The sequence below is a fragment of the Notolepis coatsorum genome, assembly GCF_963971535.1.
Source record: "Notolepis coatsorum genome assembly, chromosome: 6".
NCBI lineage: Eukaryota > Metazoa > Chordata > Actinopteri > Aulopiformes > Paralepididae > Notolepis > Notolepis coatsorum.
In genome coordinates this window covers 178,716,190-178,788,278 of record NC_140170.1, presented here as the reverse complement: position 1 = coordinate 178,788,278, position 72,089 = coordinate 178,716,190, and the positions used below count along the sequence as shown (strand labels likewise).

The 72,089-nt window shown below is 46.1% G+C and overlaps 1 protein-coding gene across 2 annotated transcripts; it reads right to left on the bottom strand.

The window, feature by feature from the left end:
- Positions 1 to 13,483: 13,483 nt before the first annotated feature.
- On the bottom strand, positions 13,484 to 38,375 carry gmppb (GDP-mannose pyrophosphorylase B). 2 transcript variants are annotated; one of them, XM_084317748.1, is made up of 10 exons: positions 38,278 to 38,375; positions 31,859 to 32,035; positions 30,810 to 30,890; positions 29,416 to 29,464; positions 28,396 to 28,538; positions 27,076 to 27,234; positions 25,112 to 25,190; positions 21,242 to 21,369; positions 17,665 to 17,847; positions 13,484 to 16,156 (listed from the first exon to the last, which is right to left on the bottom strand). In XM_084317748.1, the coding sequence occupies exons 2-10, from the start codon at positions 31,985 to 31,987 to the stop codon at positions 16,025 to 16,027; spliced, it is 1,083 nt and encodes a 360-aa protein (XP_084173874.1). In that variant the 5' UTR covers positions 31,988 to 32,035; positions 38,278 to 38,375; the 3' UTR covers positions 13,484 to 16,024. The 2 variants fall into 2 exon arrangements, with proteins under 2 accessions (XP_084173874.1, XP_084173875.1); XM_084317749.1 differs by having other exon boundaries at positions 38,319 to 38,353.
- Between the last annotated feature and the right edge of the window lie 33,714 nt (positions 38,376 to 72,089).

Here is a 72,089-nt window from a genome sequence, read left to right as displayed (position 1 = left end):
GACTAGTCTGGTTCTACTGGACCTAAAGGACTAGTCTGGTTCTACTGGACCTAAAGGACTAGTCTGGTTCTACTGGACCTAAAGGGCTAGTCTGGTTCTACTGGACCTAAAGGACTAGTCTGGTTCTACTGGACCTAAAGGACTAGCCTGGTTCTACTGGACCTAAAGGACTAGTCTGGTTCTACTGGACCTAAAGGACTAGCCTGGTTCTACTGGACCTAAAGGACTAGTCTTGTTCTACTGGACCTAAAGGACTAGTCTGGTTCTACTGGACCTAAAGGGCTAGTCTGGTTCTACTGGACCTAAAGGGCTAGTCTGGTTCTACTGGACCTAAAGGACTAGTCTGGTTCTACTGGACCTAAAGGGCTGGCCTGGTTCTACTGGACCTAAAGGACTAGTCTGGTTCTACTGGACCTAAAGGGCTAGTCTGGTTCTACTGGACCTAAAGGACTAGCCTGGTTCTACTGGACCTAAAGGACTAGCCTGGTTCTACTGGACCTAAAGGGCTGGTCTGGTTCTACTGGACCTAAAGGGCTGGCCTGGTTCTACTGGACATAAAGGGCTAGTCTGGTTCTACTGGACCTAAAGGGCTAGTCTGGTTCTACTGGACCTAAAGGACTAGTCTGGTTCTACTGGACCTAAAGGACTAGCCTGGTTCTACTGGACCTAAAGGACTAGTCTGGTTCTACTGGACCTAAAGGACTAGTCTGGTTCTACTGGACCTAAAGGACTAGCCTGGTTCTACTGGACCTAAAGGACTAGTCTGGTTCTACTGGACCTAAAGGACTAGTCTGGTTCTACTGGACCTAAAGGGCTAGTCTGGTTCTACTGGACCTAAAGGGCTAGTCTGGTTCTACTGGACCTAAAGGACTAGTCTGGTTCTACTGGACCTAAAGGGCTGGCCTGGTTCTACTGGACCTAAAGGACTAGTCTGGTTCTACTGGACCTAAAGGGCTAGTCTGGTTCTACTGGACCTAAAGGGCTGGCCTGGTTCTACTGGACCTAAAGGACTAGTCTGGTTCTACTGGACCTAAAGGGCTAGTCTGGTTCTACTGGACCTAAAGGGCTAGTCTGGTTCTACTGGACCTAAAGGACTAGTCTGGTTCTACTGGACCTAAAGGGCTAGCCTGGTTATACTGGACCTAAAGGGCTAGCCTGGTTCTACTGGACCTAAAGGGCTGGCCTGGTTCTACTGGACCTAAAGGGCTGGCCTGGTTCTACTGGACCTAAAGGGCTGGCCTGGTTCTACTGGACCTAAAGGACTGGCCTGGTTCTACTGGACCTAAAGGACTAGTCTGGTTCTACTGGACCTAAAGGGCTAGTCTGGTTCTACTGGACCTAAAGGGCTAGTCTGGTTCTACTGGACCTAAAGGACTAGTCTGGTTCTACTGGACCTAAAGGGCTAGTCTGGTTCTACTGGACCTAAAGGGCTAGTCTGGTTCTACTGGACCTAAAGGACTAGTCTGGTTCTACTGGACCTAAAGGGCTAGTCTGGTTCTACTGGACCTAAAGGGCTAGTCTGGTTCTACTGGACCTAAAGGACTAGTCTGGTTCTACTGGACCTAAAGGGCTAGTCTGGTTCTACTGGACCTAAAGGGCTGGCCTGGTTCTACTGGACCTAAAGGGCTAGTCTGGTTATACTGGACCTAAAGGGCAATCTGGTTCTACTGGACCTAAAGGACTAGTCTGGTTCTACTGGACCTAAAGGGCTAGTCTGGTTCTACTGGACCTAAAGGACTAGTCTGGTTCTACTGGACCTAAAGGACTAGTCTGGTTCTACTGGACCTAAAGGACTAGCCTGGTTCTACTGGACATAAAGGACTAGTCTGGTTCTACTGGACCTAAAGGGCTAGCCTGGTTCTACTGGACCTAAAGGGCTAGTCTGGTTCTACTGGACCTAAAGGGCTAGTCTGGTTCTACTGGACCTAAAAGGCTGGCCTGGTTCTACTGGACCTAAAGGACTAGCCTGGTTCTACTGGACCTAAAGGACTAGCCTGGTTCTACTGGACCTAAAGGGCTGGCCTGGTTATACTGGACCTAAAGGGCTAGTCTGGTTCTACTGGACCTAAAGGGCTAGCCTGGTTATACTGGACCTAAAGGGCTAGCCTGGTTCTACTGGACCTAAAGGGCTAGCCTGGTTATACTGGACCTAAAGGGCTGGCCTGGTTCTACTGGACCTAAAGGGCTGGCCTGGTTCTACTGGACCTAAAGGGCTGGCCTGGTTCTACTGGACCTAAAGGGCTGGCCTGGTTCTACTGGACCTAAAGGACTGGCCTGGTTCTACTGGACCTAAAGGACTAGTCTGGTTCTACTGGACCTAAAGGGCTAGTCTGGTTCTACTGGACCTAAAGGACTAGTCTGGTTCTACTGGACCTAAAGGGCTAGTCTGGTTCTACTGGACCTAAAGGGCTAGTCTGGTTCTACTGGACCTAAAGGACTAGCCTGGTTCTACTGGACCTAAAGGGCTAGCCTGGTTCTACTGGACCTAAAGGGCTAGTCTGGTTCTACTGGACCTAAAGGGCTAGTCTGGTTCTACTGGACCTAAAGGACTAGTCTGGTTCTACTGGACCTAAAGGGCTAGTCTGGTTCTACTGGACCTAAAGGGCTGGCCTGGTTCTACTGGACCTAAAGGACTGGCCTGGTTCTACTGGACCTAAAGGGCTGGCCTGGTTCTACTGGACATAAAGGACTAGTCTGGTTCTACTGGACCTAAAGGGCTAGTCTGGTTCTACTGGACCTAAAGGGCTAGTCTGGTTCTACTGGACCTAAAGGACTAGTCTGGTTCTACTGGACCTAAAGGGCTAGTCTGGTTCTACTGGACCTAAAGGACTAGTCTGGTTCTACTGGACCTAAAGGACTAGTCTGGTTCTACTGGACCTAAAGGGCTGGCCTGGTTCTACTGGACCTAAAGGGCTAGTCTGGTTCTACTGGACCTAAAGGGCTAGTCTGGTTCTACTGGACCTAAAGGGCTAGCCTGGTTATACTGGACCTAAAGGGCTAGTCTGGTTCTACTGGACCTAAAGGACTAGTCTGGTTCTACTGGACCTAAAGGGCTAGTCTGGTTCTACTGGACCTAAAGGACTAGTCTGGTTCTACTGGACCTAAAGGACTAGTCTGGTTCTACTGGACCTAAAGGACTAGCCTGGTTCTACTGGACCTAAAGGACTAGTCTGGTTCTACTGGACCTAAAGGGCTAGCCTGGTTCTACTGGACCTAAAGGGCTAGTCTGGTTCTACTGGACCTAAAGGGCTAGTCTGGTTCTACTGGACCTAAAAGGCTGGCCTGGTTCTACTGGACCTAAAGGACTAGCCTGGTTCTACTGGACCTAAAGGGCTGGCCTGGTTATACTGGACCTAAAGGGCTAGTCTGGTTCTACTGGACCTAAAGGGCTAGCCTGGTTCTACTGGACCTAAAGGACTAGCCTGGTTCTACTGGACCTAAAGGGCTGGCCTGGTTCTACTGGACCTAAAGGGCTGGCCTGGTTCTACTGGACCTAAAGGGTTGGCCTGGTTATACTGGACCTAAAGGACTAGTCTGGTTCTACTGGACCTAAAGGACTAGTCTGGTTCTACTGGACCTAAAGGACTAGCCTGGTTCTACTGGACCTAAAGGACTAGTCTGGTTCTACTGGACCTAAAGGACTAGTCTGGTTCTACTGGACCTAAAGGGCTAGTCTGGTTCTACTGGACCTAAAGGGCTAGTCTGGTTCTACTGGACCTAAAGGACTAGTCTGGTTCTACTGGACCTAAAGGGCTAGTCTGGTTCTACTGGACCTAAAGGACTGGCCTGGTTCTACTGGACCTAAAGGACTAGCCTGGTTCTACTGGACCTAAAGGGCTAGTCTGGTTCTACTGGACCTAAAGGACTGGCCTGGTTCTACTGGACCTAAAGGGCTAGTCTGGTTCTACTGGACCTAAAGGGCTAGTCTGGTTCTACTGGACCTAAAGGGCTAGTCTGGTTCTACTGGACCTAAAGGGCTAGTCTGGTTCTACTGGACCTAAAGGGCTAGTCTGGTTCTACTGGACCTAAAGGGCTAGTCTGGTTCTACTGGACCTAAAGGACTGGCCTGGTTCTACTGGACCTAAAGGGCTAGCCTGGTTCTACTGGACCTAAAGGGCTAGTCTGGTTCTACTGGACCTAAAGGACTGGCCTGGTTCTACTGGACCTAAAGGGCTAGTCTGGTTCTACTGGACCTAAAGGGCTAGTCTGGTTCTACTGGACCTAAAGGGCTAGTCTGGTTCTACTGGACCTAAAGGGCTAGCCTGGTTATACTGGACCTAAAGGGCTAGTCTGGTTCTACTGGACCTAAAGGACTAGCCTGGTTCTACTGGACCTAAAGGACTAGTCTGGTTCTACTGGACCTAAAGGGCTAGTCTGGTTCTACTGGACCTAAAGGGCTAGCCTGGTTCTACTGGACCTAAAGGACTAGTCTGGTTCTACTGGACCTAAAGGGCTGGCCTGGTTCTACTGGACCTAAAGGGCTGGCCTGGTTCTACTGGACCTAAAGGACTAGCCTGGTTCTACTGGACCTAAAGGGCTAGTCTGGTTCTACTGGACCTAAAGGGCTGGCCTGGTTCTACTGGACCTAAAGGGCTAGTCTGGTTCTACTGGACCTAAAGGGCTGGCCTGGTTCTACTGGACCTAAAGGGCTGGCCTGGTTCTACTGGACCTAAAGGGCTAGTCTGGTTCTACTGGACCTAAAGGGCTGGCCTGGTTCTACTGGACCCAAAGGGCTAGTCTGGTTCTACTGGACCTAAAGGGCTAGCCTGATTCTACTGGACCTAAAGGGCTGGCCTGGTTCTACTGGACCTAAAGGGCTGGCCTGGTTCTACTGGACCTAAAGGGCTAGTCTGGTTCTACTCGACCTAAAGGACTAGTCTGGTTCTACTGGACCTAAAGGGCTGGCCTGGTTCTACTGGACCTAAAGGGCTAGCCTGGTTCTACTGGACCTAAAGGGCTAGTCTGGTTCTACTGGACCTAAAGGGCTATTCTGGTTCTACTGGACCTGAAGGGCTAGTCTGGTTCTACTGGACCTAAAGGGCTAGCCTGGTTCTACTGGACCTAAAGGGCTAGTCTGGTTCTACTGGACCTAAAGGGCTAGTCTGGTTCTACTGGACCTGAAGGGCTAGTCTGGTTCTAATGGACCTAAAGGGCTGGCCTGGTTCTACTGGACCTAAAGGGCTGGCCTGGTTCTACTGGACCTAAAGGGCTAGCCTGGTTCTACTGGACCTAAAGGGCTAGTCTGGTTCTACTGGACCTAAAGGGCTAGTCTGGTTCTACTGGACCTGAAGGGCTAGTCTGGTTCTAATGGACCTAAAGGGCTAGCCTGGTTCTACTGGACCTGAAGGGCTAACTAGGGTTTAGACTCAACAGGACTTAATTGTTTACACTCCAGGTTCACCAAACAAGGCTAGTCTGGCTCCCCTGCAGTGGTGTCACAGTTCTCTCCTTCTCTAATCCCACAGGAAACACGTCAGGGTTCAGTTTATCTTTTTATGGAGAAGAGGAAACGCAGCAGACAGTATGATTCATACTGATCCTGAGTCAGATGTTCTCGTTAACGGTGAAATCAATCACTCACACACATTTTAGACACTTTATTTATGTCCACATAAATACAGAGTACATTAAGGACATAAACACTAACAGTGCAATTAGCTCATTGGGAGTCATTCAATTACGTGTGTGACTGTGCAGCATTCATCGTACACACACACACACACAGACACACACACAGACACACACACACACACACACACACACACACACACACAGACACACACACACACACACACACATTTAGAATCTTTATTTATGTCCACATAAAGAAAATTTTTAAAGGACACAAATATTATCAGTGCACTTGTACATTGTGGGTTATTCTGATACATTCGTGCCCAAATTGACAATGGCAACCAAAGTTACAGACACACACATGGATGATGAACCTGACAATCAACACACAGCTCATGGATACAGATAGCAGCGTCTTCTCCAAATTGCCCGGCTGCCAATAATTGCTGACACTGAGCAATATCTTGCTAATTGTTTGGCTCTTCTCTTCGGAAGACCGGCCATCTGAAGGCCTCTAACACCCAACTTATGGACATGACCCAGGCTTCCAAATATGAAGGCTAAAAGTTTACAGTTGTAGCCGTGTTGTGATATGGTATGCTGCTCTAACAGTTGATACTTTAACATTTTGGTTGTAAAGGCTTCCTCTAGACTGTAGTCAAACGTGCAGCCAACTTCTAGGATGAGAACCTCTCTGTTATTCGCATTAACAATAACAACATCGGGGGTGTTTGCTGAAATATCAGAGAACAATGAATTGTCCCTACACAGATTGAGCATATGGCTTCACACTGGTGTGCTTATACAGCTTATATGTTGCAGGTGACCCGAGTGTGGAACTGACACTGTCTGCAATCAGATCCACGATCCTATCATGCCTACAAATGTAGAGCCCTTTGTATGCATGACAGCCATTGAGTATGTGAGACATGGTTTCTGTTGTCTGTTCGTGACCATGGTGTATGCAGTGTGGGCTATGACTGCCAGGGAACCAGATGGAAAGGTTCAGCATTGATGGTAAAACCTGTAGCCTAGCTTTTAAAGTAAAAATGATGATGCTCTCATCTATAGCTACATTTGTAAAAACTGCGTGCGAGACAGAGTGGTCAGCGGCAGGGAGACAGGCAAGCTTCCCTTGCAGTTTAAGCTCAGTCCAGTGTTGATGTTGGCGTTGTTGTTGTGCCGACATGAGATGGCCACAGGCATTGGTAAGTGGCAGTTCATGCCACGTTCCACAGATGTCAATGGTGGCCTTCACAGAGATGGTAGGGTCAGAGATGATCTCCTCAGAAACATTAACAGCGTCTGAGTCCGGCCCCACCCACTCCAGGGCCACGTTGGACCAGCCGCATAGGTCATTCAGGTCTGGCCAGTCAGACCACACCCCAAATCCGGGGGCGCGGCTGTCCACACACACACACACACACACACACACACACACTTTCACTTGGGGCCACTTTCACATGTGATCCTAAATCAGATACAGGTCAGATCGTTTGCAATTCGACCTCAGTCTGAATGGTTGTGCGACTTTCATACGACTTTTACGTCACTCTATGATTGACATTTGTAATTTTTTACATCCATCTTCTTTATTGTTCATTTGCGCATGCGGGTCAATTCTGGTCCGTGTGAACGTAGCCAAAGTGGCCCATTGATTGATTGATTGAAAAGTTTATTAACAGATTGCAGAATGGGTACAGTACAGTACATCTCAATACAATTGTTAAGGGGATGCAGACCAGAGAAAGACTTTCGTCTTGTTTACATCAGGGTCCCCCATTTTCAATTCATCATAACATATATGACATACATGACATACAGATAGACAGTACTGCTACATCTATACATTTATGACATATCAGATTTGCAAATACAGTACTGTTTGTGATACAAAAGTGTCCAGAAAAGGAGTGTATATACATTTGGCGTAGAAACTGTACATTGGAGGAGGTTGGTGGGGTGGGGTTGGGTGGGTTGGGTGAGGGCTGTACATTGGAGGTGGGGAGGGGGGGGGGGTTGGGTATGGGACACACACACATTTTACACTGTACATTGGAATATTGACAAAGCCTTACTTGGTCATTTACTGTACAACTAGGTTAGGACATTTGTAGGGGCCAGTTTCGAATTGCAGTCTCACGTAGGTGTTTTTTGAGAGTGTTTTTGAAGGTGGGTAGTGATTCACATTCCTTTACAGCTTTAGGCAGGGCGTTCCACATTGATGTGGCATAATTGCGAAACGTGTTTAGTCCCTTGTTTGAGCCGAATCTGGGTTTTACATGATTTGTGGAGCTCCCTCTGGTGTTGTGATCGTGGTATTCACTGACCTTTGGGAAGTATTTTGACATGTACATGGGTACCTTGGTCGCGTAGTGTATCTTGTAGACCAGGCCCATTGCAAGTTGCTGTACTCTGTCGTCTACTCTAAGCCATCCTAGGTTGTCAAAGTGGGCAGGGGTGAGGTGGGTTCTAGGAGTCAGGTCAAGTAGTAGTCTGACTAGCTTGTTTTGAGATGTTTGTAATTTGTTTTTTAGTGCCTTTGAGGTGCTTTGGTACCATGAGGTGCAAGCATAGTCGTAGTACCCTTGAATGAGTGCTCCTGCTAGAGTCTTCAGGGTATTCTTGTTTACCAGAGAGGAGATCCGGTACAAGAATCGCGTTCGTTGGTTGACTTTTTTTATTACATTGGATGCCATTTTGTCACAGGAAAGATTAGCCTCTAGGATGGAACCCAGGTAGGTAATTTCATCTTTCCTTGTGATAATATTGTCACCCACTGTAACCGAGAAGCCGTCGGTCTTGCTGAGTTTGTTATTTGTTAGAATTGAATCAGATTCCATTTGTGCTGTTCACATTGTTATATTATGACGAGAGAGAGCGCAAGCAAACACACTGATAGCCGTGTGAGAGACTTTTTCCCTTTCCAAATCTACATTGTGTGTCAATTAACTTAACTGAAACAGCCCCCTCTATTGGCAGGAGGGTGATTTGTCTGGAGTTGAATATCATCCATAAGTTAAACCACTCATTCCACACCGTGATCTATATTTCCCCACATTGTCAAACAATTACAGAGTGGCTTTTTCACAATTCTCTTATATACTTTGATTCTATTGTCACCATGTATGCATATATATGCTTATTACATGTATTTATTGCTCCAATTCCACCCACTACAAAGTCTAACCCCTGTCCCCATCTCCCTATCTCTCCGAGTGGTTGTATCGTAGTGTTGGCCAAGGTGGTGGATGTCTCGGGGTGATGGCCAAGATTGCATTGACTGTTCTACCCCCACATTGGTTATGTGCACCACTGAGATCATGGATCAGCTTCATAACCTTTCAAAATGTTCTTATGTACCCCAGTTACTATTGCATGTACATTTGTGTTTTATTACACGTATATGTCAAGTCAAGTCAAGTCATCTTTATTTCTATAGCACATTTACAAATGACTAAAGCCAACCCAAAGTGCTTTACAGGTACATGATAAAAACACATACACTACAGTATAAGTAAAAATACACAAATTATAGAAAAGGTACTGTACAATTAAGAAAAAAAACAAGAAACAAGGTGCAATATAAAAGAGACAAGAAATTTGATGAAAAGTCCAGAGTAGCAGGAAAAGTGGCAGGCTAACTCTGGTCAAAGGCCAGGCATGTACATACTTACCAACTGTTTTGCCTGTTTTATAGCAACACTACTATCACCGACATCCCCCCTTGATGGCCCTTCTAAGGTTTCTCCATGCACTCTACATTGCCTGTGGTGATTTTTTCCCTATTGCTCGTTTTTTTCCCCTTACCTTCGCGTGGGGTATGTCTGTGAGTTTTGCATTTATTTATTTTACATTTTATTTAGGATTTCATGGTGTTTTTTGTTTTGCTAACAGCTAACTTACCCCATCCTCATTTTAGCAGTATAGCAGTAGATAACTACTTAGTCAATATTCATTCAATGCCGAGCTTCTAATGTTTTTCCATTTTCAAATATATTCTCTATCTTTACCTTTTCCTAAAGTGATTATTTTTTCTAGTTGAAAATATATGAATGCATCAAGAGATAAGCAAATATTACCAAGCAAGATAATTGTATTTAACAAAGTATTGCAGGAATGCTGTTCTACTTTTGTAGAGATAACCACTCTGCCACCTGCTGCCAGTAGTAGGGTACTGCAGGACAAAACAAGTGCATTATATTTTCTTCTTCAATACAAAATTCACTATTATATTCCTTTGCAATTTTCCATATATGCAACATTCTTTTGGTTGACAAGATTATATAGAATATCTGTAACTGAAACAAATGTGTGCCAACAAACATTGTACATGTTTTTACAGAATAACTTGTTCGAGTTCCTCTCAGTATGTCTGAAGGCCATATCAGTATCACATTTCTGTTTTTTTAAAGGCAAAACAAAATGTCTTTATTAATTTTGTAATTCAAAAGCCACTTATAATTCCTAATGATAGAACGCCATAGTGATATGCTCTCTACTGTTTATTTATCATAGCCTTCCAAGATGAAGGTATAACAGTTGTCTATAATGATGTCTCACACTAATGTTTAGGGGTTCACATGATAGGCAGCTTGTATACAGGGTGTGTTTAGGGGTTCACATGATAGGCAGCTTGTATATAGGGTGTGTTTAGGGGTTTACATGATAGACAGCTTGTATATAGGGTATGTTTAGGGGTTCACATGATAGACAGCTTGTATATAGGGTATGTTTAGGGGTTCACATGATAGGCAGCTTGTATACAGGGTGTGTTTAGGGGTTCACATGATAGGCAGCTTGTATATAGGGTGTGTTTAGGGGTTCACGTGATAGGCAGCTTGTATATAGGGTGTGTTTAGGGGTTCACATGATATGCAGCTTGTATATAGGGTGTGTTTAGGGGTTCACATGATAGGCAGCTTGTATATAGGGTGTGTTTAGGGGTTCACGTGATAGGCAGCTTGTATATAGGGTATGTTTAGGGGTTCACATGATAGGCAGCTTGTATATAGGGTGTGTTTAGGGGGTCACATGATAGGCAGCTTGTATATAGGGTGTGTTTAGGGGTTCACATGATAGGCAGCTTGTATATAGGGTGTGTTTAGGGGTTCACATGATAGGCAGCTTGTATATAGGGTGTGTTTAGGGGTTCACGTGATAGGCAGCTTGTATATAGGGTGTGTTTAGGGGTTCACATGATAGGCAGCTTGTATATAGGGTGTGTTTAGGGGTTCACATGATAGGCAGCTTGTATATAGGGTGTGTTTAGGGGTTCACGTGATAGGCAGCTTGTATATAGGGTATGTTTAGGGGTTCACATGATAGGCAGCTTGTATATAGGGTGTGTTTAGGGGGTCACATGATAGGCAGCTTGTATATAGGGTGTGTTTAGGGGTTCACATGATAGGCAGCTTGTATATAGGGTGTGTTTAGGGGTTCACATGATAGGCAGCTTGTATATAGGGTGTGTTTAGGGGTTCACATGATAGGCAGCTTGTATATAGGGTGTGTTTAGGGGTTCACGTGATAGGCAGCTTGTATATAGGGTGTGTTTAGGGGTTCACATGATAGGCAGCTTGTATATAGGGTGTGTTTAGGGGTTCACATGATAGGCAGCTTGTATATAGGGTGTGTTTAGGGGTTCACGTGATAGGCAGCTTGTATATAGGGTGTGTTTAGGGGTTCACGTGATAGGCAGCTTGTATATAGGGTGTGTTTAGGGGTTCACATGATAGGCAGCTTGTATATAGGGTGTGTTTAGGGGTTCACATGATAGGCAGCTTGTAATGGAAATATTATCAAGTCATTATAGATCTGTGTTGAAATACATATTCTGTCATACATATTGGACTAGTTTAATATAGGTCAACTAGCGGAGCTCAAAGACACTCGGGGGACAGTCTGGCTGATGTTCTTAAAACAACCTCAAGGGCCGGGAGGACAGATAGACATTTCCAAGTAAATCACATCTTGTTCGTTTCTTGTTTAATCTTGACTCCAGTTTGTCTCAGGGACGACAAACCCTCAGACCTATCTTCTGTTTTTTATCTTCTCTTCTATTAAATCTATGTTTACCTGTTTGGTCATCTTAATGTACGTCATGACATGTTCAGTGATGTGTTTAATTGTACGTCTCACCAGGGTTCTGTCTCACGTCCTGGTCAGACACTTGTGTCCACTTGGTCTCTGATTAGTAACGGAGCACTTTCACTGTGATCACAGTGAATAAATCTATGTTCATTTTTTACAACTCGAGTCGGTCTGAATTACTCAGCTCATCGATTCTTCTCTTAGAATAATTTCCACAACAGGGTTCACATGATAGGCAGCTTGTATATTGGGGTTCACATGATAGGCAGCTTGTATAATGGGGTTCACATGATAGGCAGCTTGTATATAGGGGTTCACATGATAGGCAGCTTGTATATAGGGGTTCACATGATAGGCAGCTTGTATATTGGGGTTCACATGATAGGCAGCTTGTATAATGGGGTTCACATGATAGGCAGCTTGTATATAGGGGTTCACATGATAGGCAGCTTGTATATAGGGGTTCACATGATAGGCAGCTTGTATATTGGGGTTCACATGATAGGCAGCTTGTATATAGGGGTTCACATGATAGGCAGCTTGTTGTTGGTATGCATTTTCTATGTACTGAATCTGATGGGCATTGGGCATATAAATACATTTGATTTGACTTGATGGAAAGATGAGACGGACAAACAGTGGTTCTGTTCAACTGATTATATTTATATTAATAATCTCATATAAAAAGGCTACTTCATTAAAAGAGTCGACTTCATTCAGACTCACACACAGACAGACAGCAGAGTGGACACAGCGCTACACTCTAACACCACAAGCTTAGACAAACTGGTTATTGTAATAAGCCCGATATATTTTACAGTGCAGGCCACAGCAGACTCTGCGGGGGGGGGGGGGCAGTGATGACATCATCACCATCAGTAACTGTTGTTAAGAGGTCACCTGGGAACCATGAAGCCCTCTCACCTAGGAGAGGTCAGTGATGTCACCACAGTTTCGGTACTAGTGCTCACAGTGGGAATCAAACCGCCAACCTTTTCAGGCGCTCCGATCTGCCTGCTTCGGTTCAGCCTCTGGTGACTCCGGTACGCTTTGGATAAAAGCTAAATGACTAAATGGTGACATCTTCATCCTTTCCTTAGGGCAGAAAGCTCCCAGTTTAACTCAACAGACTGGTGTTGGTGTCAAGGTGGGCTTGTTTAGAAGCGTTGGGCATGCCAGTTAGCTGAGACTGTGTCCCGTTTACAACAAATATGTTTTTAGTAGACATCAAAAAATAAAAATACAACAAACTAAAAAAAAAGTTAATTAAACATTGTCCCAAGGTCTGTAAATTCCAAGGTTGAGACACCTCTCGTGTTAGTAAACAGTTGATGGGCTGACCTGGGACCAGTGTTCTCCAGAAAATAACTGGGGTCACAGGTCAGGTCACATGGTCACTTCTGTGTGGTTGTCAAGAAAACAAATCGTTTAATCCTCTTCATCTCAACCCGAGGAACAGAAGAACAGCCTTCTCTGCCCAGGGCTCACAGGAATACACCTGCCAACACAGCTGACCACACAGTGACAATCTGATCTTCTGCCGTGGCAGTTTGACATTGGAGCGGCCAGTTATTATGACAAGTAAAGATGACAACGAGTAAAGAAAACAAACTGACAAACAATCCAACAGGAGAAAGGTAATCCAGCCAACATGACATCGCCTTTTAACCCCCTCCCTCCATTAGTTCAGGTGTAAATGCAGTGAATCTCTCTAGCCCCCCCCCCTTCTATTTACAAACCCCTCTACACCCCCCCCCCACCTCTTTATAAACAGCCCACTATCGTACATCCCTCCCCCCAACTCTACATCCCTCCACCCAGACACCCATGTCTGCTTACTTTAGTAGCCTCGCCTCTCTCTGTCCTCTCCTCTCCTGTTCATTCACAAGGATCAGACCTGATTAAAGGAATAGTTCACAGTTCCAAGACACATCTGATTTGACAGTATCAGTATCCACTAGCAGTGCCAACAGTATCCACTAGCAGTGCCAACAGTATCCACTAGCAGTGCTAACAGTATCCACTAGCAGTGCTAACAGTATCCACTAGCAGTGCTAAGAGTATCCACTAGCAGTGCTAACAGTATCCACTAGCAGTGCCAACAGTATCCACTAGCAGTGCTAACAGTATCCATAAGCAGTGCCAACAGTATCCACTAGCAGTGCCAACAGTATCCGGGCACTATCCACTAGCAGTGCTAACAGTATCCACTAGCAGTGCCAACAGTATCCGGGCACTATCCACTAGCAGTGCTAACAGTATCCACTAGCAGTGCTAACAGTATCCACTAGCAGTGCTAACAGTATCCACTAGCAGTGCTAACAGTATCCACTAGCAGTGCTAACAGTTCCCACTAGCAGTGCTAACAGTATCCACTAGTGCAAATGGTGCCAACAATGTCGACTAGCAGAGCTAACAGTGTCCACTAGCAGTTCTAACGGTGCTAACAGTATCCACTAGCAGTGCTAACAATGTACACTAGCAGTGCTAACAGTATCCACACAGAAGCTAACATTTCCTGCTTCCGATATCTCAAAAACACAACTCTGGTTCCAGTACCTTTATCGCTGAACTATCCTTTAAACCAGCGGTTCTAAAACTACGGGTCGTGACCCAAAGTGGGGTCGTGGGTAGGTGACAGTGGGGTCGCGCATTGGCAAGTAATAAAAAATAATAATAATTTGGCAACATATTTTGGCTAAATATGCCTCGTTTTATAAATGTGTATTGATAACATAGTGGTGTAATAAAATGTTCTAATAAATATGCATGATCAAGTTCAACAACGTGTGCTTTTATTTTGATATTCCTTAATTCCATGTTGAAATTACACGATACATTAACACATTGCGCGCCAAAAACTAGTATTATTGCCCGCCATGTGTTGTGCGCCAGAAACGAGTTAACTCGTTTTTGGGATCAATATTTCATTTTTTCACCATGGCATTCATAATTCATCCAGCCTCCCTCCGGGGACGCAGCTGGACGCTGTCTGATATTGCAACGCCTCAATACCGCCCCCTGGTGGATTTCAGGCGAGTTACACTCAAAGCCAAACCGGAAGTGGCGCTCGGTGCATCTGGGAGAATCCTCCGGCAGTACACACTTTAGTGCATTGGGATCGCTTTCGAAACGCAATAATCAATATGATTTCGGCGTTTATTGCATCATACAAACGGGAAAAAGATCTAGCAGATCGACGTCAAATAATTGGAATATTTTTCCTCCAGTCTCATCAGCGAACGGTAAGAGGAATCTAACGTTATTTCCAGCCCGATTGTTTATTTATTTCACGGCAATCCATCTGATCAACGTATCAACCCATAGTAAAAAAAGACGCTACTGACGATCAAGGAATTATAAACGACCCCACACCCCCTTTCGTTCACGCATGATGAAGCATAATGTATACCGATCATATACATTTGAATTTTTTAATATAGCGTGTATAGGAAAGAAACGCCAATCGTCGTTCTATTGGATTCTATTATATATTATTACTATTGTATTATGCACATCGTTGCGGGCAAGACCACCCGCATTTCATTGTATACTTGTATGCCGTGACAAATAAAACTCTTGACTTGACTTGACCAATCGATAATCTATCATATGCGTCAGGGCCTATAACTCGCGTTTTAGGAATTACTGCAGAAAACCTTAAAAACATACTTATATTCACGACGGTATTAACACGACAATGTATGAATGAAAAAATATAACGTTCCCACATCCGGAACGATAGATACCCGATGTTGAATGGGCCGCCATAGTAATGTCGATATAGCTATAATATTTAAAAAGTTATAGCCCTGCAAAGAAGGTAAACATCTCCATAGGGTTACAGCGCTGGCAGACTGGGCCCAAGGATGGGTACAATGCATGGCGGACAATGTGTTAAGTGTGGGGTCGCCAAAAGAAATCCTAAATAAAATGGGGTTGTGGTATAAAAAAGTTTGAGAACCCTGCTTTAAACTATCCCCAAACTATCCCTTCTCTTCCTCCAGCTCGTTTGACACATTCCTTCAGTAAACCCATAGAAGAATAGTCCATCAGGGCCAATAGCATCCCTCAGTTGTGTTCTGGTCACATGATGGACTATGGTTCTGTTGTGTTCTGGTCACATGATGATCTGCGGTTCTGTTGTGTTCTGGTCACATGATGATCCATGGTTCTGTTGTGTTCTGGTCACATGATGATCTATGGTTCTGTTGTGTTCTGGTCACATGATGATCTGTGGTTCTGTTGTGTTCTGGTCACATGATGTCTATGGTTCTGTTGTGTTCTGGTCACATGATGATCCGTGGTTCTGTTGTGTTCTGGTCACATGATGATCTGTGGTTCTGTTGTGTTCTGGTCACATGATGATCCGTGGTTCTGGTACTGAGTCGGTGATGGATTTGTGTGGTAGAACGTTGGCACCATTAAGATACAACTCATCATTAACTATCACATCTTCACCCAGTACTGTTACATTCTCCATACGCACCTGAGAGAGAGAGAGAGAGAGAGAGAGAGAGAGAGAGAGAGAGAGAGAGAGAGAGAGAGAGAGACAGGGAGATACAGGGAGAGACCGAGAGAGACAGGTAGAGAGACAGAGAGATGCAGGGAGAGAGGGAGAGACAGAGATACAGGGAGAGACAGAGAGAGAGAGATACAGGGAGAGAGGGAGAGAGAGACACAGAGAGAGGAGACAGACAGACGAGAGAGAGAGATACAGGGAGAGGAGACAGAGATACAGAGAGAGGAGACAGACAGACGAGAGAGAGATACAGAGAGAGGAGACAGAGATACAGAGAGAGGAGACAGACAGACGAGAGAGAGATACAGAGAGAGGGAGAGAGAGACACAGATAGGAGACAGACAGACGAGAGAGATACAGGGAGAGACACAGAGAGAGGAGACAGACAGACGAGAGAGAGATACAGGGAGAGAGACACAGAGATACAGAGAGAGGAGACAGAGAGACGAGAGAGAGACACAGAGAGAGGAGACAGACAGACGAGAGAGAGATACAGGGAGAGACACAGAGAGAGGAGACAGACAGACGAGAGAGAGATACAGGGAGAGAGACACAGAGATACAGGGAGAGAGAGACAGAGATACAGAGAGGAGACAGACAGAAAGACAGAGAGAGATACAGAGAAAGAGATACAGAGAGAGACAGAAAAGAAAGAAAAAGGGAAAGAGACAGAAAAGAAAGAGAAAATGGAGGGTAGTTTAATGATTCATGTGTGTAAGTGTAAGGTTAACATAATGCTATTCTTTGTCTTATGACTGGGATTGAAAGGAAAGGCAGATCTAATAGCGACTAATAACTAATCAAGTCCACCTTGTTCTGATTATGTCAGTTATTGAAGTGAGAACGTTATGGTAAAGTTTTAACATTGCCGTAAAAAGGTACATCATATCAATAAATGTAATAGATATTCTGTAAGTAGCAGTAGTATTAAAAAATGTGGTGCAAGTGGTATTTATTTGTTAAAATAAGTGTTAAATAGCTCTACATTCCAATAGCCATCGATATACTGTTGGTCAGTAACATGGGTCTCCTAGTCCCTCCGCTATGCAGTAAACAGAAAATACATTTCCTGGTATCCTGTTCCCACTTTATCCAATCAGGAGAGAGAACCCTTGATATATTTTTTTTTTTACTTATTTCAAGAAATATTGCCAAGCCAAATTTGCTTGATGCACTGGTAGATGATTTGACTTGTTTCAAGGACACATTTACTTATAACTAGTTTTTATTTCTTATTTTTGTCAGACCATTTTTGCAGTGTGGAGTTCTCTCTCCTGATTGGATAAAGTGGGAACACAATATCAGAAGATTTATTTTCTGTTTACTGCAGAGCGGGAGAGACTGGGAGACCCATGTTACTGACCAAACACTATATATCGGTGATGGCTGTCGGAGTGTAGAGCTATTATTTTAACATGTAGACCACTTATTTGAACAAACAAAAAAATATAATTTTAAATGAATATCCTACTGACCCACTGGCCCACAGAGGAGCTCCAGCCCACGATGCAGCTCTCCAGCCAGGAGTGGGATCGAACCCGCGCCCCCTTCATAACCGTACAGCGCTTGATCCTCACGCCGTCCTCCACAATCACACCTGCCCCGAGGGTCACGTTAGGACCTATGGTACAGTTCTCTCCAATCTGGGCCGTGGGGTCCTGGAACACACATACACACGCGTGTAACACACCAGGACCAATGTTCCCTCTAATATTTTTTCGGTCTGAGGCTGAGCAAACACTCAAACCTCCTGAGCAGACATCAGCAACTACTGAGCAACATAAGTCACCTGCCGATTAACCGGTTAGTTGATAAGCGGCAGTTTGTAAAAAATCTGAGAATCTTAATTTCCCTCAATGTCTAACATAAAAAAAATCTATAAATGTTGCTAATACACAGAAATAATACAAAAAGGCATATTATATTCCTTAATCAAATATTTATTTGACCATTGATTGACGATACAGAGCAAAGTCCTCCCTCCCTCCCTCTCTCTCCCCCTCCCTCCCTTTCTCCCTCTAAAGCTTCATTCCTCCTTTCTCCGTTAGTCAGATATACACATCAGAAAAAAGTTACTTGTTTCCAGACTCCTCTGGTCTGGTCTTAGCTCTTACTTAGTCCTTTCTGTTAGTCTGTTATTTTTCCCGTCTGTCCTTCTCAGTTCTCCAGTGGTTGTACACAGGGCTTGACATTAACTTTTTAGCTCACCAGCCACTGTGGCTAGTGGTTTTCCAAAGTCACTAGCCACTCAGCATTTTCACCAGCCAAAAATCACACACACACACACATGCACACATATACACTATCCAAATATCCAGTTGGTTTTTATAGTGTAGTCTCTGTCTCAAGTTTGGCTACTTGAGACAGAGAGAGAGACTCTCATACACGCGACGCAAGTAAGCGCCCACTGCGTTTCGAGAGAGAGCGAAAGAGACTTTCATTACACACGACGCAAGTAAGCCGCACTGCGTTTCGAGAGAATTATCATGAGAGTACGTGCATCCAAGCTCACTGCTGTTTTTTAAGAAACGTCTTTTATTTTTTTACACAAACGTTTCTGTGCGCGACAGATTTCAGATGTGCGCGGGAGCGTTTGGACATTAGAGGGACGTTAGAGGGAACATTGACCAGGACTCAAACCCATGTCTCCTGCATGGACATCTAAACATCTAGCGGTCATCTCCCTTGGGAGATATTAGGCTCACTAGATTTCAGGCCAAAAGAGATATTAGGCTTACTAGGCTTCAGGCCAAGAGAGATATTAGGCTTACTAGGCTTCAGACCAAGAGAGATATTAGGCTTCAGACCAAGAGAGATATTAGGCTTACTAGGCTTCAGACCAAGAGAGATATTAGGCTTACTAGGCTTCAGACCGAGAGAGATATTAGGCTTACTAGGCTTCAGGCCAAAAGAGATACTAGGCTTAGGAAATTGGTATCCATCTTCTTCAGCTCAAAACATAAATTAAAGGAATGCTCCCGACTTGAGATCAGCTGTAATGGCTTCAGTGTCGAGTCTAGAGACTGTGTTAAATACCTAGGTGCAGACCTCGACCAAACACTTCAGGGAAAACAATGGCCCTGAAGGTGATCAAAAAAGTTAACACAAGGGTGACATTTTTGCACCGAAAAAAGAGGTTCTTATCACTGGAAACTATGAAATTGCTTGCCAACTGCATGATCCTCAGTCAATATGATTATGCATGTACGTACTGGTATAGTGGTGTTACAGTGGAAAGTAAACACATGCTACAAACCAGCCAAAATAAGACCATACGATTGGTCCTAAATCTGCCACCTTGAACCTATATTGAACCATGTCACTTCAATGAGGTGGGATGGCTCCCTGTGGAGCAGAGGGTCTCCTTTCTGAAACTGGGACATATGTATAGAATGTTAAATTTCTCCACAACAGTGGGCAGCGACTAGCAGCCTCCAGGCCCCACAACAGGGGGCAGCGACTGCTACCAGACATTGACCTGGGACTTATAGGAACCCAAGGAGGACAACCTACACTACCTTAGGCATACTGCACCTTATGTGGATACTGTGATACTGTGAATAATGTATATTTCAGTGGATACTGTGATACTGTGAATAATGTATACTCAGTAGATAGTAAATTATAACACTATCTTATGCATACTGCACCTTATGTGACACTGTGAATATTTTTTCCCCCCATCTAGTTAGATAGTATATTATACTGACCAAATTGACCTAATTGTTTACACTGCCTGTGTTGTTTTTACTACCTGTACCACCCCCCCCCCCCTTCCCCCATGCTGATATGATGCCTGAATTTCCCCAAGGGGATCAATAAAGGAATATCTTATCTTATCTTAAATGGATCTGCCCCCAGATATTTATGCTCTCGCATTGTCCTGCGTGGCCAGGTCCACGGACGACAGTTACGGTCTGGACAGCTCTCAGTTTATGAGCCTAGAAAGGGTTCCTATTCACAGAATGGCTTTCTGTCTACAGCCTGCCGGCTGTGGAACTCTCTGCCCAGGGCCATCCAAAACTCCCCCACTATTGCTGTCTTCAAGAGGGGTGTGAAGCGACATCTGCAACAATAGGTTGCAGTGGGTGCATGGCCACCACTCTTGAAGAACAGGAACATGACATGATGTAATGAGGCTCTTTCAGAAATTTGTGGTCTATTTTATCTACTTGTATTATCTATCTTGTCTTCTTAACTCTCTCTGTGATTTATTGTATTCTTCTTGGGATCATGTTGGTCGTGAAAGTCGACAGACTTACACATGTTATCCTTGTACCCCTTGTTTTTATACTTTTGTATAAATTGTATGTACAGTACTAAATAAAAAATCAATTAATCAATCTTCTTGGACTTCTTGAAGGAGACAGGTTGGCGTGCTCCTTTAATATTTAATATGTGCCGGAAGGTATGGGTTCTTACCTATCTCGATGTGATTTATCTAGATATCCACTGCAGGAATTTTAGGTGTTAATGAAGCCAGCATGGCAGTTGGCGTGCTCCTTTAATATTTTTTGTAATAAAAAAGTTGTCTCAAACAGAACAAAATGCTTCAAAATAAACCAAATATAATATCTTATCATGGAGGGCCACATTTGGTCCCTGGACCCTACAACCAAATAATAATGGGAAATATGGGGACATTACATAGACTTACATGCATTCTGTAACCGTAACCATCACACTACAATAGCATGTCAAACTAAAAGTTGGTATCGTGTCCTGTCCCGTCTTGAAATGTCCCGATTCTTCACGTAAACAAGGTAGCCCACCACCTGACTCTTTTCTTTTAAGCCACAGATCCCATCGTTTTGTTGTTTTGTTTTTTATTAATTTTCTTGTTACCGCTTCATCCAATTGGACAGCACCTTGCTTCCTTTTTTTTTTATCTTATGTTATTTTCTTTCTGTTGTTACTACGGTATACACATTCATTTTTTTTCAAAAAAAATTATTTACCCTTTTTATATAGCTTCTCTCTCCTTGAGTCTGAGAAAGGCGCTTCTCTCTTCAAATCAAATTTATTATTACACACACACACACACACACTTACCACCAGTACGTTGCCCAGGAAGCTAGGTCCGGTCCGGAGCCTCTCAGGGTTGTGTTGACGTACTGATTGAAGGTACATACACATCCCTGTCAGGAAGTCTTTAGGCTGACCTATATCCATCCAGAACCCTGGAAACACACACAGACAGACAGAACGGACAGATACACAGACGGATAGTACAGACACAGAGACAGTACAGACACACAGACAGTACAGACAGTACAGACACAGAGCAGTATATTTAAAGCAATTCTGTTTCACCACTACTAGTGACCAGACCAGACCCAATTACCAACTGAAATGTGGTGAATTACTCTGAGCACAAGCACAGGGCTATAGTGCACAATGGGCGGGGCTTAACCCTTTTCAGACATCCAATTGGTTACAGTGTGCCAGGCAAAACCAATCCATTTCAACTAGTATTTTAGAGCCAGGTCTGGTGCTCTGGTCTGAGCAGGACTCTCTACACAATGACTTTTATTCCTCAAGAAGCAGGTGATCTTACAATTAAAAACACAGGCAGCACATTTAGAAGCATCATCTGCAAAAGCAATAGAACATTTACATCTATTTTTATATATATATATATATATATATATATATATATATATATATATATATATATGAGAATACGCTACTCATGTCAGGATCAGACTACATGATATCTATCACGATGGTCACCATGGCAGATTGGCATGAAGTTCGCCAGGGTCCGAGGGGTTTGGTTTGGATACGTCACAGGAATTGCCACATTAGATTAAAAAAATACTAGACTTTTGGTCGGGGTGTCGTGGGACGTTCTTTGATGATGTCACACTACAAGAGGTAAAGACACCACATCACTGTCCATTGATGATGTCACACTACAAGAGGTAAAGACTCCACATCACTGTTCTTGGATGATGTCACACTACAAGAGGTAAAGACTCCACATCACTGTTCTTGGATGATGTCACACTACAAGAGGTAAAGACACCACATCACTGTCCATTGATGATGTCACACTACAAGAGGTAAAGACACCACATCACTGTTCTTGGATGATGTCACACTACAAGAGGTAAAGACACCACATCACTGTCCATTGATGATGTCACACTACAAGAGGTAAAGACTCCACATCACTGTTCTTGGATGATGTCACACTACAAGAGGTAAAGACTCCACATCACTGTTCTTGGATGATGTCACACTACAAGAGGTAAAGACACCACATCACTGTCCATTGATGATGTCACACTACAAGAGGTAAAGACTCCACATCACTGTTCTTGGATGATGTCACACTACAAGAGGTAAAGACACCACATCACTGTCCATTGATGATGTCACACTACAAGAGGTAAAGACTCCACATCACTGTTCTTGGATGATGTCACACTACAAGAGGTAAAGACTCCACATCACTGTTCTTGGATGATGTCACACTACAAGAGGTAAAGACACCACATCACTGTCCATTGATGATGTCACACTACAAGAGGTAAAGACTCCACATCACTGTTCTTGGATGATGTCACACTACAAGAGGTAAAGACTCCACATCACTGTTCTTGGATGATGTCACACTATAAAGAGATAAAGACGCCACATCACAGTTCTTTGATGATGTCACACTACAAGAGGTAAAGACACCACATCACTGTTCTTGATGATGTCACAATACTACTGATGCCCGGCATTGGAAATGTGTTCGCTGCAACAAAATCTTGTCCAAATCTGGCTGAATGTGTGTCTGATCCTGACATAGTGTAAAACAACAGCGGCACAAGGAACACCAACACACTTACGTCTGTTGGTACTGTGGACTGCAGAGACCAAAACACAAGGTACAGTTCAGTCCAGTTTATAAAGTTAAGACCCGTTTATAAGGTTAAGACCCGTTTATAAATGCGGTCTCGATTCCCGGAGTCAGCATTGCCCTGTGGCTTGGGCCGGTCGTCATACTAACTCGTTTGGCTGAGTTAGGGGGAGGGAAGTCGTGGGTGGTAATCTGGCGTTGTGGACAGCGACGCCGACAGGTCAGGTCTGGGCGCCTGCTCAGCGAAAGGCAGGAAATGGTGAAGGCAGCGTGACCTCCCATGCGTTACGCTTCACCAATGAGAGTCCTCGCTACCAGGTGAAAAAAGAGCCACTGGCTGTCTCCACATGTGTCGGAGGAAGCATGTGGTGGACTTCAGGGTTCCCTTGTACCGACCAGTAGGAGGAACATGCGCACAACAACCAGGTAGGGGAGGGGGGGAATTGGCATAACAACTAAATTGGGATGGGGAGAAAAATAGAAAATCAGGCGGACTAAAAAAATAAAAAATAAAACAGTTTATAAAGTTATGTCCCATTTATAATGTTATGTCGCGTTTATAAAGTTAAGACCCGTCTATAAGGTTAAGAACTGTCTATAAAGATAAAACCTGTTTATAAATTTAAGAACTGTTTATAAGGTTAAGACTTGTTTATAAAGTAAAGAACTTTTGTTCCATGGAAACCAATGGGTACCAGCTAGCGGTAATATTGTATCATTACATTTTAGTTCCATGGAAACCAATGGGTACCAGCTAGCTGTAATATTGTTGTTGTGAAGGGCCAGATTAAAGCTGAGAATCTACGTTTTATTGTTTTATATACCTTGTATATTATTTATATATATAAGCTATATCCCTTTAAGCCTGCGTTTGAATCCTAGTAATATTCACTTTCCTCATTGGATAATGCCCTTGACGTTCTCGGCGCCAGACAACGCGCCCCTAAAGTCAGGTTCAAAGGCGAGTCTGGGCATGTTGGAACATGCCTGGTGCCGGCGCATTGATTCGAGACGAGAGCTGAGGCTTGGCACTAGAAAGCCACTTAAGTATATATATCGTGGAAGGCGCAGCAGCAGTAGTGTGATTCTAATGTAGTGTGAAGCAGTTCGTCTAAACAGAGTGTTGTGAACCTAACGTGCGAAGTGAATAGTAAAAGTGTCAGAGTTAATGCAGTAACGTCAAGTTCGACTTAGCTTAATGTGAAGTAAAGAGTCATCATTTAGTGTGAATCGTGTTACAGCAGTTCGTTCGGTATGTAGCATTACAAGCAGTTCGTTCGTTTAGTAACTAGTGAAACCTTAGCAAGTGTGCGTGGACTTAGTAATTAGTGCCAGTACACGAGGAGGGCCTAGTCGTGGAACTACTGGACATGTGCATATTGGAACCTACGGCGGCGATTGCAGAACCAGTATTGGTTGGATTATAGTGATTGTGGAACGTACTACCGTGGAGAAGAGCCTCGTTAATACCCACTGTCGTTTGGATTTAACCACCTTGAAGATCTTACCTCGGGCTAGCTTCGAGGACCGAAGCTAGCTGGCTATCGTCGTTGCTATCGAGCAATTGGATTACAGCTATTGCTTTGCTGCTGAGCATTTGGATTATAAGGACTGGATTCCGTACGAGAACCCCCTTTCTTCAAGTGAACAGACTGAGTATCCGAACATTCTTCCTTCCTCCAGAGCTTACATCTCTGGGAGGATACCCCCTGTCTCCAGCGGTACCATCGTTTGCCCACTATAGTGCCATCCTACGCCAGGCGGCGTTTAGTCTAGTATCCCAGCTTAGGAATGATTCATTCCAACCGACTTTGCTACGGACTGACTTTATTCATATTCTTCGCCATACAAGCGCGACCCTTAATTCCCATTCTGTACAATTACTGCATAATAATAAATACTATAAATGATATTTCTTTGTCACCGTGCCGTCTTATTCTGAGTGTCTGCCATATTATAACTGTACTTTCTGGCAAGTAATAATAATAATAATTAGCAGTGGTTTAATCTATCACAATCTTTAATACAGTCAGGGTTTTGTAACCCCTCAGTTACAATTGTATCATTACCTGTTAGTTCCATGGCGTACAAATGTCCCTCCTCTGCCATTACAGGGAAGATCTCTTTCTCTATGGAGGTCGGCCTTAGCTGGAACAACACAGGGAAACATTCTGTTACCATATAGTCAATCAGTAGTATTATTATTAGTAGTAGTAGTAGTAGTAGTAGTAGTAGTAGTAGTAGTAGTAGCAACAGCAGCAGCAACAGTAGTAATAATAGTAGTAGCAGCAAGATTACTAGTATTAGTAATAATAATAGTAGCAACAGCAGCAACAGTAGTAATAATAGTAGTAGCAGCAGCAGCATGATTAGTAGTAGTAATAATAATAGTAGTAGCAGTGATACCGTAGTAGTACCATCAGTAGTAGTAATAATAATTGTAGTAGCAACAGCAGCGGCAGCAACAGTAGTAGTAATAATAATAGTAGTAGCAGTGATAGTAGTAGTACCATCAGTAGTAATAATCGTAGTAACAGTAGTAGTAGTAGTAGCAGCAGTAGTAATACTAATAGTAGTAGTAGCAGCAGCAGCAGTAATAATAGTAGTAGTAATAATTAATAATAATAATAATTCATTTAATTTATATAGCGCTTCTCAATAACCCAAAGTCGCTGAAAATTGTAATAGTAGTACTATGAGTAGTAGTAGTAATAATAATTGTAGTAGTAGCAGTGTAACGGAGGTCCGTGAGTCACGATGGACTAGATGTAGCAGTACTGTCTATCTGTATGTCATGTATGTCATGATGAATTGCAAATGGGGGACCCTGATGTAAACAAGACGAAAGTGTGTATTTGAGCAATTGTGTGTATTGAGCTGTACTGTATTGTACCCATTCTGCAATCTGTTAATACAATTTTCAATCAATCAGACTTCAAGTGTTGTGAAGAGACTGTGGCACGTAGGTGAATTCACCTCTTGGTATAGTGGTCTGCGGTGCGGGAGACCCGGGTTCGAGACTCACTCGGGACAATCCCTTAACAGGGGTCGAACTTTTACACAACGCAGAGATGGCAATACGAGCCACGGCTATAGCAGCAGCAACAGTAGTGGTAGTAATAATAGTAGTAGTAGTAGTAATAATAATAATAATTGTAGTAGTAGTAACAGTAGTAATAATAATAATAGTAGTAGCAGCAATAATAGTAGTAGGGTGGGAATCACCAGTTTCATCACGATATGATACGATACGATATTTGCCGATATCACAAAGTATGCCACGATACGATACGATTCGATTCAGGTGCCTGCGATCGATATGAGACGATATCATATGTCCATTTAACATAATCAGTAACATTTAGATCAACTCAAAAAAGGCAACGAAAATATCATTTGACATTTTTCTTTTTGAGCTCTTCCAGACATTTAAATGAAAAACAATCTATTGTTTTTAATACAAATAGACCTCCTGTTCACTGTAAAGACAACACAACCTAAAACCCCTCCCTACCTCCCAAACCGTTCCTACTACAATTTTTTTTTTATGTTGCATGATCATGTATTCATTTATTATGCATTATATTTTTTTTACGTTTAAATATCAACATCATCTGTCCATCCTCAGTAAATACTATCAAACTCCTCTGACCTCATCTGGTCAGAGATCATGGGACACGAACGCGCACACACACAGAAAGGGACATTGAACGTAGAGACGTAGAGAGCCCCTCCCCCTTCCTCAGTAATAGAACTCCGCTGTTTAGCTCACAGGCAACTTAGCTTAGTTAGCATAAGCACAGTGTTTCCCATTAATTACCTAGACTGTGGCGGCCCGCCATTTGTCCCGCCACAGTTTTATAATGAACCAAAAATAATTATAATAATAAAAAAAAAATCGTTTTAATATATGCAGCAGTTCAAAGAGGCAGTTGTTTGGGTGGCTAGAGTCTTTGATTATTCTCTTAGCCTTGCCCCTGGCCTGTATTCTCTGCAGCATGGTGGGGTTGAAGATGTAGGGGTTGTTTCTAACCTGTATTCTCTGCAGCATGCTGGGGTTGAACATGTAGATGCCAGCGTTGATCTTGTTGGAGACGAAGACTTGTGGTTTTTCTACGAAGCGATGGATGAGACCATTTTCTGCTTCATACACCACCACTCCGTACTTAGAAGGCTCCTCCACCTTGGTCACCTGGAAGAGACGGAGACGTCAGACTCATCCTCACTAACCCTAGCCTTAAACCTAACCCTAGCCTTAAACCCAACCCTAGCAGGAACACAACAATCTTATGGGAAATGCACTTACTGGCTTCTCCAGGGTCAGACAAGAAGATAGATACAAATTTCCCCATTCAGAAAGCTATCTGGGTGCAAGCTAGCCTAGCACAAATTAATGGGAGAGGTGTTTTTGGCCAGCTAGGCTAGTGGTCCGGATCTGCTTCCATTAATTACAAGATACACAAGATACAAGATACTTTAATGCCACACAACGATGGTTGGTGATAATTGTTTGCGGTATAGTTTGTTAAGCACTGGGACATCAACATGAAACATCAGACATCAAACTCCCCCCTCCCGCCTCCCAATCCCCACAATAAATACATATATACATAAATACTAGGGCTGTCAAAATTAATGCTTTAATTTGGGAGATTAATTTAAATTATTTAAAGCATTAAAATAAATTAATCTAGATTAATCTATGGAGTGAAAAATCTTCAATTTTAGCGCCGCGGATATAAGAAAGGGGTCTAGCTGAGTCAATGTTGATGGTTTTGTTGAACATTTGTATTTCACAGGAGAGAAACTGTATTAGAAGAAAGCTATTAAAATAGTCTTTGAAATATACTTTCTTTGTGTTGATTTTACATTAATTCCATGATTTTACTCAAGTAAATAATCTGTTACAAGCTTCGGTTTTAAGTAGAAAAATGCTATTTTGAATCTAGATTAATTACAGAAAACTGTGAGATTAATTAGTTAATTTTTTTAATCTATTGACAGCACTAATAAATACATCACATGTAACAGTGTCAGCCACAGTCAGTGACGGATGCTTGTCCGTCTGTGCAAAGGGGGGCGGGCCGGGGTGTTTAGTGTTCGGACTGCTGTGGGGAAAAAACTGTTTGTGCTAAGCTAGGGGGCATTTCGCATGGGGGGGGGGCGGGTAGATAGACCTACAGTATCCATCTATCTACAGTATCTATCTATCTATCTATCTATCTGCAGTATCTATCTATCTATCCATCTACCTACACTACGGTATCTATCTACGTACAGTATATACTATATATCCATCTACGGTATCTATCTATCTATCCATCTACCCACAGTATCTATCCATCTATCTTACCACGATAGTGCCCTCCTTGCCGTGGTGTTTGTGGAACGTCAGCATGTCTTGGAAGGGGAAGTCACAGATGACATCAGAGTTGAGGACGTAGAAGGGCTCGCTGTCGTCGGTCAGCAGCTGTCTGGCCAGTGCCAGTGGTCCCGCTAGGAGACGGAGACAAGGAGGGGTCAGTGAGCCCCGCTAGGAGACGGAGACAAGGAGGGGTCAGTGAGCCCCGCTAGGAGACAGAGACAAGGAGGGGTCAGTGAGCCCCGCTAGGAGACAGAGACAAGGACAGGTCAGTGAGACCAACTAGGAGACAGAGACAAGGACAGGTCAGTGAGCCCCGCTAGGAGACAGAGACAAGGACAGGTCAGTGAGCCCCGCTAGGAGACGGAGACAAGGACAGGTCAGTGAGACCAACTAGGAGACAGAGACAAGGACAGGTCAGTGAGACCAACTAGGAGACAGAGACAAGGACAGTAAGCCCCACTAGGAGACAGACAAGGACGGGTCAGTGAGACCAACTAGGAGACAGAGATAAGGACAGTAAGCCCCACTAGGAGACACAAGACAAGGTCAGTGAGCCCCACTAGGAGACAGAGACAAGGACAGTAAGCCCCACTAGGAGACAGAGACAGGGACAGTAAGCCCCACTAGGAGACAGAGACAAGGACAGTAAGCCCCACTAGGAGACAGAGACAAGGACAGTAAGCCCCACTAGGAGACAGAGACAAGGACAGTAAGCCCCACTAGGAGACAGAGACAGGTCAGTAATCCCTGTCCCAAGCCAAATGTTGAAATACCCAGATACCTGCTACTAGTACCAGTACTTCCATGTATCAGGGTATTTAAACTTTTACTAGAGTATTATTATATCAGGGTATTATTGATAGAATAGTACTCTAGTAAAAGTTGAAATACCCTGATAGAATAGATAAGTACTAGTGCCAGTAGCAATACAGAAGGGAGGTGGTAGTTTGAGTACGATGAGTGGTTTTGAGAGGTGTGTGTGTGTGTTCACTGTTCAGACAGACTCACCTGTTCCCAGAGGTTCCTTCTCATGAGACAGTGATATCTTGATGCCGAGCTGCAGAGAGACACCAGGACAGGTTAAATAACACCTTCTCACCAAGCTAACACCTCCTCACCAAGCTAACACCTCCTCACCAAGCTAACACCTCCTCACCAAGCTAACACCTCCTCACCAAGCTAACACCTCCTCACCAAGCTAACACCTCCTCAACAAGCTAACACCTCCTCACCAAGCTAACACCTCCTCACCAAGCTAACACCTCCTCATCAAGCTAACACCTCCTCACCAAGCTAACACCTCCTCACCAAGCTAACACCTACTCACCAAGCTAACACGTCCTCACCGAGCTTAACACCTCCTCACCAAGCTAACACCCCCTCACCAAGCTAACACCTCCTCACCAAGCTAACACCTACTCAACAAGCTAACACCTCCTCACCAAGCTAACACCTCCTCACCAAGCTAACACCTCCTCACCAAGCTAACACCTCCTCACCAAGCTAACACCTCCTCACCAAGCTAACACCTCCTCACCAAGCTAACACGTCCTCACCGAGCTTAACACCTCCTCACCAAGCTAACACCTACTCACCAAGCTAACACGTCCTCACCGAGCTTAACACCTCCTCACCAAGCTAACACCTCCTCACCAGGGCTAACACCTCCTCACCAAGCTAACACCTCCTCACCAAGCTAACACCTCCTCACCAAGCTAACACCTCCTCACCAAGCTAACACCTCCTCACCAAGCTAATACCCCCTCACCAAGCTAACACCTACTCACCAAGCTAACACCTCCTCACCAAGCTAACACCTCCTCACCGAGCTAACACCTCCTCACCAAGCTAACACCTCCTCACCAAGCTAACACCTCCTCACCAAGCTAACACCTCCTCAACAAGCTAACACCTCCTCACCAAGCTAACACCTACTCACCAAGCTAACACCTCCTCACCAAGCTAACACCTACTCAACAAGCTAACACCTCCTCACCAAGCTACCACCTCCTCACCAAGCTAACACCTCCTCACCAAGCTAACACCTCCTCACCAAGCTAACACATCCTCACCGAGCTTAACACCTACTCACCAAGCTAACACATTCATACCATCATAACGAGATCATCCCTATGTTCCCCGGGTCCTATGTTCCCCGCTTTGATTGATTAATAGATTGAAAATTTTATTAATTTTTATTATTTTATTAATTATTAATGTCCGCCTTGTTTCGAACGGTTAAGCTTAGGCCCTCTTTAGAACTGGTTAAGGTTAGCGTTTGGAATCAGAGCTTGTGGTCTAAAATGTTCAATCAATCAATCAATCAAAGCGGGGAACATAGAACCCGGGGGAACATAGGACCCGGGGAACATAGACATGCTCCCTACACAACCATAACGTACCTTCTTCTCCTGAATCCTCATCTCTCTCTCCAACAGGTCAGACATGTAGCTGACAGCTAGAATCACATGGTCCACTCCAGCCTGCACACACACACAAGCAGAGACAGACAGACAGAAGAGTGATCAGCATTAACATTCTGTCATGATTCCTAGTACATGATAAATATTAGTAGAGCTACAAGCAGGTGACAGTAGGGCAGGCTGTGTGAGAATCCAGCTGATAGATACTGAAGCTCACCACAAGGAAACAACATGTAATGTTGTCAGTTTTTATGAATGAACGTTGTATGGTCCGTTTTGTGTTTGTTTTATGTTAGGACTACGGGTGGAAATTAGCCCTGTGCTATTCCCGATATATTTACGTCCTTATCATGCTGTGATGTTATGCATACACTCATGTAAATGATGTTCATTAATTTGCATTGTCCTTAATAAACAAATATTAAATATTAAATGTGTCTTTCTGCCTTTTTCATATATTACAGGATGGAATATTAATAATATATAAATATTAATAATAATACAATTATAATATAAGAAGGATATTACAGCTCAACACTGAAGAGATTAACTGATTATGTGTCAGTGATGAGTGACTGGTTACCGTCATTCAGACCAATCAGATAAATGTATTATGTATCAGTATAAGAGTGTAATATTACTAGACAAGAGGAAGCCTTTTCCACAAATATATATATATATCACCGTCCCGTCTCTTGGGTCTTTGGAAAGACCAGACGAGGTCCGAGGAGTTTGATAATATTTACTGAGGATGGCCGGATAATGTTGACATTTAAACATTTTAAAACATAATGCACGATCAATCATGCAATTTATTTTGTGTGGCGTGTTACGACAATAAATAACAAAATGTTCTAAATAAATAACAATGTAGTCGAATAGTTCCCAGTGACTATCGAATAGCAATTGTGTGAGTTTTGCCCATTCCTACTCCTTACATTGTGTTCCCAAACTAGTTTCAGTGTTGTTGACCTTTATATTTCCAATCATACTGTCTTTTCGTCATACACTCCTCCTCTGATCAGTACCTTCACCAGGGCTTCCACCTGATGCAGCAGGATGGGTTTGTTACAGAAGTCCACCAGGGGCTTGGGCACACTGAGGGTCAGGGGTCTCAGTCTGGTGCCGTACCCTCCCACTAGGATCAGAGCCTTCATACTGGTACCGATGGACTGGAACAGGGTCAGCGATACTCCCGACACCACCTGGATGGATGGACAGACACACGTTTAAGGGCTGGGCGATATGGAAAAAAATCATATCGCGATAACAATATGATAATGTTATCATATTTATCGATATCGATAATTATCGAATTGTTATAAGTATTACATTTTTTTTTTTTTTTTAACAACATATATATGTTTATTTTGCAGCAATTCTTTGTCGTTGCTGCCATCTTTAGTGTTACATCCCCTCACACTCCAGTTCTCAGGCTGCAGCTGGTTTAAAAGCTAAAGTAAACCGGCTTCTCTGCTGGCTGTGGCTCCAGAGGAGTTGAACAGTTCTGGCTCTGCTCGTTTATTTTCAATCTTTTGGCGCTTTTTTGGTGGACAAACCACCGCACATGTGCACTGTGACTCGTGACTGGAGTCTAGCTCTGCTAGCACACATAGTGTACAGACGGTTTCAAACTGTATTTTAAGAAAGCAAACAAAATAAATGGACAAGAGAAAAATAAATCTCAATTTGGTCAGTATTGTCATTTGGACAAGCAAAGCCATTACTTTAAGTTGCAGGCAAGAAAGACAAGTCTGTCCACTGTCTCTGGTTTTAAAACTGCCCTGCTGCAGGTTTAAAAAAAAAAAAAAAAAAAAAAAAAAAAATCGATTTTTTTTTTATTTCGATATTCGATATCGATTATTAAAATATATCGCGATATTTATCGTTATCGTTATATCGCCCAGCCCTACGTTTAATCACATCTTCCTCCGCTTGTTCCTGTTCAAAGCTCCTCCTTCTGTTCCGTTGAGAGCATGTGCCCCGTGTTCCCAAGGAGACTATAAAATAAGGAAGGGTCATCATCACGTCACCGTGTGGACAATTTTCGGTTCGGCCGACATTGAGTTGAATGGGATTATTTAAAACAGGTTTATTACCTTGGATCATGTCAGAATCATCTGCAATTTGTTGCATTGTTAACTAGCTAACGTTTGATATATTGGTTGATATATATCGATTTTAATACAGGCTTCAATAGAACTGGCACCAAGAAGAGAATATAATGCTGGACGTGATGAATGAAAGAATGAAAACTTTATTTAACAGATTGCAGAATGGGTACAATACAGTACGGCTCAATACACACACAAAAAGGGGATGCAGACCTGAGAAAGACGTTTGTCTTGTTTACATCAGGGTCCCCCATTTTCAATTCATAGTGACATTTATGACATACAACATACATGACATCATGACGTGTCTGAATGACACGCATGACCCTTCCTTCTTTTATGGTTTCCTTGTGTGTTAAGAACAACATACATCGGTCGTCATTGCAGAACAGACATCACAGGAGAATTGGACTTGGGACGGTTTAATTGATTGATTGATTGATTGATTGATTGAAAACTTTATTAACAGATTGCAGAATGGGTACAATACAGTACGGCTCAATACACACAATTGTTAAGGAGATGCAGACCAGAGAAAGACTTTCGTCTTGTTTACATCAGGGTCCCCCATTTTCAATTCATAGGTCTCAGGTCTTCTCCTGTTATTGTGATTGTGGAATCTATTTGTGTGGTCTGAGTCAGCTAGGAAACACTGCTGTCCTGCAGACATGGACTCCGACCGGCTACCTGGCAGCATCATAGAGGAATAGTAGTAGTTCATTCATCCTGACTCCTAGAACCCACCTCACCCCTGCCCACTTTAACAATATACTTGTTATTATCACCATACATAACGCTTGCTTATATTGAAACATGTTGAGATTAGGGCCGTTCTTTCAACCTGAAAGTGCCCTTTCTTCAACCTCGAGGTAAACAAATCATAGAAGGTAGCCACTGCCGCCTGCCGGCACCATCCAGGTATCGACGTGAGCTAACGGTAGCTAGTTAGCCCGGCCGGCAGCCCGGCACCATCGTATCAACGTGAGCCAGTTGCATTAGGATAAAAAAAATTCAACACTCAGTCACCCCGTTTTATATTACATTCCCAAAGAAGTGCCTCCGTCTCTCGTAGTCTCGTTGTGCTGGATGAAGTCACTGGCAAGTCGACTCGTGGTGCGAGGGTTTTGCTTAAATCCGAACAGACTCCAGTCCTTTAATTGTCCAAATGTGACAGTGTGTGCAAGTTTAGCTCTTGTTTGACAAAACAAAACGTTAGCCATCTGTGGTCAGGGAGCTCATCGTGGGCTGGAGTGACGGTGGTTAACTTCGACGCTTCATCGTTCAATGGTAACATATTATTATTATTGCTTAAAGCCCAACCTCCAGGTTAAACCCTACTGATCAATTATGGGTAGTTTACATCATTGGTATATAATTTCATTATTTATTTTTTTCCATTTGACACCGGAAATGCCACTCTGAAAGAGTTAAAAAGGTCCATGCACGAATAACATGCACGTGCGAATCAAAAAAGCTTATCAAACGCCGACGTCACAACAGGACAACAGGTGCATATTAATGAGCCGAATCTAAAAGCTTATCAGACGCTAGCACCTAGCACGGCCGTGACGTCACTTCAGGAAACGTATGCCTTATGTCCGTCCGGGTCATAGTACTAGATCAATGGTGGCTCACTCGGTGCATCACAGTTAGCCTATATCTCCGCCGTCCCTGCTACAGTCGGGACCACTACACTCACTGACATTAGCCTATAGCCCGCCGTCCCTGCGGGTGGTTCTCTCCTCTTTGTGTGCCCCCGTCCCCGCGGAGGAGCTTGTGGACTCGACAACAGCGGCGGCCGCAGGGCGCCGGAGCCCGCAGCGCTAGTTAGCTCATAGCTATCGTGTAACAGTAGTGTTACAAAGGGTCAGATTAAACCGAATATATATATTTATTACTTGAGATATATTGTATAGTATTTGTATATCGTCTGATATCCCTTGTATATTCTTTGTACATATACACGGAATATCCCTTTACCTAGTACAGGCCAGACCATAATATTCGTTCTCCTATTGGACAGCGATCCCCTAGGCGCCACGGCCATACCCCCAATGTCTAGTTCAAAGTCACCGCTAAGACATGTCTGTACATGCCCGGTTTTGCGCAGTAATATGAGACAGAAATAAGGCTGGTACTAGATTGTTCACCTTACATATAAATACGTTGCAGGTGGATAAAGCAGTTAGTTAACCAATAAGTTGAAGCCTCACACCACGATACAACGTGCTGTGAAGTGGGCCCGTTTTGCCCCGAAATAGAGCCTTGAGACCGCGTGCGAATTGATAGCTGAAGTGTCAGAGTTTAACGCTGTATCGTCGAGTTCGACCTATTCTATTATTAAGTAATAGTCTATTATGTATAGTGTATCGTGCGGCTACCGTTCTACAGTGACCAGCATTACCAACGTTTCATCGTAGCGAGCTAGTGTGCTTATCCAGGCTGGGCGGCCTAACCTTGTGCCGTCATCCGAGGAGCCCTAGACGAGAACCGTGTGGATATGTACACTGGATAACCTACACCGACGACTACAGAGCCCTTTTCGGCTGGATTATATTGCTTTGGTCCTGTGGCTGTTGGAGCAGAGAATCGTCTACCCCCACTACCGTGTGGGATTTACCCTGTGAGGAGCACCGTCGAGCCCGCCTCTAGGACTCTGAGGCTGGCTAGCTTTCCTCCATGCGGCACTGCACACCGGAGAATAGCTGTTGCTTTGTCTACGGATCAAGGGATTACTGCACTGTCTCCTGTACCTGGAGTCTCCTTATTCCTCGTTGACCCAGACTTTTGCTACCGACAAATCCTCTCCCCTGCTGGCTTACAACCGGAGGGAACCCCCCTAGTATCTCCAGCTGACCTACTAGTGTACCATATATAATTCTTATGCTACAGGTGGTATTAATTATCCCCTTCGTAATATGCTCATGGACTTACGCTCTTGACCTATTCATGCACATTCTTCGCGTTACAAGCGCAACTCTCAATCTTAATAAATGTAAGATAATCTTGGTGCTCTTCTAATAAATATTATAAACAGTACTTTCTTGTTAAGCCGTGTTATTGTGTGGGTGTTCATCTCATATACATGTGTACTGTATGGCCAGTAGTAATGTACATAACTCAGTAGTGGTTTAATGATACCATACTTATTCAATACCCTACGGCTGCCGCCGCGTCCATGGGCCCCCCGGCAGGGCACCCGTGGGGACGGGGTGTACAGAGAGGAGAGAACCATTTTGGGTCGACTGTTCATGCCGGCCAGCGAGACGGATGTCGGGATATGTTGTTAGCACAATAGCTACCAAGCTAAGCTATGTTATCTACTAACGTTATAAACACAATATGTGTACAACGACACAATGATTTACATTATTACAAATATGGTAACGTGGTTGTGGCTTTTACAAATAGTGGTTAGCTTTAGAGATGGATGGATGGCTATAATCACGGAGCAATAGTGAGGTGAAACAGATACATTTTCATTCGGCTAGTAGTAGCAAGCATATATCTATGGTAGCAAGGCTCTCTGCCTGCCACTAGCTGTGTGACTCTCAGCGCCCCCTGGTGAGCCCCCTGGTGCCCTGCACCTGTTGTCCTGCACCTGTTGTGACGATAATTTCGATTACACACGCACGTTATGAACCATTGATTAAAATATGCATGTGCGTGGTGATTGTGTTGGGCAGACAAAATGTTTGATAAAAACGCTAAAACTGGGTCAATTTCAATACTTTTTTTTTCCCTTCTTCATGAAAGCCACTATTGGCCTAGTCCACATTGTTTATTGAACAAAAATACAACGTGGAGGTTGACCTTTAAGCTTTAGCAGCTGCTCAGAGATAGAGGAAATGCATACAGGTTAGTGTATGCTCAGCTCAGCTCTGTGCGGGGAAATACGGACCGCCTCCCATGCCCTCTGCTGGCCGTGCTGTGTGTGTGTGTGCACGCACTTCAACCAACTCGAAAGTTAACTCTGTTTCACTAATGGAAACCGAAACCCAATGCCGTCCCTGTATAAACTCTGTTTCAGTGGAAATAGAAACTTAAAACAAACTGTGATTTTGACGGTATTGATTTTCAATACCGTCGGTATTTCTAAATACCCCGGTATATCGTAATACCGTCATACCGCCCAAGCCTATTGTACAGTGCCCCCCACCCCTCCTACCCAACCCCTCGCCCCCCCCACACACTCACCCAACCTCCTCCAATGTACAGTGTCTACGTAAAATGTATATACTCTCTTTTCTGGACTCTTTTTGTATCACAAACAGTACTGTATTTGCAAATCTGGTATGTCATAAATGTATAGATGTAGCAGTACTGTCTATCTGTATGTCGTGTACGTGTATGTCATATGTTATGATAAATTGAAAATTGGGGACCCTGATGTAAACAAGACGAAAGTCTTTCTCTGGTCTGCATCCCCTTAACAATTGTATGTATTGAGCTGTACTGTACCCATTCTGCAATCTGGTAATACAGTTTTCAATCAATCAATCAATCAATCAATCCATTCTCGTCGGAAGCTACTATCCTGTCAGCTGTTTCATCAAGTTACACCAACCAGCTATGAACTTGAACCCAAATGAAAGACAAGAGGCATATGATCCGAAATACAACACCATCATCACACAACTATGACTATGAGGTGGTTATGATCAGTCCGTGTTCTGTTGCCAGAGTTTTGATTGATTGAAAACTTTATTAACAGATTGCAGAATGGGTACAGTACAGTACAGCTCAATACATACAATTGTTACGGGGATGCAGACCAGAGAAAGACTTTCGTCTTGTTTACATCAGGGTCCCCCATTTTCAATTCATCATAACATATATGACATACACGACATACAGATAGACAGTACTGCTACATCTATACATTTATGACATACCAGATTTGCAAATACAGTACTGTTTGTGATACAAGAAGAGTCCAGAAAAGAGAGTCGAATGAATGAATGGAATGAATGGAAGCTAATCCTCCTGCAGCTAGCTGTGCAGCATAGCACCGTAACTATAGCAACAACACACATCTTCCAACTATACGTTCGTGTCTTTGTATAATATATAACATAGCTATTAGCTACAGCAGAGCTGCGTTTCAACTGTTAGTCGCACTAAACACGTATGATCTCTGATACAGATCAAGTCGACGTTAGTTAGCTACAGTAGTACAGTAGTGTCAACTATGGACGAGTCGGTCGCAAGCTAAGCTAACGTTGACATTTAAAACAACAACAAACCACCTAATATAACTATCATCATAGTAAGCTAGCTAGCCTATCATCATAACTATATTAAGAGACAATACTAAGACAAAAGAAACTCACGGGGAAAAGTTATCCAACAGCTTTGTCAACAACAAACTCACTGTGTTGTCAAGTTGTAGTGAGTTGTTGTCCCGAATGACACGTATCCTGGAGGTCTGGTATATCTACTTCTTCTTCTTCTTGTGATTTCCGGCAGCTGGTATATCTACTACTGACCGTGGATCAGTTATGTACCGGAACACATGAACCTGCCGGTCTGGTCTATATAACTGGTCTACTGACCGTGGATCAGTTATGTACCGGAACACATGAACCTGCCGGTCTGGTATAATAGAACTGGTCTACTGACCGTGGATCAGTGGGCGGGTTCACGGCGACGTCATTCAGCCACCTGTCAGACCGGAATGTTCAGCGAGGGGCGTGTCAGCCATTAAAATAGCGTTCTCTTTTGTACTATTCATAGAAAACCTGTTATTCGCGTCATCAGACGGGATCATCTTGAAACAGTATTGTAAGTCAGACGAGTATCAAACGTTTTTTTGTTTGTTTCAACACCCCCCCCCCCTAAATAAAAAATAATGGTGCATCTCAAACCCTCCTCTGGCCCCGCCTTTTCCCCCCACCTCTAGACCAATCAGAGAAAAACAACGTGGCGAGTAACAAAGATTTGCAAAGGAGAGAGAAGACACAGTATGAGCAGCCGTGGTCGCGTGAATATTACTTCCGCGTTCGGTTTGCGCGATCTGATTGGCCACTGACGTTTCTGGTCATGTGACATGTGCGCCAATCGTGTGACGCTTAGTTCTGCGCCTATTTCCGGAGCCTCTAACAGCCTGCAAACTACCTAACCCCTAGTTTATCACTGCTTAGAGTTTAAGTAAGGTTAGAGTTTGGAATCAGGGCTGGTGTTCTATCGCCCTGCTCTAAAGACAAACTCTAACCTTAACCAACTTCGAAAGAGTGCCTAAGCTTAACCGGTGATAGAACTAGGCTTATCACGATTGGCGCACATGTCACATGACCAGAAACGTCAGTGGCCAATCAGATTGCGCAAACCGAACGTGGAAGTACAACCCCATTAGGGAAAATATTCACGCGCCGTGGTCTAGTGTGCTTGTTTGGAAGGTGCATGAATGAAAACGTTATTTAACATTTTGCAGAATTGGTACAATACAGTACGGCTCAATACACACAATTGTTAAGGGGATGCAGACCAGAGAAAGACGTTAGTCTTGTTTACATCAGGGTCCCCCATTTTCAATTCATAGTGACATTTACGACATACACAACATACATGATGACATCATGACGTGTCTGAATGACACGTATGACCCTTCCTCTTTTATAGTTTCCTTGTGTGTTAAGAATAACATACATCGGTCGTCATTGCAGAACAACAGACATGACAGGAGAATTGGACTTGGGAAGGTTTGATTGATTGATTGAAAACTTTATTAACAGATTGCAGAATGGGTACAATACAGTACGGCTCAATACACACAATTGTTGACATACATGACATACAGGTATTTAGTACTGTTACATTTGTGACATATACGATATTCAAATATACAGTACTGTTACCCATAGATCCTGACAGTCACAGACATAATGGGGAGGGGACTGTACAGTAGGAGGGGGGGGGGGGGGTGGGGGGGAGAGAAATATACATACGGTGGGGAGAGAAATACATGCAGTGGGGAGGAGACTGTCTATTAGGAGGGGGTGGGGGGGTTTGGACATTTACGGTGGCCAGTTTCGAATTGCAGCCTCCCGTAGGTGCTCTTTAAGAGCGGTTTTGAATGTGGGTAGAGATTCACATTCCTTTACAGCTTTGGGTAGGGCGTTCCACATTGATGTGGCATAATTGCGAAACGTGTTTAGTCCCTTGTTTGAGCCGAATCTGGGTTTAACATGATTTGTGGAGCTCCCTCTGGTGTTGTGATCGTGGTATTCACTTACCTTTGGGAAGTATTTTGACATGTATCAATCAATCAATCAATCAATCAATCAATTAAATCAATCAATCAATCAATCAATCAATCAATCAATGCTGTTACAGACACTGATGTTGTTGAAGTTGCTGAAGAAGATGGAGTTGAGCGCCCTCTTGTGGGTTATTTTGGGGGGGGGGAGCTAATGCACACCACCGTCCCACGTCCTGTTTGGAATTAGGGAGAAGAAGAAGATCTGAATAAGAACAGAAAAAGCTGTTGTGCTGCTGACCAGATCTCAAGTCTTAAAGACAGGGGTTAAAGTGGGATTTGGCAGGTGGGGGAACCCTAAATTCTGGTGTAGCAGTGCAGTGGGGAAAATTACTCACCTCAAAATAACTAAAAAATGTACTTGTACTGTGAGCTCCGGTGCACTTGTTGTCTTCATGGACAGACTACGCTTTGAGCTCCGGTGGACTTGTTGTCTTCATGGACAGACTACGCTTTGAGCTCCGGTGGACTTGCTACTCTGGCAGAGCTGTGCTACTGTTCTCTTCAATATATTAACAGATGCTAAATGGCTGCTTTCCAACCCCTATAGCCATAGTATAAAAATGGAATTTGGCAAGTGATAGTAAAGAACATCATCAGCTTAAACTCACATTGATGACTGCTACCCTTGACCTAACCTAACTTAGATACACTGTGCATCTTTCATGTACCTGCTATGCCTTCTTGTCAGCTGCCACAGGCCTATATGCTGTCATTGATGCATATATACGTATGAGCATAGTCTACAACAATCCAGTTAAATTAACGGTTATTAAGTTAAAAGCTTACAATCAAAAGTATGCAGTTGCCGTTTAAGTCCATTAGCCCTGTATGCCTACCAGAAAATCACAGTCAACCTGTGTGATCTTAATCTTGGTTATGATATCAGAGAAGATTTATTTAGGGGGGAGGGGTTGTAGAGGGCATCGCCCGGGACCTGATACTTATATATTGATTTGAATATATTGAATACAAACAGGGAACAGGAATGTATTTATTTCATCATGCAGTACTTAGGCCTGACAAAGATCAATCCTTGTGCTCCTAAGTACTGCATGATGCTCAGTGACCAGTTAAGCACCTCGTTGACAGTAGATGTTTGTGTCGCTGTAGTATTGATGGTAGGCAGATAGCCTACATTGTCTGGGACGACCAACATCTCAGTCAGGATGTTAGCAGGACATTGGCAGTGTGGTGACCTTTCACCTCATCTGAATCTGCAGACACTGGCTGAGCTGAGCTGAGGTAAAATAAGATAGGATGATCCTTTATTGATCCCCTTGGGGAAATTCAGGTGTCAAAGCAGCAGGGGGGGGGGGGGGGGGGGGGGGGTACAGAGGGGGGGGGGGGGGGGCATATAGAGCTTCACAGTCTGATAATATACTATAAAAGATACAACTATAAGATACAATATAAAAAGTACAAAATACAAGATAGTACAAGGTAAGTAGGTATGCCTACAGCAGAATTACACAAGGGAATATATATATACCCATAATATTTGTATACACCTGAGACTGACTGTATATAAATAAATATGAGCAAATAGTACTGAGTACTGAAGACATTATAGCGGTATGAACAGAATTAACACTATGGACAGTATAAACAATATGCATATATATATAACAGAGAATAAGACTAATATGACTGGTATGAGTGTAAATAGGTAGGTAGGTAGGCCTAGAGACTACAGATAGACTACCCAGAGTGCAATGACACACATAGGTGACAATAGTGTGTGTGTGTGTGTGTGCGCGTGGGCCGGAGTGACTCTCGGGCTGAATTTGTGTCCCCTAGCCTATCCGTGACATCGAACAAGAGAAACTCAATGCCATTTGGAGCATACCGTAGCGTAGCCTAATTCTCCTAATTCTCTGACACCGTAGCCTATTCTCTGACAATATAAGCCTTCAGAAACGTTTTTTGTTGTCCTTTTAATGAAGGAATACTCTCCAAATCAGATAACACGGACGATTGCTTCTACTGTGCGAGCTGCCTGCCATTGCTGTTTGAATGAAGATTTGCTTCTGTGTTGTCTAAGGCTGACCCCTATTAGTCGAATAGTCGACTAATCGACTAATCGATCGAAAGGAGCCGTAGTCGACTGCCAACCTCTTAGTCGAATGCAACTAATAAATAAAAAGTATTCAAATCTTTTATTTTATTTATTTAAAAAAAAATGTATCATCAGAAAAGAGGCCTAGAAGCGTGGCTAACACTAATGGCACACATACCAGAGGCTAACTGCCTAAGGCTATGTGTCCACCGGGGACGTTTTTTTCAAGGCGGACCGCTTTGAAAAAAGAAGAAAAAAAAGCTTCGAGCGTCTTTCTGGGTCTCCCCAGAGCTCGCGCCAGCCGCGGCTCCGCCCCTTCCTCGATGAGTTACATTGATGAGTGCGCTGCTTTCCAAAAAAAACCAAGAATGATATGCAATTCGAAATTGGCCCCTGTAAAAAAAAGAAATGGTGGAGCTGAAAAGCTAGAATTAAAAAACAAAACAACAAGTGACTTGCTGCGAAACATGCTGGTGATGTAGAGTAGGACAGTTAATTGGGGAGAGACAGAGAGTGACAGACAGACAAACAACAGACAGACAGACAGACAGACAGACAGACACAGAGACAGAAAGACACATGTAGAGAGAGACAGAGAGAGAGAGACACAGAGAGAGAGAGAGAGAAACACAGCGAACAGGCTCTTGGAATGGGTGTCTGGGAGGAAGTGAGGGGTCTTTCGACGTTGATTAAATGGCAAGCAACTAATGTCATGAGTGCAAAATGAAAGGACAATAAATCGAATCTAACTGAAATTGTGTAGCACAGACCTTTCTATGGATCAAAACCTCAATATTATTATGGTGTAGTTAATACTTCATGTATCCTTAATCCCAAAAAAAAGAGAAAACGTATGCGTTGTGTGTGTGTGTGTGTGTGTGTGTGCACTGTGCACGAGTGCACATCTAGGGGCGGGGTGTAGATTGGTGTCCCTTATGTTGACTCCTTAGCCACAGCCTTGGGTTGTTTAATACTGGACGAGTGTTTCATAACGGCCGTTGTGTGGGCTAGTTTCGGGACCGGTGCGTGGGCCAGTTTCGGGGCCGGTGCGTGGGCTGGTGCGTCTGAATGTCCCGGGCTGAATTTGTGTCCCAGTCCGCCCCTGCACATTACACACACTTCTGCAGTCCCTCGAGCCGTACCTCTCTCTCTCTCTCTCTCTCTCTCTCTCTCTCTCTCTCTCTCTCTCTCTCTCTCTCTCTCTCTCTCTCTATCTCTCTCCCTCCCTCTCCTCGCTAGTTCTCTGCCTGTCAATCCCTGTTTGAGGAAGTGTCGGGTTACACTATGCCTACGTCCCCGACACACACGCAGTCAAGTTTGTACGACGAGGGAGAGAGTTGGCGCACACACATTACACACACTTCTGCAGTCCCTCCCGCCGTCCCTCTCTCTCTCTCTCTCTCTCTCTCTCTCTCTCTCTCTCTCTCTCTCTCTCTCTCTCTCTCTCTCCCTCTTGCTCGTTCTCTGCCTGTGAAAACCTGTTTGAGGAAGTGACGGGTTACACTGCACTACAACCATAGAGGGGGCGTTACTACAGATCAATGCTATGTCGACGTCACAGAAACCGTCAAATCAGAACAGCTTAGTTGAGTGAGGGAAGATCTCGTGAACTCGAGACTAGACTGATGAGTCAATATGGTAATTAGAGACACAGACCCATTAATACTAACCTGTATTACTATAAAACCATGCTAAACACAGAAAAAGGCATTTATAATGCATGTCCCCTTTAAATCAACTTTCCAGCCCCCTGTCAACTGTAATGATGTCAACTGTCAACCTGAATTAACATTCAGTATTCAATATGGTCTGATATTAACATTCAGTATTCAATATGGTCTGATTCAATATTAACATTCAGTATTCAAGTAGAACAGCTAGCTAGCCGTTGTGGACACTCACCTTTCCACAGCAAAACGGTAGGCAAGGCACCTTGGTTGAGAAATGCAGGTTTCAGTTTATGTGTTGTAGGATAGACAGTCTATCTACCTGTCTCAAGATGCACAATGAGATCTTCTTCTTCTTTTTGGAATTTCCGGCAGTGTAGACGCATCGTGGCCAAAGAGAATTGTTGAATATATATAGAACACAAAATTTGTGTTCTATAATATATATTCAACAATTCTAGAACATTTAATGTTCTAGAATGTTCTATTATGACATCATACTGTGACATCACAAATGTTCTAGAATGTTATATTATGACATCATACTGTGACATCACAATGGAACATGTTTGAGTTCCATTTGAATAATATAAATAATATGTATGGTAAGGCTGTCCCCGAAGCCTGTTTTTGGGATTCAAACTTCGTCAGGGTTTTTCGAACTTACGTTCCAACCTTCGTTTTTAATTAAAAAAAATTAAATAAAAATATTTTTTTTATAAATATTTTTTTATCCTCAAACTAAATCCTCAATTTGAATAAAGTTATTCAAACTTCGTCAGGGTTTTTCAAACGGACGTTCGAACCTTGGTTTTTAAAAAAAATGTAAATAAAAAAAATTATTCAAATTTCTTTTTTATAATTCTTTTTTTATCCTCAAACTAAATCCTCAATTTGAATAAAGTGATTAATCTGATTAAATTAGTCTTTTTTCTTTTATTATTTTGTTAGTGATGTAATAAAAAATAATACACTTATACACACAAAACTATAAACGATTGGTAAACACTCTGATTAACCAAAACACTTAAAAGAAAACTGGATGAATTATTATAATATGTGGTTGGCACTTCTTTATCGTTGCTATTGTAGATATATGTGGCAATTCTAGAGTTAATACATGTAAAAAAAAAATGTATTCATTGATAACCAAAAAAAAAACATTATCTACTTGAGGAGAGAATGTGTATATCTGTGTTTTAACTTTGTGTACACACTTACCGCCCATAATGGGAGTAGGTATGCGTTACTCATAAATGGTTTCTGCTTGGGGAGAAGTCTTGGTTTTGGGGAGAGTAAACTTAGGGTTTCCAACCTGCTCTACTTCTAGAAACAAAACAGTGAACAAAATGTGTATTTTAGCAGCTTTAGGGGCTACAGGCGTGTAGTTCACCAGTTTGATAAGAATCTATTATTTGGGAAACAGAAAATACTCTGTTACACTATAACCACTTGTAGGGCTGGGCGATAACAATATCATATCACGCGATATCCATAATTATCGATATTGTTATATATATATATTTATTTTTTTAAACAACAGATGTATGTTTATTTTGCAGCAATTCTTTGTCATTGCCGCCATCTTTAGTGTTACAGCCCCTCACACTCCAGTTCTCAGGCTGCAGCTGGTTTGAAAGCGAAAGTAAACAGGCTTCTCTGCTGGCTGTGGCAGTGGCACCAGGGGAGTTGAACAGTTCTGGCTCTGCTAGTTTCTTTTCTATCTTTTGGCGCTTTTTTGGTGGAAAAACCACTGCACATGTGCACCGTGACTCGTGACTGGAGACTACAGTAGCTCTGCTAGCACACATAGCCTACTGTGTACAGACGGTTTCAAACTGTATTTTACATTAGAAAGCAAACAAAATAAATGGACAAGAGAAAAATAAATCTCAATTTGGTCAGTATTGTCATTTGGACAAGCAAAGCCATTACTTTAAGTTGCAGGCAAGACAAGTCTGTCCACTGTCTCTGGGTTTAACAAAAATAAATAAAAAATCCGATATTGTTTTTTTCTCTCGATATTTTTCGATATTGTTTTTTTTCTCGATATTTTTCCCCCGATATCGATTATTAAAATATATCGCGATAATTATCGTTATCGTTATATCACCCAGCCCTAACCACTTGAATGTGTAAACACCATGTCTACAAAAGGCCTTCGACACTGTCAATCACTCCATTCTGATTGACAAGCTAAAAGCAATTGGTTTTGATAGTTTATCAGTGAGCTGGATGCAATCCTACCTGGAGGGGAGAGAACAGATGGTAGAGGTAAATGGTACTCTATCCCCCCCCTCACAGTGAGCTGTGGTGTTCCACAAGGAAGCATACTAGGACCGCTACTCTTCCTAATTTATGCAAATGACATGTCGTCAGCCTGTGACTGCAACTTGTTCCTGTTTGCGGACGACTCAGCCCTGCTGTGTTATGGTTTGAAACCGACCCCAACAGCACGGCACAGACAGGTAGTTCAGAGTTAGCCAAAAACTAGGGCGTATTTATTTATAAATAGGAATGAGCAAATAAACAACAAAACACAAAGGGAGAATGTTCTGGGCAGAGTTGTCCTTGGCTCTGCAGCACGTCTTCTGGGCTGAGAGGCACCGTGGCGTTGCGCCACTGCCTCTGCTGCTCTGCAGCTACACGTCGATCCACTCGGGAAACAGAGAGAGAGAGAATGTCACTAGACGAGCAAACAGGATTACAAGCAGTCCAGTATTGTCTTAGCTGAGTCCGTGATAACAACAAGCGGTTCCTCTTCAGTGTTTAACTAGCTGAGTCCGTGATAACAACAAGCGGCTCCTCTTCAGTGTTTAACATAACACACAAAAACAGAAAGGTCCCGAGTCCCGGAATTTACGAGAAAAACAGTATCCAAAAAAGAACGTTCCAAAAACTCACCAAGGCGCAATTGCGCAAATCGGTCTACGAGGCAGGGGTCCAAAGAATGGCAAGCAAGCAACAGCAGCGACTTCCAACAGACGTCCTGAAGAGAAAAAGGCGAGGTACAACACGGGGAAAACAAGCAGCAGCCAGTGGAAATCCAAAACGACCCGACAATGAACGTTAGGAAACCCAGAGTATATGAAGACCTCCAGTGAGCTGATTACAACACACATCAGCACGGTGGTGTAGTGGTTAACACTGTCGCCTCACAGCAAGAAGGTCCAGGGTTCGATTCCCGCTTGGGGACCAGGTTTCCATGATGCCAGTTACCCAGGTGGGGTATCTCCCAGGGCCCTCATGCATCAACGTGTTCTACGCACAGATCTGTGCGTAACCCGTGCGTACGATCATTTCTAAGCAAAGAGTGGGATTCATCAATTTGAACTTGAACTTGACTTCGTGCGTACATCTACGCACAGGTCAGACCTGGCGTACCTAGCTCCCAGTGGTAGAATATATTATTACAACAAGGAAATGAGCTTCTGTGCATAATAACACTGGATGTTCTGTATGAACCGTAGTTCATTATAGTTCATTGTAAGATAGCAACAGTAGTGTAATTATGGTCAAAACCCTATAAATAGCATTTGGAATAATAGATCTTTCTCTCAGAATGAATGCAGCATGGTTTATATAGCGTTATCGGAATATACGGGGTGTAGGCTACTGACTGACTGCGCTCCGCGTAGCTTGATTGATTGATTGATTGAAAAGTTTATTAACAGATTGCAGAATGGGTACAGTACAGTACAGCTCAGTACATACAATTGTTAATTGGGGATGCAGACCAACTTTCGTCCTGTTTACATCAGGGTCCCCCATTTTCAATTCATCATAAATCATAAAGCTCAACTCGTTATTATTTTGCGCACAGACCGCCGAAACACGGGAACGTTTTGATTATATTTAAAAGGCTTTACGTTAAACGAAACAAGTGGAATTTCGAAGCTGTAAGCAGAATAAGTCATATGAATATAGTGTTCTTCCCCCTTTTTACTGTACAAGAAAGAATAGAAAACGCATTGCAATGACACCATGCAGATAGTGGACAGACTATATGATGGGATTCAAGTTCGCGTTTTTGTTGCTCATAGGCATGCTGTCAGAGTATGATATCTTAATCAAACATTCTAGAACATTTGTCGTCACAGATCATGTCCTAATGGAACATAGGCTATGGCATGGATCGTGATATTGTGTGGACTGTTATTATTACTGTACGGCGGTACCACCCATTGTGACAGCAGCCTTGAGTCCCGCACACAAACATGATGGAATTCAAGTTCATGTATTGAAAGGCAGGATACATCATACATGCAGTGAGATTCATTGTTCTTGTATATGCTCTCGTATTATATTGTTTATATAGGCTACCCAATACTGACATCAAAATAGATTGTAGTATGCCTCTAGAAATCATATGCAGCAGGTAGAAAATTGACGGGAGATCCATCGCGATTTGGAATAGAATTGAGGAGAACTTTAATCCGTGGGTATTAATCAAACAACACGGGAAAAGGCAGTCATATTCCAGCGCGGTCTTTATTAGCCGACAACAAAATAGATGCCTCTAAAAATCATATAGCCAATCGAACACAACTAATAAAGGCATTCATATTACAGCACGGTTATAATGACACACAACCAACGCCAAACAGTGGTCAACGAACGGTCTTTATTAGTATTTTGAGCTGTCCAGGCAGAATTGCAGCAATGGTCTTAGGGAGCCGTTGATATCTGACATCACCGTTTACAAGTCCGCCTTTTATTTATCCCATAAATCATAATACGCAATAGTGTCTTCTTGGTTCGACAGCAGTGAATTCTCCGTGGAGTTTCTCGGAGTCCCGCTCGGGTCGGTCCATTATTTCACATCCCATGGGGGGTGTTTCCTCATTTTCATGACCATATATGGATAATCATGCACGAGCATTGACGGTAGAACAAAGTGGTATTCATCAACACGGCAGGGCATAGAGCCTGCGTACGCACGTGTGATGAATGCCGACTTCCCTGTGCGTGCGCTAGTTCTACATTCCGTGCTTACGTGTGGAAGTAGGTCAAGTTCTACGTCCACGTTGATGCATGAGGGCCCAGGCCTTTCTGTGTGGAGTTTGCATGTTCCCCCCGTGCTCGCAAGGGTTTCCCCCCCAGATAAGATAAACCCAATGGAAAAACATGCACAACAATAGATCGCTAACGCTGTGGCGTCCTTGACGAAGACGGACAGGAGCACTTGGATTGGTCCCCTGGCGCGGCTCACGTTGACACCTGTCTGCTCCCGGCTGCCCTTGGGGGGGATGGACGACGGGATGGGTTAATCGCAGATACGAATTGCATGCATGCATCGCATGTGTGCCGATTGATGACCTCTGAGCAGGTCCTAAATTATTATTATTATCAGGTGCGCGACGGTAATTGGTACCTTGACCTTGAAGCGTGCGTCGGCAATGGGCCAATCCTCACAGTACCCCCCCCTCCACGGGAGCCACCCGGCGACCAGCCCGGCCCGGCTTGTCCGGATGGGAACGATGGAAGTCTGTGATTAGGTCGGGGTCCATGATGAGCTGGCGGGAGACCCAGCTCCGTTCCTCCGGACCGTATCCCTCCCAGTCCACCAGGTACTGGAACCCCCGTCCCCGCCGTCGGACGTCCATGAGCTGACAGACCTTCCACTGGGGGTGTCCGTCCACCATCTCGGGAGGAGGCGGGTCTGGAGCAGGAGGCATCAGGGGACTGAGAGAGACAGGTTTAACCCGGGACACATGGAAAACGGGGTGAATGCGCATGGACGCAGGAAGCTTAAGACTCACCACCGCGGGACTGAGCACCCTCTGAACCGGGCCGACGAACCGGGGGTTAAGCTTCTTGGCCGAGGATCGAAGCGGAAGGTCCTTGGCGGACAACCATACCCTCTGCCCAGGGTGGTATGTCGGCGCAGGGATCCGGCGTCGGTCAGCTCCACGACTGGCGTGCTCCGATGACCGGAGCAGCGCAGTCCTGGTGATCTCCCAGACCTGCCGACAACGGTCGAGATGGTCCTGCACGGAGGGAACTGCCACCTCCGACTCCTGTGCAGGGAAAAGAGGGGGTTGGTAGCCCAGGGATACCTCAAATGGCGAGAGGCCTGTGGCGGAACTGACCAGGGAGTTGATGGCGTACTCGACCCAGGGGAGGAACCTGCTCCAGGAAGCGGGTCTCTCGGCGGCAACACAACGGAGAACAGACTCCACGCTCTGGTTCATCCTCTCTGTTTGTCCGTTGGTCTGGGGATTATAACCAGACGAAAGACTGACTGTTGCCCCCAATCCCTTGCAAAAGGCCCGCCATACCTGGGAAGTGAACTGGGGGCCCCGGTCCGAGACGATGTCCTGGGGAAACCCATGGAGGCGGAACACGTGGCTTGTCAGGAGGTCCGCTGTCTCGGCAGCCGAGGGAAGCTTGGGAAGGGCCACGAGGTGAACCCCCTTGCTGAACCGATCCACCACAGTTAGTAGGCACGTGTTCCCCTGGGACGAAGGAAGACCCGTGACGAAGTCCAACACCACATGGGACCAAGGGCGGCTCGGAATGGGAAGCGGCTGCAATAGCCCGGAGGGTGCCTGGTGGGAGGCCTTGCTGCAGGCGCAGACCGCGCAGGCCAGAACAAATTCCTTGACGTCGTTCCTCATGGTGGGCCACCAGAATCGACGAGCCAGGAAGGAGAAAGTGCGATGAACGCCGGGGTGGCAGGCGAACCGGCTGGTATGGCCCCACTGGAGAACACGGGACCGGACTGAGTCGGGGACGAAGAGGCGACGAACAGGTACGTTGCCGGGAGCGGGATGGAAACGTAGGGCACGCCTGACCAATCCCTCGATGCCCAAGGTGACCACTCCCACCACCCTGGCCTCTGGGAGGATGGGAGTCGGATCCTCAGTGGTTGGAGCCCCCTTGGAGTATAACCGAGACAGGGAGTCGGCCTTCGTGTTGCGGGACCCAGGGCGAAAGGTCAGTGAGAAGTCGAACCGACTGAGGAAGCTGGCCCACCTTGCCTGCCGGCCGTTGAGGCGCTTGGAAGCACGGATGTACGTCAGGTTCTTGTGGTCCGTCCAAATGGTGAACGGTTCCTCGGCCCCCTCCAGCCAATGACGCCACTCCTCCAAGGCAGCCACTACCGCCAGCAGCTCCCGATTGCCAATGTCATAGTTCCTCTCGGCAGGAAGGAAACGACGTGAGTAGAAAGCGCACGGATGGACCTTCTGGTCCGTTGCCGACCGCTGAGACAAGATAGCCCCTAGTCCAGTATCCGAGGCGTCCACCTCCACAATGAACTGTCTCTTGGGGTCTGGGTGGAGCAAGACCGGGGCGGTGGTGAACCTCTTCTTGAGGGAACGGAACGCAGCGCAAGCCGCTGGAGATCAGTCGAACGGCAGGGAGGGAGAGGTTAGCCTGGTAAGTGGTTCCGCCACCTGGCTGTAGTTCCGGATGAATCTTCGGTAGAAGTTTGCGAACCCGAGGAAGCTCTGTAGCTCCTTCCGAGAGGTGGGTTCCGGCCACTCCTCCACGGCCCGGATCTTGCTCGGGTCAGCTCGGGTCAGGCCGCTCTCCACGATGAAGCCCAGGTAATCGACGGAGTCGGAGTGGAAACGGCACTTCTCTGCCTTGACGAAGAGCCGATTGTGGAGGAGGCGCTCCAGCACACGGCGAACATGCTGGACGTGTTCCTCGAGGGTCTTGGAGAAGATGAGGATGTCGTCCAGGTATACCACCACAAACTCCTCCAGCATGTCACGGAGGACATCGTTCATGAGCGCCTGGAATACCGCCGGAGCGTTGGTGAGGCCGAACGGCATCACCAGGTACTCGTAGTGGCCCCTGGGAGTCTTGAAGGCGGTCTTCCATTCATCGCCCTCTCGGATACGGACCAGATGGTAGGCACTCCGGAGGTCCAGCTTGGTGAAGACGGTAGCCTGGGTGAGGGGCTCGAAGGTGGAGTTCATGAGAGGAAGAGGATACTTGTTCTTAATGGTGATCTCGTTGAGTTGGCGATAGTCGATGCAGGGTCGAAGGTCTCCATCCTTCTTCCCAACAAAAAAGAAACCGGCCGCCACCGGGGAGGAGGAAGGCCGAATGAGGCCTGCTGCCAAGGACTCAGAGATGTATTTATCCATTGCTGCCTTCTCAGGGACGGTCAGACTGTAGAGGCGGCTGCCGGGAAGGGGGGCCCCTGAGCGGAGGTCGATGGCACAGTCGTAAGGCCGGTGAGGCGGAAGGGCCTGAGCCCGGGACTTGCTGAAAACCTCCTCGAGGTCGTGGTACTCGGGGGGGGAATAGTCGAGAGGTCCGGGGGCGGCTCACAAAGGGAACTCTGGGGCGAGGGACTGGACGCCGCCTGAAGACACTGGGCATGACAGGAGGAGCTCCACCCCCTGATGGTGCCGGAGGACCAGGCGATGTGGGGCTCATGCAGCACGAGCCAGGGCCGACCCAGGACTACTGGGACAAGAGGGGATCTGGTAATAAAAAACTGGAGTCTCTCAACGTGGTTACCAGCAATGGTGAGGAGGATAGGACAGGTGCGTTGAGTGATGTCAGCCAGGCGGTGCTGGTCCAGCGCGAAAACCTCCAAGGGCCTCTCGAGGTCCTCAAGTGGAATGTTGGCCTGGGTGGCAAACTCAAAGTCCAGGAAACTCTCATCAGCACCAGAGTCAATGAGTGCCTCCACCGTCGCCCGTTGGTCCGCCCAGGCTAGGGTGACGCTCGTCAGACGGTTAGGTGGTGCACGGGTGTGGGAACAGGAAAAACGGCTCACCAGGATCTCCCGGGGTCCCGGCGAGCCTGGTCTTTTGGCCGGGTAGGGCAATTGGAGACACGGTGTCCATCCCGGCCGCAGTAGAGGCAAAGGCCGGACCTGAACCTGGCCTCCCGTTCAGCCTGGCTAAGGTGTGTGCGTCCCAGCTGCATGGGTTCCTCCTCGGGCACAGACCGGGAGGGGAAGAGACCACCAGTTGCGGAGGGAGAAGGACGGACCGCAGTACCGTCACGAGGTCTGGGGAACGTCTGGGGTTCCCAGTCGGGCTCTCTCACGCCTTCTCTCCCGGAGGCGTCCGTCGATGCGAATTGCGAGGTCGAATAGGCCCTCGAGGGAATCGGGCTCCTCTCGGGTCGCGAGCTGGTCCCTTACTGCATCGTTGAGCCCCCTCAGGAAGGTGAGACGAAGCGCTTGATCGTTCCAACCGCTCTCGGTTGCGGCCAGTCTGAACTCCAGCGCGTAGTCGGTGACACTGCCACTGCCCTGCCGGAAGGTGCCCAACCGAGCTCCTGGGTCCTGGCCACGAGCTGGGTGGTGGAAAACCCTGCGGAGCTCTGCCACGAAGTCTGGGTAGGAAAAACAAAAATCAGCCCTCATTGACCAGGAGGCAGTAACCCACTGTGCTGCTCGCCCTGTGAGCAGGTTAGTCATGTAAGCCACTCGGGCTCCCTCTGATGTAAATCGGCTGGGTTGATGAAGGAAAACCAACTCACATTGCATGATGAATGTGGCACAATCCTCGAAGTTACCGTTGAACAAATGTGGTTCGGAGAGACGGGGCTCCCGAGGTGCGAGGCCGGGAGGTGCGGGGTCTGCCGCGGCTGCGGGTGGTGATCTGGCTGAGACTCCTGGAACAGGTGGGGTTACAAGCAGGGTGTTAAGTGCTGCACTGAGCATCTGTAGCTGGTGCAGAATATCAGCCTGCTGATTACCCTGAGCTGTCTGCAGGGTGGCCAGAGAGCTAAGAGACTCCTGAATAGGCTGGACCTGGGCCCGGAGGTCCTGCACAGCAGCCGCAGCCGCACCTAACTGTAGGCTGTGGTCGTTGGTCAACTCGATCTGGACCGCCAACGCTGCCCTAACTCTGTCTGTGTCGGCTGGGGTCGTCATGGTCGGGTCGTAATGTTATGGTTTGAAACCGACCCCAACAGCACGGCACAGACAGGTAGTTCAGAGTTAGCCAAAAACTAGGGCGTATTTATTTATAAATAGGAATGAGCAAATAAACAACAAAACACAAAGGGAGAATGTTCTGGGCAGAGTTGTCCGCGGCTCTGCAGCACGTCTTCTGGGCTGAGAGGCACCGTGGCGTTGCGCCACTGCCTCTGCTGCTCTGCAGCTACACGTCGATCCACTCGGGAAACAGAGAGAGAGAGAATGTCACTAGACGAGCAAACGGGATTACAAGCAGTCCAGTATTGTCTTAGCTGAGTCCGTGATAACAACAAGCGGTTCCTCTTCAGTGTTTAACTAGCTGAGTCCGTGATAACAACAAGCGGCTCCTCTTCAGTGTTTAACATAACACACAAAAACAGAAAGGTCCCGAGTCCCGGAATTTACGAGAAAAACAGTATCCAAAAAAGAACGTTCCAAAAACTCACCAAGGCGCAATTGCGCAAATCGGTCTACGAGGCAGGGGTCCAAAGAATGGCAAGCAAGCAACAGCGGTGACTTCCAACAGATGTCCTGAAGAGAAAAAGGCGAGGTACAACACGGGGAAAACAAGCAGCAGCCAGTGGAAATCCAAAACGACCCGACAATGAACGTTAGGAAACCCAGAGTATATGAAGACCTCCAGTGAGCTGATTACAACACACATCAGGTGCGCGACGGTAATTGGTACCTTGACCTTGAAGCGTGCGGCGGCAACGGGCCAATCCTCACATGCTGGTCTCTGACAAGAACAAGTTGCAGGTTGAAAAAACCCTCAGCTCGGAACTAGGTAAAATATGCATATGGCTCGCTGATAACAAACTATCATTACACATGGGCAAAACAGAGTCCATTCTCTTCGGTTCAAATAACAAACTCAGCAAGACCGACGGCTTCTCAGTTACAGTGGGTGACAATATTGTCACAAGGAAAGACGAAATTACCTACCTGGGTTCCATCCTAGAGGCAAATCTTTCCTGTGACAAAATGGCATCCAATGTAATAAAAAAAGTCAACCAACGAACTAGATTCTTGTATCGGATCTCCTCTCTGGTAAACAAGAATACCCTGAAGACTCTTGCAGGAGCACTCATTCAAGGGTACTACGACTATGCGTGCACCTCATGGTACCAAAGCACCTCAAAGGCGCTTAAAACAAGATTACAAACATCACAAAACAAACTGGTCAGACTACTACTTGACCTTACCCTCAGAACCCACCTCACCCCTGCCCACATTGACAACCTAGGATGGCTTAGAGTAGACGACAGAGTACAGCAACTTGCAATGGGCCTGGTCTACAAGATACACTATACGACTAAGGTACCCATGTACATGTCAAAATACTTCCCAAAGGTCAGTGAATACCACAACCACTACACCAGAGGAAGCTCAACAAATCATGTTAAACCCAGATTCGGCTCAAACAAGGGACTAAACACGTTTTGCAAATTATGCCACATCAATGTGGAACGCCCTACCCAAAGCTGTAAAGGAATGTGAATCCCTACCCACATTCAAAACCGCTCTTAAAGAGCACCTACGGGAGGCTGCAATTCGAAACTGGCCAGCGTAAATGCCCAAAAACCCCACCACCTCCTAATAGACAGTCTCCTCCCCACCGCATGTATATATTCCCTCCCCGCCATATGTATATTTCTCTCCCACCCACCCACCCCCTCCTAAAGTACAGTCCCCTCCCCATCATATGTATATACTCTGTCAGGATGTAGGGGTAACAGTACTGTATATTTGAATACCGTTTATGTCACAAATGTATCAGTACTAAATACCTATGTCCCTATGCCATAAATGTCATGTATGTTGTGTATGTCATAAATGTCTATATGAATTGAAAATGGGGGACCCTGATGGAAACAAGACAAACGTCTTTCTCAGGTCTGCATCCCCTTAACAATTGTGTGTATTGAGCCGTACTGTATTGTACCTATTCTGCAATCTGTTAAATAAAGTTTTCATTCATTCATTCATTCATTCATTCATTCATTCATTCATTCATTCATTCATTCATTCATTCATGCCTCACCATAGTGTGAACAATATGTATATATATATATCTTTACATATTGTTTTCAAAGGCATTTTTTTTGGTCTCATGAGTGTTTTACAAAGGTGAGAGAGAGAGAGAGAGAGAGAGAGAGAGAGAGAGAGAGAGAGAGAGAGAGAGAGAGAGAGAGAGAGAGAGAGAGAGAGAGAGAGAGAGAGAGAGAGAGAGAGAGAGAGAGAGAGAGGGAGAGAGAGAGGAGAGAGAGAGAGAGAGAGAGAGAGAGAGAGAGAGAGAGAGAGAGAGAGAGAGAGAGAGAGAGAGAGAGACGATATAGACAGACAAATGATCAACCATATATCCTTTGCTATTTTAAGCTTGTTCTGGAAGAAATTACTGTGAGTGTCAACCTTTAGTAAAGTCCTGTCTTTAGTTATCCTAAATAAATCTTATACAATTGATATCTTAATTATAACTTATTAACCTTAGTTGTATAGTGCATAATGAAACGTTTGTCAATCTATGGGCATTTATTCAAGTCAAAGTTAATTTATCATGGATGATTCCATCATTCCAAGCTAATAGGCAAAAACCCATACACAAATGCAATACACAACAGCTGTAATTGAGATTTGAGTTTCTTTAAAAAAACCGATTTACTAAAAGTGTAGAGATAACTAGGTAGGTTGTTCCAGAGTGTTATGCACATATAAATAAAAGACTGCTTTAAAGCATTGGTTCTAGGACGAGGGAGTACAAACTGACCATTTCTGGCCCCTCTTGTATTATGGTCTTGTATAGAGCTTCTGTAAACAAGTTGCTCAAACACAAAATATGGAGTCTTGCTGTTAATGACTGATTTACACAATACAAGTGAGTTAGACGATAACATTTTTCCAACTGTGAGCCAGGAGGCGTGTTGCTTATTAACAGCGGAAGAGTGCAAAAATGCTTCCGCATTCGTCACCGCACGCCACTACGGTAATGCGCCTTTCCTTTCACGCCGCTCAGACAAATGCATATGGCATTTTCGCGTACATTGCAACGAATCACTTGGAACCTCGGCTGTCTTTAACTATGAGTGAACACAACGCAACATTGTAACGTTAACGTGTACTTTACTATGGAATATACATGTATATTATCGCGACGCGTCGTCAGACTAAACAGTGTTGTGAACACAACACATTGTAACGTTACTGTGTACTTTACTATGGAATATACATGTATATTATCGCGACGCGTCGTCACAGAATAAACAGTGTTGTGAACACAACACATTGTAACGTTAACGTGTACTTTACTATGGAATATACATGTATATTATCGCGACGCGTCGTCACAGACTAAACAGTGTTGTGAACACAACACATTGTAACGTTAACGTGTACTTTACTATGGAATATACAATATATGTATTGTTAGAAAATGTTTTGGATCTAAATCACTTGGAGTTTGAAAGTGATATCAGAAGAAACTACTCAACCTCGGCTGTCTTTAACTATGAATGAACACAACACTCTAACTCACCATGTTTAGATAATAAAGTACTCAACCTCTACTTGTCTACTGTCTGACTGAACACAACACTCTAACTTACCATGTTTAGATAATGAAGTACTCAACCTCTACTGTATTTAACTATGAGTGAACACAACACTCTAACTTACCATCTTTAGATAATGAAGTACTCAACCTCTACTGTATTTAACTATGAGTGAACACAACACTCTAACTTACCATCTTTAGATAATGAAGTACTCAACCTCTACTGTATTTAACTATGAGTGAACACAACACTCTAACTTACCATCTTTAGATAATGAAGTACTCAACCTCTACTGTATTTAACTATGAGTGAACACAACACTCTAACTTACCATCTTTAGATAATGAAGTACTCAACCTCTACTGTATTTAACTATGAGTGAACACAACACTCTAACTTACCATCTTTAGATAATGAAGTACTCAACCTCTACTGTATTTAACTATGAGTGAACACAGCACTCTAACTTACCATCTTTAGATAATAAAGTATAACCTCTACTGTCTTTAACTATGAAGGAATTACAACCTTTATTTAATGGTTAATATTTTGATAAAAGGTAATTTACCATATTTGTATGGCATTTACACTTAAAGTAGAAAAACAAAAGTAATCTGTAAAATAATAGTGAATTTCCTGTGAAAAAACATTTATTTTTTACAGTGTACGTTACACACACAAATGCTACATTATGACACATTTTACAAAGAAAGGCCTATGTTAAAGTGCAGCTTGGCTTAGAGGATAATGTCTTGTATGAACTACCAGTAATATAAATAATATTAGCAACAAAAATGTGTTCCATCTTCATGTCAGATGATTTTCAAAAAGGAAAATGTACTACGCCTCTGTCGTCTACTCTAAGCCATCCTAGGTTGTCAAAGTGGGCAGGGGTGAGGTGGGTTCTAGACCCATGTTACTGACCAGACACTCTATATCAGTGATGTCTGTTTACTGCAGAGTGGCAGCGCTAACAGAAATAAAAACAACCCAGACCTATGTTAAAGTGCAGCTTGGCTTAGGCGATAACGTCTTGTATGAACTACCAGTAATATAAATAATATTAACAACAAAAATGGGTTCCATCTTCATGTCAGATGATTTTCAAAAAGGAAAATGTACTACGCCTCTGTCGTCTACTCTAAGCCATCCTAGGTTGTCAAAGTGGGCACCTTTGTTATATTTTGTATTGGCATCGCGTCCCGCTCTTAAGCCATACCGAGATATACCTCATCTCATGTACCTAGTGTACTCCATCAACGAATAAACCAAATACACCCAGCACCTGCCAGGCCCCGCCCCTACTGCCGTACTATATAGTACTGGGCATGGCCACCACTCACTCTTCCTCTATTTTCGTTTCCATCATAGCGGATGCAAGACACCCTATGCAACTAGTTGTTATGAAAAGTTTAGATAATATTGAGTGCTTACGGAGATTTGCTTACGCCTGGAATCTTCGGGGTATGTTCCAACGACACGTCGGGTCTATTCTGATGTTCCCTCGTCTTGTGGCAGCAGATCGAGGGACAGCGTGCAAGGTTTGGCTATCGAGACGGCTCGCACACAGGTAGGCCCTGTGTCATCAGGCATTGATGCTAGTGTTAGTAATGCTGGTTTGTTTTGTTACACAACCGAGTTGTGTGTCGGCGCCAGGGGCGGGATGGTTTGGTGAACGTTCCCCTGAAGTGGACGGTTTCCAAGTGATCCTGGAGCGTGCTGCTAAACACTAATGCTAACGCTAATGCTAATGCTAACACTAATGCTGAAATGCTGGGCACTGTTCTAATGTTCCCCGCCGTGGGATGTTGCCGCTTTTCCCTCCTCTTAACCGGTTCATTGATGAAGGTCAGTCGGTAGCTAATGTGGGGGGTTTTGCTGAGTCCTATTTTACCCTTTTTACGGGTAAATGGGTTGACAACAGGGTGCAGGGCGGGTGTGCCGTGGCTAGGTAGCCTAGCCAGGTAGCATCGATCCTGTGCCTCGGCGGGGTTGGACGGTGTCCCACCCGGAAGCCGATGCTTGAGAGCGAGTCGGCCCGGCGGGTGGCAGTAGAGCTATACTGCTGCAGGATGGAATTTAGCGGCAGCCAGTGTTGTGGCTCAGTTTTCTGTCCACATTAGCGTCGAACGCTATGCTATATTGGGGCTACTGTTTCTGTTCTGTCTCTGCTACGGGAATGTCTGTCTATACTACAGTCTTCCCTCCTCTCAACCATTCATGCTGACGGTCAATCGGTGTCTACTGGGGGAGTAGTGCGGGGGGGGCTTTGTTTACCTTCATGGGTAAATGGGCTGAGGTCTAGGGCTGGTGTGCTGTTGTGAATATTATGAATGAATGCGGGACTGGTTCTCTCTGGTCCGCCTGCCCTTAACGTTGTGTGCATGGGCTTGCCCATTCTACAGTATGTTCGTGGTGTTAGTTCATTTATTCATTAACCCCTTCATGGTGCACACCACAGTGGAGGTTGCTGGTTGCAACCACCACTGGTGCTCCGTGTTAGCATCAGTCCTTTGCTTTTGACATGTTGAAACAGTGCCCCGCCCGGCCGACGCCATGAGGTGGGTCGGCCCGGCGAGTGGCTGGTGGGCTGCTAAAGCCTGTACCGCCACGGTATGGAATTGGCAGCGATTAGTAACTGTGTTCGAATTGCTGTTTTTTCTATCAAAAAATGGTGTCTGGTGGCGGGGCCTTGAGGGCCAGCCGACGTCGACACATCGTGCGAGGTTGTTGACGTTATTAGCTTTGACCTAGCCGCAAGCTATAACCGCTCAGGGCTCCCCTCTCCGCAGAGGATTTTGGTCTTCCACTGGAGCGTGGGCGGTATTTATCCTAGGCCCCACACCGCCTCACACCGCGCAGCCAGAAGAAGAGAGCACGGCCTCATCAGCGGCGATGACGAGGCCCTCGACAGGCGGCCATGTTTTCCCCCGCCAGAGGTATCCTGGGCGTTGAATCGACAGGTGTGGGGCCAGTATTTTTTGGATCATCTCCTACCTGTTGAACACTGTCAGGTGGGGGTCTGGTTCTCCTCCATAGACCTGTAGGATGCGTGGACGCATCAACGATCTTCCGTCCTAGGGCTTACCTACGCTTCCTTACAGGGTTAGCGTATGAGTACCAGGGGCTGCCGTTCGGCTTTTCTCTGGCTCCCCGCATCTTCACCAAGTGCGTGGAGGCAGCACTGGGGCCTCTGCGTCGTCAGGGGTTACGAAGTGTATTCTGCCCTGCCGACGTTCTGGTCCTTGGCGGTCAAGGTGGATCGTCAGGTCTCATGCCAGGCAGGGTTCCTACCAGCCTGGGGTTGCTGTAGACTGGAAGTAGAGTACTCCTCTTCCCAGTCAACAGGTGGAGTGCTATGGGCATCCCTCTCAGAGCGTGTTGCGACACGCTCTGGAGGTTCCGTCCTAGGAGGGTTACGGCGCTGTCCGTGATACACCTGCTCGGTATGAGGGCATCTGCTCATTCCGTGGTCCCTCTTGGCCTCCTCTTCACCCCAGGAGGAGGTTACGGAGGTGGTTCTTTTCCAGTATGGAAATAGACCCGGTGAGAGGCAAGCCAGGACGGACAATACGACGTCAGTGTCGTATATCGACAGACAGGGAGGAGTACGCTCCCCCCGTCTGCACCGGGTGGCGGGCGGCTGGCTATGGGCATTCTCCATTTGCGCGGCCTGAGGGCTCCCCACATCCCCGGCAGGGTGAATGTGGGTACAGGTGTAATGTCGCGGGCGGCATTACATCCGGACATAGTCAGGCAGGTCTGGGGCCGATGCCGTGCCGCCTGGGATTCTTTCCCCATACATCTGTTAGGTCAGTTGTTGGGGCGGGTACGTTGAGGAGTGCAGGTCCTTGATCCTGATTGCGCCAGACCGGGGCGCAGCTGTGTGGTTCCCGGTCCTGATCCAGCTACTGGTAGCTCCGCCATGGCCTATTCCTTGGTCGGCGAAGGCCCTCACTCAAGCACACGGGTCGCTGTTTCAGCACCCGGTGTTGTGCCAACGTCTGATGGTTTGGCTGGTGAGAAGGTAAGTCTGGAGAGGATGGACCCTTCTGTGGTTGATACCATCCGGAATGCGCATGCTCCCTCCACTGTCGCGCTTTACGCGGGCAGATGGCGTATGTTCCAAGAGTGGTGTAAGGCGGGGGCAGGGACCCGGTGTCCTGCCCCCTGGATGCTGTCCTTGTTTACCTCCAGTGAGTTGGAGGCGGGCCTTCACCTGTCATGTCCGGTCCGGGCTTTGGGGATTTACCTCAGCCGTACTCAGGGCCTCAGGGCTACCAATCAGCTGTTTGTCTGTTACGGTGGTTCTCGTGCTGGTAAGGACTGCGCCTGTCCCATTGGTTGTGCGAGGGCATTGCCCTTTGCTACACGTTGGCCGGGCTGGCTCCCCCTGGGGGCGTCAGGGCGCACTCCACTCGTGGGGTGGCAGCCTCTGCCGCTCTGCTGGGTGGGGCCTCGGTGGAGGACATCTGTGGCCTCTCCTGCTTCCCGTCCTTTGGTGGGGTAGCAGGGGTGTGTGGGTGTGGGCCACAGTGTGTTGTGTCACACGTGGTTCCGCCTGTGCTGTGTGTTCAAGGGGTTCTAGTTCCCTCTTGTTCACACTTGGGTGGAGTTAACTGCGCCCCCTCTTCATTAGGAAGGATGGGGTGACGGGACTTCCCTCCCCCCTGATGTGGGCTTACGGGTCCTCAGGGGGTGCATTTGTCGGGCCTCGCGTCCGCTCTACCCCATATCTCGGTATGGCTTAACGCGCTGCAACACACAGAGCGGCAGGGCGCGTATAAGGGGGCATGCTAGCGCGGTCACGTGGGCGTGTGGCCAATCAGAGAAACGCTGAACGAAACGCTGAACGCAAGTTAGTTACCTTAAGTGTTCACGCGGCCAGGCCGCTCGAGTGGACCAACTCGCCCTCTCCATAGAAGCCGTCACTGCTCAGCTTACCGCTCTCACACTCGGTTCCGCGGAGCGAGAAAGACAATACGACCGTTTCGAGGCATACGTCGCGGCTCAGCAAGCTCCACCAGCCTCTCCCCCCACCACTGCGATTCCCCCGCACAGGGAGCCTCATGTCCCGCGCCGGAGCGTTATGACGGAAGCGTCTCCAAATGCCGAGCTTTTATCTTTCAGTGCTCGCTCGGACAACAATCACACACATTTCACAGCGATAGGTCTAAGGTAGCTTACCTGTCGGCCCTGCTCACGGGCACTGCGCTAGAATGGGCCACCACTCTCCACTTCAATAATTCTCCCCTCTGCGAGTCATACTCCGCGTATATCGACGACATGCGCAAAGTCTTTGACCACCCTCCAGGTGGCTCGGATAGAGCCTCCGGCTTGTTTACGATCCGCCAAGGAAGTCGCAGTGTGAGCGAATACGCTATCGATTTTCACATCCTGGCAGCCGGCTCCGACTGGGGGGACACGCCACTGCGAGGCGCCTTCCGCCAAGGCCTGAGCGACGTTTTAAAAGACGAACTCGCGTCCAAAGTGAGACCTAATTCCCTAAACGAGCTAATCCATTTGGCCAGGGAACTGGACATGCATCTCCGTGAACCTCGCCGAGAGAAGGCTAGCACCGCTCGTCCACCTATACCCTGCCCAACTCGCTCTCCCCGCGCCCTCCGTGCTGAAAGTAGTTCCCCCGAGCCCATGGACCTAGACCGCTCACGCCTCCCCCCCAACGAACGCCGTAACAGGCTCACTACGGGGGCATGCCTATACTGCGGCCAACTAGGTCACTCCGTTGTCTCATGCTCGCTTCGCCCAAACGACGGAGCTCGACCGTAACGCTGGGCGTCTGTTCGAGTCTTGATATCGCTCCCAGCTCCGGTCCAAACATGCTATTCAGCACCACGCTGTGTCTCAATGGCCAATCACTCCCGCTGTCCGCCCTGGTCGACTCAGGGGCCGACGAGAACCTCATCGACGCTGGGGTAGTCTCCCGCTACCACATCGCTACGGACGCCCTGCCGATACCCTGTGACGACCGCGGGTTAAACGGAAAACTGCTCACGCGAATAACTCGCCACACCGTACCCCTCCGCCTCCTGTTATCCGGAAATCATAGCGAGAATATTCGTTTTCATGTTACCAGCTCTCCCCACAATCCCATTGTCCTTGGCATGCCTTGGCTCAAATTACACAACCCCGTCATCAACTGGCCTACCGGCTTAGTGACCAGCTGGAGCGCTCACTGTCACGTTGCGTGCCTACAATCAGCTCGGCCGCCACTAGGGGTCGCTGGTTCTCACCTCCCCAACGAAACCATTGACCTGTCTGCTATTCCTCCTGTCTACCATGACTTAAAGGCAGTATTTAGCAAACAACAGGCTCTCTCCCTGCCTCCCCATCGCCAATACGACTGTGCTATTGATTTACTCCCAGGAGCGCCACTCCCCGCTAGTCGCCTGTTCAACCTCTCACGCCCAGAGAGGGAGTTGATGGAGAAGTACGTCCACGAGTCCTTGGCCTCAGGCATTATCACTCCCTCCTCCTCTCCTGTCGACGCAGGATTCTTCTTTGTTTCCAAGAAGGATCGTTCCCTTCACCCCTGTATCGACTACCGGGGTCTCAACAATATCACAGTCAAAAACAAGTACCCCCTGCCTTTAATTGACTCTGCTTTTGAGCCCCTGCAAGGTGCTACCATCTTCACAAAGCTGGACCTCAGGAACGCCTATCACCTTGTCCGCATCCTGGAAGGAGACGAATGGAAGACGGCCTTTAAGACACCACTCGGCCACTTTGAGTACAAGGTAATGCCCTTTGGACTGACCAACGCCCCTGCTGTCTTTCAGGCCCTCGTCAATGACGTTCTCTGCGATGTACTCAACCGCTCCGTTTTAGTTTATTAGACATTAGACACGTTTTAGACATTCTGATCTTTTCCCGCTCCATGGAGGAGCATGTCCAGCACGTCCGCCGGGTCCTCCAGCGTCTTCTGGAGAATAAGCTGTTCGTCAAGGCGGAGAAGTGTGAGTTCCACGTCTCCTCCATCGGCTTCCTCGGCTACATCATTGAGGGCGGCAAGATCCGGGCGGACCCCGAGAAAATCAAAGTGGTGTCCGACTGGCCCCGTCCCATCAACGTCAAGCAGCTCCAACGCTTCCTGGGGTTTGCCAACTTCTATCGGCGCTTCATCAGGAACTACAGCCGGGTCGCAGCACCCCTCACCCAACTCACCTCGCCTTCCGTGCCCTTCGTCTGGTCCGACGAAGTGGACTCCGCCTTCGCCGAGTTGAGCCGGCGCTTCACCACCGCACCCATCCTCGTCCAGCCGGACGCGTCCCGCCAGTTCGTGGTGGAGGTGGACGCCTCCTGTACCGGAGTGGGGGCGGTCCTTTCCCAACGCTCCGTCGTCGACCAGAGACTGCACCCCTGCGCCTTCTTCTCGTGCCGCCTGACCCCAGCCGAGGTCAACTATGACATCGGAAACCTGGAGCTCCTGGCGGTCAAACTAGCCCTGGAGGAATGGAGGCACTGGCTGGAGGGATCGGAGGTCCCCTTCCTGGTCTGGACGGACCACAAGAACCTCGCCTACGTCCAGATGGCCAAGCGCCTGAACTCCCGCCAGGCTCGCTGGGCGCTGTTCTTCGCCAGGTTTAATTCCACCCTTACCTACAGGCCTGGTTCCAAGAACACCAAGCCAGACGCTCTCTCCCGGCAGTTTGTCCCCGAGGAGGGTCCCGCACACCCCGTCACCATCCTCTCCACATCCTGCTTGGTGGCCGCTGCCACCTGGGAGATCCAGTCCATCGTCAGGGAGGCTCAGCGTGCCCAGCCGGATCCAGGTAACGGTCCACCTAACCGGCTTTTTGTCCCTGACCTTGTCCGCTCCCAGGTGCTCCAGTGGGTTCACGCTTCCCGGTTCGCCTGCCACCCTGGGATCGACCGTACCCTGTCCCTGCTGAAACGGCACTTCTGGTGGGTCTCCATGAGAGAGGACACCCGCGCCTTCGTCCTGGCATGCACCGTCTGTGCTCGTGCAAAGGCCTCCCATCGACCGCCCGCCGGGCTCCTTCGTCCGCTCCCTGTTCCCGGTCGGCCCTGGTCGCACATCGCCCTGGACTTCGTCACCGGCCTTCCCCTCTCACACGGTAACACAGCCATCCTCACTATTGTTGACCGTTTCTCGAAGGCTGTGCACTTTGTTGCTCTTCCCAAACTCCCCTCTGCTGCAGAAACCGCAGATCTGATGGTACTCCACGTCTTTCGCCTCCACGGGATCCCGGTGGACATCGTCTCCGACAGGGGCCCTCAATTAATCTCCCAGGTCTGGAGGGCTTTCTGTCGGGCCCTAGGGGCCACGGTCAGCCTCTCCTCCGGGTACCACCCGCAGACCAACGGCCAGTCGGAGCGGGCCAACCAGGACCTAGGATCCGCCCTCCACTGCGTGACAGCCCGGGATCCCTCCAGCTGGAGCACCTTCCTGCCGTGGATCGAATACGCCCACAATTCCCTGTCTTCAGCGGCCACAGGTCAGTCCCCCTTTGAGTCCTCTTTGGGCTACCAACCCCTGCTGTTCCCTGCCCAGGAGGAGGAGATCGCTGTTCCATCGGTGCAGGACCACCTCCGCCGCTGCAGGAGAATTTTGGAGGACACAAGGGCCACGCTTCTCCGCTCTACGGACCCGAACCGTCGCTTCACCGACCGCCACCGGACCCCGGCTCCCGACTATCAACCAGGTCAGATGGTATGGCTCTCGTCTCGGGACCTGCCGCTCAAATCCGTTTCTCGTAAACTAACCCCCTATTTCGTTGGTCCCTACAAAATCCTGTCCCTCATCAATCCCTTTGTCGTCAGACTCCAGCTCCCCTCCCATATGCGGATTCACCCCTCCTTCCATGTCTCCCAGCTGAAGCCGGTGGTCTCCAGTTCCCTGTCTCCCCCTGCTCCGGAGCCTCCTCCTCCGCTGGTCATCGACGACCACCCAGCCTACGTGGTCCGGGAGTTGCTGGACGTGCAGCGCCGCGGCCGCGGCTACCAGTACCTGGTCGACTGGGAGGGCTACGGCCCGGAGGAGCGAAGCTGGATCTCCCGACAAATGATCCTGGACCCAGACCTCGTCCGGGATTTCCATCGGACCAACCCTGACAAGCCTGGGCCGTAGAGGGGGGGGGGGTCCTGTCATAGTCACAGCACGAGCGTACTTCACTCCCCCTCCTTTTCCCCTCATGTTCACCACACACTCCTCTTCATCCTCCTTTCCATCCACCACGCACTCCTCCTCATCCTCTCTTCCTCCACGGAAGCCTCACACCCTTATATGGCCAGCATCCCTTCACTTCCCGTCACTCAGCCCAGCTGCACCTCATCCCTCTGATTCACACGCTGTCAGGCACCTCACTCCTCACAGCTGTATCCCATCCCCTGTTGATGAAGACCCTACTTCTACTCGACAACGCTGACAAAAAGTCGTCGTGGTGTTAAACATCACTACCTAGGTACGACGTCTCGGCCTGAAGCTCTGCTAACCTGCTCTTGTGTATTCCTTGCTCTAATCCGTTTCTCTTGTGCCCCAGGATCCCCGTTCCAGTGCGCCTTCCTGCCTGGACGTCCCATACCACGCAAGAAGTGCTCTTGCTCTCTCTCCAGACACAGACCTGTGTCCTCTGCCCACAGCTGCAGCCGGAGTACATCTATCCTCACCACCCCCCAAGAACATTCCAACCCGTTCTATTGCACATTCCTGTTGTACTGCTCTCTGCTTGGGAAATACAATTAAACCCCCTTGAAACGCTCCATTCTCCTCTCCTGTGTTCAGCGATTGGGCTGTGTTCCTAAACCCACTTCTCACATAGAGGGGTACTGTACATAGAGCGGTAATGCTCAGATTGCTCATTGAGTCATGACTATAAATGCAAAACGTAATTGTCGTATTTATTATCATTATAATTATTTAATTCCGGTGATAGAAACAGTCCGTCTGTAGAATCGACTTGAAGAAGCAATCACCATTTGTTCAGGGGGGTTGATATATTGTTATTTTGATATAAACTCCATTGCAGAGATGGTTATTAAGACAGCATTCATTACTCTGATAAAAATTATTTGGTGTCTTGACAGCTTGAAGTTTATCATGATGATATGATGATAACGCATAATGTTATTTGAGGAAACTCTTGGTACCCAAACTCCTGTATCCAATAATAATAATAATAAATATATCTGATAGACGGGTAGACGGGACCCGTACTGTAATAAAGTTTTCAATCAATCAATCAATCAAACATCTCATAACTCCCTGGCTGTCACGTGGCTGGTGACTGACAACCTTTCTGAGCCAATAGGCGCTTTGCGCGACCATAGCAAGTCGTTTCTGATGACAACAGCAGAGAGGGTAGGATCTTTTAACTGAATAATACTGTGTACATCATTTTGAAGTGTGTGACTAAATTGTGTTGTGGAAATAGTTTGTAATTAGTTTCACCCAGCTGACAGAAACTGGAGGTGTGGCCTTTGTGCATGTGGCTTTTGTAGTTAAGTGGGCACTTGTGACCGTTTTTTTTGGTTAAATACCAGCTTTTTCTCTGTTGGAATCATTCTGATGACAACAGCAGAGAGGGTAGGATCTTTTAACTGAATAATACTGTGTACATCATTTTGAAGTGTGTGACTAAATTGTGTTGTGGAAATAGTTTGTAATTAGTTTCACCCAGCTGACAGAAACTGGAGGTGTGGCCTTTGTGCATGTGGCTTTTGTAGTTAAGTGGGCACTTGTGACAGTTTTCTTGGTTAAATACCAGCTTTTTCTCTGTTGGAATCATTCTGATGACAACAGCAGAGAGGGTAGGATCTTTTAACTGAATAATACTGTGTACATCATTTTGAAGTGTGTGACTAAATTGTGTTGTGGAAATAGTTTGTAATTAGTTTCACCCAGCTGACAGAAACTGGAGGTGTGGCCTTTGTGCATGTGGCTTTTGTAGTTAAGTGGGCACTTGTGACAGTTTTTTTTTTTTTGTTAAATACCAGCTTTTTCTCTGTTGGAATGATTCTGATGACAACAGCAGAGAGGGTAGGATCTTTTAACTGAATAATACTGTGTACATCATTTTGAAGTGTGTGACTAAATTGTGTTGTGGAAATAGTTTGTAATTAGTTTCACCCAGCTGACAGAAACTGGAGGTGTGGCCTTTGTGCATGTGGCTTTTGTAGTTAAGTGGGCACTTGTGACAGTTTTTTTGGTTAAATACCAGCTTTTTCTCTGTTGGAATCATTCTGATGACAACAGCAGAGAGGGTAGGATCTTTTAACTGAATAATACTGTGTACATCATTTTGAAGTGTGTGACTAAATTGTGTTGTGGAAATAGTTTGTAATTAGTTTCACCCAGCTGACAGAAACTGGAGGTGTGGCCTTTGTGCATGTGGCTTTTGTAGTTAAGTGGGCACTTGTGACAGTTTTCTTTGGTTAAATACCAGCTTTTTCTCTCCTAGACCCCAATCAGTCTGGCTTCCGGACTGGCCACTCCACAGAAACGGCCCTCATTGCGGTCACAGAGGCACTTCACTTAGCAAAAGCGAAAGGCCTCTCCTCTGTCCTGATTCTCCTAGATCTATCTGCAGCCTTCGACACAGTCAACCATCAGATCCTCCTCGCGGCCCTCGCAGGAATGGGAGTGGCTGGATCTGCGCTGACATGGCTGACATCATACCTCAACGACCGCTCCTACCAAGTGTCATGGAGAGGGACTCTGTCGGCCACCCGCCCCCTCCGGACGGGTGTCCCCCAGGGCTCGGTCCTAGGACCCCTTCTCTTCTCCCTCTACACTAAATCACTGGGTAACATTATCACGTCTCATGGCTTCTCATATCATTGTTATGCCGATGATACTCAACTCTTCCTCTTCTTCCCTCCCTCAGATATCCACGTCTCTGAGCGGATCTCTGCCTGTCTGTCCGACATCTCCGCCTGGATGACGACCAACCACCTCAAACTGAACCTAAGAGAAACAGAATTGCTCCACCTGCCGGCCAAATCCTCCCCCCTGACCGATTTCTCCATCACAGTCGAAAATGCAGCTGTGACCGCATCCCCGACCGCCAAGAACCTTGGTGTTGTCCTCGACGACCAGTTGAACTTCTCTGCTCACATCGCAGCGACAACCAGAACCTGCAGATTCCTCCTGAGCAACGTCAGAAGGATACGCCCCTTCCTGACAAAAGAAGCCACCCAACTCCTCGTCCAATCAACAGTCATCTCCCGCCTCGACTTCTGCAACGCACTGCTAGCTGGCCTCCCGGCCACTGCCACCAAGCCTCTTCAACTCATTCAAAACGCAGCGGCCCGCCTGATCTCAAACCTACCGAAGTCGGCCCATGTCACCCCACTTCTTAGGGACCTGCACTGGCTCCCCATTGCTGCACGTATCCGCTTCAAGGCCCTCGACCTAGCATACCGTGCGGCAAAGGGAACCGCTCCCGCCTGCGTGTAGCTTATTGCCAGCGGAAGAGTGCAAGAATGCTTCCGCATTCGTCACCGCACGCCAGTACGGTAATGCGCCTTTCCTTACGCCCCGCTCAGACAAATGCATGTAGTACATTGCAACACAACGCAGCATTTCCGCGTACATTGCAACGAATCACTTGGAGTTTGAAAGTGATATCAGAAGAAACTACTCAACCTCGGCTGTCTTTAACTATGAGTGAACACAACGCATTGTAACGTTAACGCAGCTGTCAACTGTACTTTACTATCGAATATACATGTATATTATCGCGACGCGTCGTCACAGACTAAACAGTGTTCTGGATTTTCCTACAATGGATTATTGATTGTAAATTGAACCCTTGCACTGAAGAACCATTATGAATCTGTGTTAGAAAATGTTTTGGATCTAAATCACTTGGAGTTTGAAAGTGATATCAGAAGAAACTACTCAACAGACAGTAGACAAGTAGAGGTTGAGTACTTTATTATCTAAACATGGTAAGTTAGAGTGTTGTGTTCACTCATAGTTAAATACAGTAGAGGTTGAGTACTTCATTATCTAAACATGGTAAGTTAGAGTGTTGTGTTCACTCATAGTTAAAGACAGCCGAGGTTGAGTAGTTTCTTCTGATATCACTTTCAAACTCCAAGTGATTTAGATCCAAAACATTTTCTAACACAGATTCATAATGGTTCTTCAGTGCAAGGGTTCAATTTACAATCAATAATCCATTGTAGGAAAATCCAGAACACTGTTTAGTCTGTGACGACGCGTCGCGATAATATACATGTATATTCCATAGTAAAGTACAGTTGACAGCTGCGTTAACGTTACAATGCGTTGTGTTCACTCATAGTTAAAGACAGCCGAGGTTGAGTAGTTTCTTCTGATATCACTTTCAAACTCCAAGTGATTCGTTGCAATGTACGCGGAAATGCTGCGTTGTGTTGCAATGTACTACATGCATTTGTCTGAGCGGGGCGAAAGGAAAGGCGCATTACCGTACTGGCATGCGGTGACGAATGCGGAAGCATTCTTGCACTCTTCCGCTGGCAATAAGCTACACGCCTCCCGCCTACCTCCGGTCAATGGTCTCTATCTACACACCCTCAAGACCCCTACGCTCTGCATCTTCTGGCCGCCTCAGACCTACTCCTATCCAAGCTCCCGGAGGGTCATCAAAGAGAAGCCGCCTATTCTCAGTCCTTGCCCCACAATGGTGGAATGAACTACCCATCCCAGTTAGGACAGCCGAATCCCGTCCAATCTTTCGCCGTCGACTAAAGACTCACTTCTTCAACCATTATCTGAAATGATTATAAAAAAAATAAAAAATAAACCTAACCCTGACTAACCTTACTGTCATGCACTTGTCCTAATAAACGAACCTACACTGTAACACGCAACACTTGATGAACATTGTTACTCAGCTGATAGAGTTGTATCCTTCTTGCTGTCTTGTCGTACAGAACTTGTAAGTCGCTTTGGATAAAAGCGTCAGCTAAATGACTAAATGTAAATGTTTCCCATCATGGGTTTGCGTGGAGCAGCCGGGTGAGAGGTACTGTGGAGCCTCGCTCTGAAGGCTGTGCGTGGCTCGCTCCCGCGAGTTCTGCGCCTCGTCTCGTCAGATTTTCAGAGCAAGTCGGACAACATTCTAACCGTCATGCAACTCGCTTGGCGAGGCCGTAGTAAAACCTGCGCAGATCTGCGTCCGCCTAGCCAATCTCGAACACGCCTCTAGATTGTACAGTTAGGCAGCGTGATTTTTTCCCGTAGCCTATGTGTGCGAAGACGCTCTCTGATTGGCTAGCCGCGTACAGCGAAGACCCTCTCTGATTGGTTTAGCGCAGAAGGGTCTCTTCCGCCTAACCCTAACCTTAACCCTAACCCCAACCTTAACCCTAACCTTAACCTTAACCTTAACCCTAACCCTAACCCTAACTCTAAGCATAACCCACTTCGAAAGAGGGCCAAATCATAACCACTTTGAAGCAGAGAATATATATGTACAAGGCGGAAGAGACCCTTCGGCGCTAAACCAATCAGAGAGGGTCTTCGCTGTACGCGGCTAGCCAATCAGAGAGCATCTTCGCAAACATAGACTACGGAAAAAAATCACGCAGTTAGGCAGCAATACGCCGAAAGGTGTCCAGACTGCCGGAAATTCACAAGAAGAAGAAGAAGAGAAACTTCCGTACTTTCCGACAGGCTGCCACAGGCTTGCCCCTTGAGGCGTTATTTCTTTTCCTAGCCGCATTTCTCGGAGACGCTCT

Bases quoted from the DNA above. Each gene is read 5' to 3' on its own strand.
- gmppb (XM_084317748.1), bottom strand. From the start codon at position 31,987: ATGAAGGCTCTGATCCTAGTGGGAGGGTACGGCACCAGACTGAGACCC. The intron at 29,465-30,809 runs GTACGTTATGGT...GTCTCTCTGCAG, and splicing joins TGAGGATTCAGGAGAAGAAG to CTCGGCATCAAGATATCACT. The intron at 16,157-17,664 runs GTCAGTAGGATA...TCTCTCTCTCAG, and splicing joins GCTCCTCTGTGGGCCAGTGG to GTGCGTATGGAGAATGTAAC.